Genomic DNA, 72,089 nt, shown 5'->3' with positions numbered 1-72,089 from the left:
CATTTTATTTATTGAGAATCAAAACTTCAATCTTCTTCATTAGATTAGCCAGACACACACAATATTTGGACAGAAACACAGGACACAATATTATAACTCAAACTCAAAAACACTTAGTCGAAACATGAAAAAATAATGCCACTCCTTTAAGTTTTAAGACTGTATATGACTAGGCAATTTTAGTTATTGTATTATCATTGTTGTTACATAGTTGATAATTTTTAGATTTTTTATGTGAAATTTCGTATTGTGAGCTCTTTAGAGTTTGTAACAGACTTCAATGAGTAATAGATTTATATAATTATACTTGGAATAAATTTTGATAATGTTGTTTGATGGATTCCTATTTTGTCATTAGGTAACATAATATTATTATTCGTTAGGTCTGTCACAATTATTAAGTGAGAATGAATCAATTTAAAAACCTCTCACTATATTAAAAGGTGAGATTGATTTTAATATGAGCTTAATTATATTTTTTATTTTGTATATCTATTGTTTTATTTGAAAATAGGTGAATAAATGACTACACTATATCCAACAATTAAGGACATCACTCCAACTACAGAAAGTTGGAAGAATAAAATGAGAGTGTTAGAAAAATTTAAAAAGCGGACAAATAAGAGTTCACCACTCAAATATCAAAAGGTTAATGTTAGTAGACAAAAAAGTATACAATCGGTTAATTTACTGTTGAAATTGTCAATACTCTACTAATAAATGCTATATTTTCCGAATTTTACTTGTACACGCGTTGCAAAAAATTATCATTTCATAAATATATTTTTTTTCCTTAAAAATGAACACAGGGTGATGATGTTGAACCTAATAACTAATAATATATTTTTTTTTAATTTTTAATTGTATCACTTTTTAATAACGTAAAAAAAAATTAGCATAAAATTTAGTATACGTGCCTCGCACGTAACTATTTGCTAGTATATATATATTATATATTTCTTCATAAGTAAAAAATGTAAAAATTCAAGTCAAATAAAGGACCTCCATTTCTCTAACTGTTAACAATGGCAGATTGTCGATGGAGGCCCTAGCTCTCTTTCCGTTTCACTCTCTCAGCTCTACGATCTACCCACGTCGCTCTCTGCCGTGAGCTCAGGCGAACCCCATCCCCGGAATATCCAACCTCTAAAAATTAGCCACGTTCTCCTCCAATCCTCTCTCTCTCTCTCTCTCTCTCTCTCTCTCTCTCTCTCTCTCTTATTTTTTCTCTTCTCCTTCTTCTTACTTTCTCCAAATGTTAGAGTAAAAATGAAAAAAAAACAAAACATAAACTGTATAAAAGTTTAAATATATGTCTAATCGTATTTTTATAAATAAAATATATAATTTAGAATAAACTTGTAAAAATTCCATATACCCCCTTTAGAAAATTGAGAAAAAAAAAAGCATACTAAATAAATAAAGAGAAAATTACATTCATTATGACTTTTTAAAACTTCGTTAGAAAAATATGGTAATTTTATTTTGTATCCTATAAAATTTCCATATTTTAATCTTTTTTTAAAAAAGATATTAGTATTACTTTTTATGTCATATTTTTATAAACATTATTAAATCTTCAGCTCAACTTGAGGTTAGCCCAATGGCCTTAAGATGGTAGGTGTGTGGGAAATTCTAAGTTGGAGTACTAAATTATACATTATTATAATATATAAACGCTTAAAGGATAAATACCATTTTGGACCATCTGTTTTACAAAAATTACCAATTGGACCTTGTGTTTTGTTAAATGACAAAATGGACCCTGTATTTTTTAAAATAGTACAAATAGGACCCTGAATTGATTTTTTGTCAAAATAAAATTTAATTATAATCCGATCTAAAAGTACTATGACAAAACTGTTTACATTTTTTGTATCTGTTCTTATTAAGCATTGTCTTCAAGTTGGTTGTATTAAAAAAAAAGTTGTCAAAAATTAAGCTCAGGGTCCTATTTTTACTATTTTAGAAAATACAGGGTCCATTTTGTCATTTAACAAAATACAGGGTACAATCTGTAACTTTTGCAAAACACAGGGTCCAAAATGGTATTTACCCACGCTTAAATAATAATAAAAAAAATCTCCAGCTGATTGTAAGTTGAGCCAGCTAGCTAGGCCAAGCACATTCAGTATCCCCTCACAAAAACTGGCCTTTTTTTTTTCGCTCTCTCCACACCTGTTGCTCTTGCTCCCTCATCTTTGCAAAATATATTGTAGTTTAGCTAGCACTTTTGGTATTCCCCTTCCAATATTCACATAGCTGTTAATATTGGTTATCTTGATCTTTTATTTCAAACAACTACAATATGTTAAACCAACATTAGCACACTAATTTTCATGTTAATATTACTGGTTAATTATTATCATTTGCAATACCCTTTCCTTACACGTACACATACATTAGCACACTATGCCCTGTATTGTATTTCATTTCTCAAACTTGTTCAATTTTTTGTTTTTTTTAAGAGAAAGAAGAGAAAATGAAAGTTTTACATAAGTATAGATAATCAAATGCATCATAATAAATCTTTACATAAATAACGCTACTAAACTTCCAATGTAAAGAAAATGAAACTACCAAAAAGGAGAAAGAAGAAAACCAACTAAATCTCCACTCTTCTAAGTTCACAAATCCTACAACAAGAACAACATACATACATACATACATAAAAATATATGTATAGAAGCTAGAAAGATGTGCAAAAAAAGCTTATATTTTAAGTATGTCTGGCTTTGCAAGAAACTTTAGTCCCATCTTCTGGTTCTGTAGTTGGACTTTTCATGGGGGCATTGGCATTAGTGAAGTCATTTTTCTTGGTGTAATCCTGAGACACAGAAGAGGGTGGTGATTGATCATTTCTCTTTTTGGTGGAGATGGCAGAAGCAAGAGCAACAGGCATGAGACAGAGGCCTTTGGTTTGAAGAAATTGCATGGCTTTGGTCACACTGGACTCCATCAGCTTCACTAGCTCTCGTTCGAACAACACGATTTCATCAGATGGGAAAACAACCTCACCTAATTCACCAGCTGATGATGATTGGTTTAGTAAAAAACCATTTCCTCCCTAATGTTATTCAGATCATCTCATCAATCAAAACAAAACTAAAAAAAGTATTATCATTAGTTATGAAGCAATTAATAAGTATTGGGATTTAACAAGATCATACCTCAGCCTGACCATCTGTGATGAGAGGAACAACAGCCCCAGCTCCTCCAAGTCTGCTCATGCTAAGAACCTGACAATAAGAGTCATTTTTAACATGGTCAGTTAAGTGATTGTTTCATAAAAGAAAGTAACTAATATCAGTGTGTGTGTCAATAGAATAACTAGTTTCTTTAACATACCTTCACTTGGAGCTGAAGAAATTTGACATAGTCTATGATCTCATCAAGCATGGATGCCTTATCAGTCTACAAAAAACCAAGGTGAAAAATAATCACATGTAAAAAAAAGAAAAAATCCAATTTTCTTTTTAGACATTCATGTCTCCACTAAAAATTTGTGTTTACATAACAAAAATACCCAACTTATTAACAAGAGATAACCAAAAGAAATGGTTACCTTATTAGGATTTGGCAAAAGTTCTTGCAACCCTTTCATCCTTTCAGCAATTTTTTCCCTCCTCAGCTGCAAATAGTTGGTTATAAAAAGAAGTAATTAATGAATTGATTAAGCTTGCAGCAAAGTAAATTCCATTGACAAGGAAACTTAAATTTAGCAAGCCAAATACTCTTTAAAATTATTAATCTTTCTAACTAACTAACCCTTTCTGCAATGCTGTGAGGATCGGTAGCCTGGCCTCGTCGTGCCCTGGGACGAGGTTTTGCAGTTGGACTACATTCTACAGCAGCAGGAGTAGTTGATGGGGCCTGTAATGGGAAAACACAAGCCAATTTACAATGCATCAAATGTACTTATCTCCTTCAACTAGCAACTAATGAAACTTAATGCCTAATCAACAGATTAGACTAAGATATTCTAACTTTTACCATATCCAATACAATATATAAATGAGAATAATATTAATAGATAGAGACCTGTGATAGAGATTGCAATCCAGTTGTTGTCATTATCATCTGAGGAGCAGAAGCAAAAGAAGATAAGGGATAATTTGGCAAGTCATGTGCACCCTATTACATGTTAAGAGCAATGTAAATGACATTAGTAACTAACTACATAGAATGTATATAACATAATACTCTACACTCCACATACTAATAATATATACCTTTGATGCTGACAAGTTACTTGAATGGCTTTCCATAGCAAACAAATCATTATCAATAGCATATTCTTCCCCTTGCATACCAAGGCCTCCAATTCCATCTTGCCCCATATCAGGAGACAATGAAGAGACACCCTCAAAAGATGGATGAGAACACAAATGTGGAATTGGAGAAATGGTTTTAAACTCTTTATCAAAACACTGTAAAACAGATGGTTCAAGAGTATTGGATTGCATATCTCCAACCTCAAAGTAAGGAAGAGTAGAAGAGCTTGAAACATTCTGACTCACCGGATTCTGCTTCGAAGAATCGAGACTAAGTGAATCAGGCATTGGAATAGCCATATTGTATTGAAAACCAACTGTTTTGAGTTCTGAGATTCCATTTACCACTCCATTTGATAAATGTTCTATGAAGTTTTCATGACTATCTTGTAATTGAGCTTCATCAGTAAGTAAAGTCATGTTAAGACCATAATCTGACTCTGAATCAAGAACATATGAAGAGGCATCTTGAGTAGCCAAACTCTCAGTACTGCCATTTGAACCAATTAAAGTTGTATGTGAATTGTTGTTGTCATCTTCATTGACCTCAACTGAGCTGAAAAGCAAGCCTTTTGGTGGATCAGATTCGCTACATATCTCGGATGATCTTTCCTCCAAATCTTTGTCTAACCATGATGATGAATAAAGCAAGTGATCAAAATACTCATCCATCACTAGTCAGTGGAAGATTTAGTGTAGTTAGTATGCCCTGAAAACAAGCCTCTTCTTTCTCTCTTCAAGTTGGAATTTTCTTGGCAACTACCAAAAGTTGGAAACAATTAGCTCATAGTCAATAGTATCTATCTCAAGTGTTTAAAGTAACAGATCCTGTAAGTTCAAAACTTGAGGTGTTCATAACTATATATAAGTAAGGAACATTAAAAATGGTTAGCTTATGTAGTCTTTAGAGAAAACGGTTCATGAAGAAAGTCTTTAAAATATCACTATGGGAATTCCAATTCCGAAAGCATATGAAAAAAATATATAATGTTCAAAAGTGAACAGAGAAAAAAAAAATCTATAAACAGAATTACAACAGTAAATATTGGATTATTTTACCTATGGCACCATGGAACATGAAATTATAAGAAATCCCAACATAAGATAGATTTTGTAGAACAACAAATACTTCTATTAAAGTTAAAAGGTACGTGAAAAAGCACAATCAGAACACTTTAAAAAATGACACCCTTTAACACATATAAAACAGAGAAATGATCAGAAACCAATAATCCCAACTAAGCAAGAACTTAATTTATTATTAATAACTGCTAACTAGCTAACTTGAGTTGAATGAGAAGAAGAATTTAAAAGTACTATGCATAATTAAAATGAGAGAGATACAAAGACTTGATATCATATGGAAAAGCTGCAATTAGAAAGTGTAACATAAAAAGTAAGCAAAAAGATTTACTCAACTGGGAAAAAAATGATGAACAAACAGAGCAGTAACAGCTGTGCACACTTCAACTTTATTAACAAGGATTATTTTATTATTACATTTCTCATTTCTGAATTGTAACTATAAAACGGTTCTTTCAATAAGAGAAAAGTTCTTACACTTTCAAATATTTTTTCTTGTTCTTTCCATAAAATTAAAATAAAAAGAAAAAAATATTGGTGGCAGTTTAATATTGATCCACGTGGCATAACTTTGATCCGTTCCAATCGAATTTCTGTTAGCATAACGTTATATTAAATCCACTTTCGTAGTAAAAGTGCCGTACTATTAGCCCTCCCCCACCGGTTCGCATCACTAGCGTGTTTACCCAAATGACCTCATAATCAGCTTTCACTTGCCTAAACCCAGTCTCAACTTGAGAATAAACAAGGGTATTTTCGTCATTTCCTAGTGACATGTTTCCATCCATCCGGATAAAGTGGAGAGGTTTCGATTCCTTTTTGACTTTTTTCTTTTTAAGAAAATTCACTTTATTTTATATAATAAAAATCATTTCCAGTGTTCTCCACTAGTTACCTATTTAACCCTTTCAATTATAAGCCCATGCACAGCTATTTTCAACATCAACAAGTCCCGTCGTGGTCGTCAGGGTTATTTCAGTAATTTAATATTCAAAAGCGTGATATTTGTATGTTCCTTGAATAGGAAGAAGAATGTGATATTTATTATTTCCTATTTTTATTAGGTGAAAAAAAGAATCCGAACTTTTAATATTGAATTAAGTCTATTTATTTCCTCTTTAAGACTGTATATTAATCTATAAATATCTATCAAAATAAAGAAAAACATTTATAAGGAATATGTTATTACTGACAGACATCGTAAATAAAGGACGAGAAAGAAAAGGAAGATATTATGTTAATCTTTATCACTTTAAGAGTGCTTAAACTTTTCAGTCCAAGAATCATCAAGTGACCCATTTTTACAACCAGAAACAGGGCAACCGATTCTCGTAATGTTATCCTGAAGCTTTGAACCAACTTACCTGCCTATACACTCCGAACAGTAAATGAAAGATGGGTCGTCTTCATTCTTGTTGGAATTTGATGACTGCCCATTTTCGATCACGGAAACACCCGCAAAGGGTTCCAATATCCAAGTTTCAAACTTTTGTCGACAATTAGAAGAATGGAGACGAGAAGCCATGATAGCAAGTTCAATGTCTCGATCCTCATTGTACTGGTTGACTGAAATGGGGTTAGAGTTGTTTGTACTCTTGTCCAAAATGGATCGATCCTCATTATGTGCTTGTTTAGTTTCTAGTTTGGGCTTCTTCGTCGGTCTTCTTTGACTCACCTCTACTACTCTCTCCTCACCTATTACTCTCGTCATCATCACCATATTCCACCAACTAAGCTGGAAATCAATCAAATTGGTTTCCACACTTTCTGGTCTCCTCTCCTTATTAATAGCTATGTTGTTTGTTTCCCAAAACAACTTTACACTTATTTACAGATTTTTATGATAGGAGTAGTTAATACCTTTACAATATAGGCAACTACCCTTAACTCACTTCCTAATTTTTTAATAAAAAATGTCAAACTAACCGATCAAGCTAAAAAAAATGCCAATGGATAATAGTGACCTAAATTTTTTTATACTCAAATTCGAATATATTGTTAAAAAAAAAACAATTAAAAATATTGAAAAATTCTATAATGCACTCTTAAAATAGATATATTGATGGAGCCTAAGCATCTAAAATAATTTTCTAGTCAAATTTTTTCTATGCTATAATTATTTAAGACATCCTGCAAAATTTTAAAAAATTTGGAAAAACTTGACACATCGAAAATTATATTCAATTAGTGTGTTGTTTTCTATATTGTAAATTATATTTCAAAATTTTTAAAATTTTGTAGACATCTTAAATAGATATAACGTACATAAATATGAAAAAAAATTAGATCAAAAAATTTAAGGAGTGCATTATGGAATCACCCAAAAATATTTGTGGGAGAGATAAAAGGGCAAAAGAAAAAAAAAATCTTTCTCTACATATATAAAACCTTTCAAGGATTTTTATTATACATTTGTGTTTGATGCATACGATGGAAGGCAATTTTTACGCATATGATCGTTTGGGCGCTTTGTTTGGCTTAATTTGAATTGTTGTGAAAATTAAAGAATCAAGAAGCGGTCATGTGGCAGAATAAAATCATTTTGAAGTATATAATCTTTTTTTTTCTAATTTTTAATTAGAATTTATTATAATATTTGATTAATTTAATTAATTATTAATCATAATTAAAATATCTCTTATCCATACTTTTCTCTTAATATAAATAAAACAATAATAATTAAACCTAAACACATATTGGCATCTTCAGTCGCTCCCTATCTATTTTTCTATTTTTTTTCTTCAAATTCTCAATCTTTTCTCACACACTCACAAACATAATTTGATTGTGTACAATGATATAATTACATAAATGCATATTTCTTGATGATGATTTTATGTACACATTATTTATCTATTTATTTTGCTCCATTTTTTTTTCATGTCAAATTTTCTTTTTTAATTTCAAATTCAATTTGAAATCATCAAATTATATCCCTTCACTCATACTTTCATACTTTCTAGCTCTTCATCTCTTATTTCATTATTACAATTAATATAGGATAAATTTATTGAGAATGTAGTAACAACTATGAGATATAGTGATAACATAATAATGACTTTGAATGTAAACTCAACTATAAGTAGAATACAGTAACAATAATTCTAAAATTATAAAAGATAAATTTATATTATATTTTTTTAATCTCTATGTGAGGATATATTTTTTAATTTCTATTAATATTTTGTTCATTGTAATATTTGAAAGTATCTCTCAGAGTTAATGAATATAAGAAATTAAAAATATTCAAAACATATCATTTTAATTTAAATTTGATTAGATATAACTTTATCTATTTTCTTATTATTAATTTGATGAATTTTTTTGGTATATTTCTTTTAAGGAAATTACCCTATATACTGTTTTTTTATTTTTTATTTTTTTTTTAATTTACGGTTTGGATTTCTAAAGTGGTTTTCTCATTGATTTTTTTGTGAGTTGCTATACGGTTTTTATGTGGTTTTTAAGTGTAAAAATGAATAAGCTCCTTTTTTATTAAAAAAAGTGAGTAACTCACCTATTGTTTAATATAAACAATATAGTATTTTGAAAACTAACCTTAATAGTATTCATATAAAATAAACAAATTAATTAAGAATTATTTTAAAATAATTTATATAATCTTAATTTATTTTTCTTACATTATTAAAAGTAAAAAGTAAAAGTTTTGTAGAATAGTTACTAATTTTATTAATATATATTTATATGAAATATCAAATTTGAAGTTTTATTTAATTTTATGACTTACTAGTCATCACTGAATAAAAATAAAACGCTATTTACTTACTAGTTATTTAAACTGACAAAATTATTGTCACCAAATTGATTTTATTCCAAGGTTGGTATAATAAATGTTCAAATAGGAAAAAAAAAGTCAATTTTTATTTATGTTATACTTGGAAAACAAAGGTTAACCAATTAATATTTCAATATAATTCATTAAATAAACGATTCATGGGACTATTATAATTTTATTTTTCGATGGCTCTGCATCAAATCATTTTTAGTGTTTAAAAATAACAAATTTTCTACGACTGAAAGGGTTGTTAGTAGCGTAATTACGTACCTTTAATAATAGTTGAATGTTAAAGCTATACGAGATTTCATCTAATCTTTATTTTAGTATTTTTATGTTTTGATTAAGTTGCAAACTATTATTTTAGTTGATTATCATTAATAAAATTTACTTATTATTTATTAAAAAAAAATACCACTTATGCCAAATTTATTTTGTATTTATTAAAACCTCGAGTGGAAAAAATCTGAAGAACAAAAAGTGTCTTGAGATATTATTAATTATGAATGTCAAATTTATTTTGTATTTATTATTTTTACGGAATTTTACATAAAAACTCTTATTGCAACTAGCGCTGCAACTTAAATTGCAACAAAAAATCGTATATAAACCCCTATTGCAACAAGCGCTGCAACCACTTTAGAAATCCAAACCGTAAATTTGAAAAGAAAAAAAAAATGTTAAAAAATAGTATATGGGGGTAATTACTCTTTATTAAAACCAGAAAAAAGTGTCTTGAAATATTATTAATTATGAATTTATGAATATAAATAGAGTATGCAGAACACCAAACATGATCATCTATAGAAATTCAACAATCCTAAACAGTCACACAAGAGGTGTTATTAAGGTAACACCTTAATATGCCTAAGCATTAATCTTTTAAAATATATTACACCATCTCAAATTTAACATTCTATTCTTTAAATTAAATTTAACAGTCTATCATGTTATCATTACATAATTCTTTTAGCTAGTACACTAACGTTTCTTCCAAAAAAACAAAAAAAGATTACTAGCACAACAAAGTCGAGTTTAGGATATTTAGGTGGGTACTAACAAAATGTAATATTCTATCTAACATTGTAACTAACATATGCACCAAGAACATTCAATATCATCGTTGTTCAAATCTTCAAAACATCAAAGTCGTCAACAAATATTAGACCAAAGATATAAATATTAAGTAAATAAAGTACTGACTTTAAGAAGCACAATCACCAACAATAACCATAATAATATCAATCTTGAGTTCATCATATATATTGAGTGCTGCTAGAATTGATTTAGATCTCTTCAGTTTCATATGAGTATATAATCATAACTACTCAAATGATTACTTTACTTATCTTTTTGGATCTTCATTGGTCATACTACTTAGTATTTTAGTGATTGACAAGAACCACACAAAGAATATTAATTATCAGTGCTTACAATGTTTACAATAGTGGCTGCTCTTATCTGTGAACATATTTCCGCAGTTATAGCAGAATACAGTGCAACACCTGCAATTAATCATTTAATAGAATAAATTCTGAAGAATCCTCATAATGTTCATCTCCCAAAGAAAGTGATTAATGGTATATTGAGCCTTTAACATATATATCAAAATTAAAAGAGTTTTGCAACTGCAATTGCAACCCCCAAATTCATAAATTGTTGTAAAAATGCAATATAAGATTTATATGAATCTTTAGGGTGCTACCACCAAATTCTCAAAAACATCTTCAGAGCACCATAGATGTATTTTGACAAATCAAAAAATATACAATTTACTATTTGGTAAACGAAATAATTTTAGTCCAATTTAAACAAATATTTTCATTATTTTAGATGAGAACTGCTTCTAGGGTGGGAGACTACTTATGGCGATGTGGTGAAGGCATACGTGCTCTCCGTTGTTAACACTGATGGGTAATGGTTGTTTTTCAACCATGTGAAAATATGGTTGTATTTTTCAACCATGTGAAAAAGTTACAATGGTAATTTTTGACTTGAGGCATATGCACATTTTCAACTATGCATTTAATGCAAGATTGATTTTTTGTGTCTTGTTCAGACATCCAAGGAGGCCTATAAATAGAGCTCCATCCCTTTCATTTGTTCATCCCATCACAACCATCACAAGCTATTCCAAGAGTGAAGAGTGAGGCTCTTGAGAGAAAAATAGTGATAATACCTCTTAGTAAGAGAAATCTAAGAGAGTGAGAAAAAGAGAGTTCCTACAAAATTATAAGAAATATTTTGTAGAGAGATGGTGAGATTGCCACACTAGTGAGTGTGAGAGATTTGAGTGTATTCCTTAAGTATTTGTCAAAACTTGAGAGTGTAATATTGTGTACCCATTATTATTGTTATAGTGGAAGGTTTACCGTGATTTTTATTAGCTACGAGATAATTTCTTGGCGTGCATTTAGTCATTTGATTATTATTCATAAAGTACTATTTACATTGGAAGATATCCAAAATTCTGAATATGCTCTGTGATTGCAGCTTTGACTGATCTTTCACATCAGAAAGGAATTTTGGAGTCCCCATTGTATTTTCCCGCAAATATTGATCCTGAAGGAGAATTGGAATACTGTCCTTATTCCCAACAAACACTCCACTTTTTAGCTAGGTAGGTAACTCCCATATTCACATGGGTAACAAACAGTAAAACAAGTAACTACTATTTCAGATAATAAGGCTTTCTTCATTCAATATTGGTCTTTTTGGACTTTGCAGGAAGGACCACCTGAAAAAGACATTGGAGACTTTTGTCTATTACATGTACATAATATTGCACAATTTAGCAGGACTAATATAATATTTTGATATAAACTTGATGATAAAAAATACAATTAATTTAGATAAAGAAAATTAACCGTGAATGCAATTCCTATTGGAGAATATCTGAGGCGTAGCACACAGTTTCCTTAAAACAGATTCACCTTCTCGCGTTGGTGCTAGAGAATTTCAACAACGTCTATCTCCCGGGATACAGCAGAATAAAGTAACAAGGTGCACTACCTTTTACTTTTTGCGGACAAAATATACTCGAACTCTATCACACTAATTACTCTAAAGAGTATTTTATAAATTAAACTTTATAACATTAACAACTTATCTTCAAAGAAAGAACAATTGTTTATATTATGAGTTATGGAAAGGAGTTAAGCCTTCTTTCAAATACCTAAGAGTGTGGGGGTGTCTTGCCAAAGTGACTATACCTTAAACTATTGATTGTATTTTCATTGGTTATGCATTTCATAGTACTGCTTATCGGTTTCTTGTGCATGAGTCACAAATCTCTGATATACATAAAAACACGATAATGGAATCTAGGAATGCATCTTTCTTTGAAGATGTATTTCCATGTAGAACTAAAGAGGAATCAAGTTCCTTTAAACAAACACGTAAGGCTATTAATGAAAATAGTCACGATCAAAGCCATGAATCAGAGGATGAATCTAGACGTAGTAAAAGAATTAGAACAAGAAACTCTTTTGGTCTAGATTTTCTGATCTATTTGCTATAAGGTGAACCTCAAAGCTATGAAGAAGCTATAAACTCTTCTGAAGGTTATCTATGGAAAGAAGCCATAGATAATGAAATTGAATCTATACTGCAAAATCACACCTGGGAGGTAGTAAATCTTCTTCTAGGATGTAAGACGTTAGGAACTAAGTGGTTTTTCAAGAAGAAAATGAGAGCATATGGATCAATTGAAAAGTATAAGGCATGCCTTGTAATTAAAGGTTATAAACAACGAGAAGGCCTTGATTACTTTGATACATATTCTCCTGTGACAAGAATAAATTCCATTAGAATGATACTTGCTATTGCAGCTATACGCAATCTTGAAGTACATCAAATGGATGTGAAAACAGCTTTTCTAAATGGGAATTTAAATGAGGAAATTTATATGGAACAATCCGAGGATTTTTCCAACCCAGAACATGGAAAAGTTTATAAATTGGTGAAATCTTATGTAGATTAAAGCAAGCACCAAAACAATGGCATGAAAAATTTGATCATACTATGATGGCAAATGGATTCAAAATTAACGAATGTGACAAATGTGTTTATGTCAAAGAAATAGATAACGACTATGTCATCCTATGTCTTTATGTTGATGACATGCTCATTATAGGAATAAATGATAAGATGATCAAATCTATTAAAAGTTTGTTGAAATCCAAATTTGACATGAAAGATATGGGCTTAGCAGATTTTATTTTGGGAATTCAAATCTCTAGAACATCTAATGGACTCATTCTAAGTCAGTCACATTATGTGGACAAAATTCTTGAGAAATTCAACTAGGAAGATTCTGGTGTTCCCAGAACTCCTATTGATTTGACTCTACATTTATTTAAAAACAAAGGTGAGAGTATCTCTTAGGTAGATTACTCAAGAATTATTGGAAGTCTAATGTACTTAATGAGTTGTACAAGACTTGATATAGCCTACACAGTTTGTAAACTGAGTAGATACACGAGTAATCCAGGTCCTAACCATTGGAAAGGAATAACAAGAGTATTAAAGTACTTACGTTTTACTCGAAGCTATGGGTTGCACTATACAAAATATCCAGCAGTACTTGAAGGGGTATTGTGATGCTAAGTGGATATCTGATATAAAAGACTCTAAGTCTACGAGTGGATATGTGTTCACACTCGGTGGTGCAGCGGTGTTATGGAAATCTTCTAAACAAACGGTCATAGTCAGATCCACGATGGAATCTAAGTTTATAGCGTTAGATAAATGTGGTGAAGAAGCAGAATGGCTTCGTCAATTTTTAGAAGATAATCCAAAATGGCCAAAACATGTTCCTCCAATTAGTATACATTGTGATAGTCAATCTGCAATTGGTAGAGCACAGAGTAATTTATATAATGGTAAGTCTAGACATATTCGTCGTAGACATAATACCATTAGACAACTACTCTCAACTGGAATTATCTCTGTTGACTATGTAAAATCAAAAGATAATATTGTGGAACCACTAACCAAAGGGTTAAATAGAGAGTTAGTTGAAAAATCATCAAGGAGAATGGGGCTAAAGCCTATGAATGAATAAGTCAATACAGTTGATACCCAACCTAGTTGACTGAAGATCCCAAGATCTAGGTTCAAAGGGACAACTAAAACTGTAAAGACTATGGTGAATCACTGTGGGGGTTATCCTCAAGTCCATTCCTATGATGAAACAGTGATACTCGTAAGAAAAGGTTAAGCTATGCTTTTAATGATTCTTGTGCGTCAAAACGTCAAGCAGAGTAATACGAGTTACTCTTAAAATAAGTAATTACCTATGTGAGAGAGAAGATGGGCCGCTTCTATAGGAATTGATTAAGGCTTAATTCCTAGAATATCTCTTGCAGAATCAAGGAAATGTTCAGGGCCAAAACGAACATATTAGTGAGAACTAAAGTATGCCAAGAGAGATTCATGTGTGTGGTATATTATCGTTTACATGAACGGCAGAACAGTTCAAAGACATCGCGTCTACTGAGCAGCTAGTAAAGCAAATGTACTCACACAATGGAAGGTTCAAAGGGTAAAACCTACCTATCCTATGTAGGATTCAAACGTTAAACTCTATTACAAGGTCTAACTATTTGTTGGTTATTCTCAAATCATTTTGGGAAATTGTTGGAAAAGTTGACTTTGTCAATTATTTTTTGTGAATGAAAAATTTAATGGGTTTTAATCCACATCGTTTTTGAAGTAAAAAGTTGGCAATTCTTAGGCTATATATAAAGCCATTTGCCTTTAGTTTTAATTATATAAAAAATCTTGTTTAATAACAAGTTTTTAATATAAACAGAACACCATAGAAGAACTAGTATAGCACAGAACACCATGAAAGAACTAGTATACCAGTTAATCTACCTTTTCCATTACTTACTCTGAGCACAAGATTCTTCAACATAATATCTTCCTTTTCTCTTTCATTTTTATTCAACTTCTGAGCGAAATCTAGATAGCAGTTTAAACCAAATAAATTCGTATAAATATTTTATATATATTTATTTTTGTACGAAATGTTAATATTTGAGAACAATATTAAATAAAATATTAATATAAACTTTATAATGTTATTGTTATTTATGTATTATAAACTTGTTAAAAATAAACAAAATTATCGAAAAATTGAATAATTATTATAAAAAAAAAATATAGAACAACTACGAAATACAAACCATGATTTCAAACCAAACTAATATATTTTTAAGTGGATTGGTTTAGTTTAATCATTTAATTAATCTGGTTTGGTTTTGAATTTTTAAAAAACTTTAATACTTATTTAGTTTTAAAAAATTAAAAATCTGAAGCAAACCAATTCATAAATACTTCTAACACTACTTACGTTTTTTTTTTATTATGAATAATTGATCACAAAAAGTAATAAAGTATAAGTGATGTCACTCAGAGATTGATTTACTGACTACCAAAACATAATTCTTAAGTATGAAATATGTAAGCAATTATTTTTGAACCTTATTTTTAAAGTAGTAAACTATTTTAGAAAAAATTATTTAGTGCAGATTTTTGCTAAAATTTAACACATTATAACAATGTGTAATAAAAGAGTGTAAATTAAGAGTGTGGGTGTAGTTATTCTATCCCTACGCCCAAAACATGGATTACATAATTTTTGTAGCACACTATTTAAAACAAGTAACCTATCTTCAAGTCTAAATGAAGTGTTAAAATTAACAACAAAGGCAACTTTATGATTATATGTATCATTCCATCTAACATCATAATTAACACTAAGAACATTATATTAACGTTGTTCAAACATCAAACTCAACAAAACAAATGCTAAACCAAAAATAGAACTACTGAAAAAATAGTCAGCTTCAACAATACATACCGAGTTCCGACTCCAAGAAGTACAGGCATCAATAATAAGTTAATAAACCTGTCTTGAGTTCATCATATACTAAACCCAACATGTATTGAGTGCAGCTAGGAATAAATTTGTATAATCTAATGATTTAGATCTCCAGTTTCACATGAGAACTGTGAAACATACAATCATAACTACTCGAATGATTATTTACATTTTGAACTTCATAATACATAATTATTAGAATAGTATTGTACTATTGTAGTGGTTAATAACAAGCACAGAGAACATCAGTGATTGCATTTACTACAATAGTGGTTGCTCTTATTTGTGAAAATGTTCCCGCAGTTGTAACAGAATGCAGTTCCACACCTGCAATGCAATCAACAAAATCATACAAGATAAAATATTCTATAATAGATTAAATTCTGATGGAATTTTATTATCATCATAAAATTCTTCTACTAAATGTAGAGGTTAATTTTCTTAGTCCTTGTGTAAATAGTAAGATGAGTCTTTAACATATCAAAATTGAAAAAATTGGGCCCATTACAATAGCAGTCCTTCCTCAAATTCATAAATATAGAACAATTAAATTTCAGGTAACAAAAAGCATATAATTTTCCAAACAGAATCCTCAGGTTGCTAATACCAAATTCTCAAAAACAACCAACAGAATTACTAGTTGACTAAAGATATTGGTTTAGTCCAATTGATAATTATAATAATAAACAAATCTTTTCTTTATTTTAGATTAGACCTGGTTCTAGTATGAGAGGCTGCTTATGGTGGTGAAGGATAAAGTGCTCTCTATTATTAATATATTCCAACTTGTTAGCTAGGTAACAAACACGATAAGTAAAACAAATAATTCAAGCAACATGTGTATCATTTGTCTCAAAATCATGAAACATTCCTTAGAAAAGTAACTGCTACTTCAGATAACAAGGCTTTCTTCACTCAATATTGGTCTTTTTGGACTTTGGAGGTAGGACCACCTGAAAACAACTTTGGAGACTTTTGTCTATTACATGTACATAATTCTACCTACAAACGATTTCTGGTCTCTTTCTATATATTTGTTTGAATAGTTAATGCAGTACTATAAGAAGCTTCAATTGCAAGCAAAACCCAAGAATAAGACATGTCATTTTCTATGTATGGTATGAACAAGAACCATGGATAAAGAATGAACATTTCAAGTGAAAAAACAATGTACAGTCAATCAAACCATGAAAGAAACTTGCAAGGGAAAAAAATAAACTGACCTGCATTGTATGAACAAGCAACCAGATGCTCTTTCAACATAGTATTTGCAGGTTGGACACCTTTTCCAGAGCTTACTCTGAGCCAGCTTCTTCAACATTATATCTTCCTTCTCTCTCTCATCCTTATTCAACTTCTGAAACTCCCCACACTCAATCCCATCGTGCCAAGCAACCTTACACTGAGCACAAAACATTCTATAGCAACTTGGGCACTCCGCGTTGGTTATCACCTCTTTCCCATCATTGATCAACATGACCGAGCAATCCTTGAAAGGACAGTAAAACTTTTCAGTCCCAAGAATCAGAGCCTCACACAAGGCCATGCCCCACCTCTCAAACACATCAGGGGGAAGTATGGAACGACAGTACTCGGGCTCCAATGACCCATTACAACCAGAAACAGGGCAACCAATTCTCGTAATGTTATCTTGAAGCTTTGAACCAACGTACCTGGCCATACACTCCGAACAGTAAGAATGGCTACATCCTTTGATATTAAACGACTCATTTACAGACTTAGGTTCCGCGCATATCTCGCAAACGAAAGATGGGTCAACGTCCTTTGAATTTGAAGACTGCCCGTTTTCAGTCACGGAAGGACCCGCAAAGGGTTTCTTCCGAGTCGTCTTGGGTGTGTTGAACCAGAGCAATTGAATGTCAGCGTCGTCATCGTCGTTTTCAACGTCGAGAAAATAGAAGCTTTGTCGAGAAAGGTCTACGACTTGTTTGGCCTTAGTGGTGGTATTAGGAGATTGGAGACGAGAAGCCATGATAGCGAGTTGGAGGTCTCTATCCTCATTGTACTGCTCGACTGAAATGGGGTTGGAGTTGTTGGTACCCTTGTCCAAAATCGATTGAGAGGAAAGTTGATAATGATCAACATCAACGATTTCACATAATTCTTGTTTTGGTTCCATAATCCTGTGTTTCTTTCTGGGTCTTCTCTGAGTGGACGCTTCTTCTACTGTGACACTCATATTAAGGGTTTGGAGTTTGTGTGGTCCCTTCGTCTTCTTCTTCCCTAATCCCGTTATTCTAATTTCAAAACAAAATTTATTATTTTTGAATAATATTTTTTTAGGTTCAGTCATGAGTCACCTGTAGATGATGCTCTTTTCCTAAAACCTGCAAATAATTTTAGAATAATAATGAATATATTATTTAAATTTTTTACTTAAAACTATTATAACTATTAAATTGTGTATTCTAAATGTGATGTGTCATTGTCACATAAATTTTATAGGTATAATTTAAATTAAAATTTCTTTTTTTTAAAAAAAAATAATAAAATAAAATTTTAAAAAAATTCAACAATCAATAAAAAATTGTATAATTATATAGAGCCATTCTTTTTTTGAAAAATTTAATACCTTTTAATCCCACATTTTTTTTAAGTAAAAAGTTGGCAATTCTTAGGCTATATATATAGAGCCATTTGAGTTAAGTTTTAATTATATAAAAAAATGTTCTTTAATAACAAGTTTATAATATAATAACTAAAAAAGTGACTATTATTACATTTTTATTCTATTACATTTTTTTTTAGACTTCTTTATATTTTTATAAATTTTATTTTCGACTTTAATTATCAGATTACACTAGCAATAGGGGTGTTTATATAATTGTAATTTGTGGTTTTAAACCTCAACTAATTCAAACCATATTATTTGAAATCGAGTTAAATGAATTATTTGTAAATAATTTGGTTAATTTAGACCGTTAAAATTCTCTAATTTGGTCACGACCAAATCATTCCATATAATTATTTTATATACTTAATATATATTTTTTTGGACGAAATGTTGATGTATGAGAATAATTTTATTAGGTTGAATATTGATATTGACTTATTGTTATGATAAATTTTTTTTATTATTATTTATGTATTTATTTGTTATGTTTTGCATAGTGTTGACCGAGATTTTCGGCAACCAGTAAAATATGATTATAATAATGAGCTGTAAGAAAGCGAGATGAAGACTTTTTACGTGGTTGGGGCGTTAATGAGCCTTAGTCCACGAGCCACTGCTATTAATGGATATCTTTAATACAGATTCTACACTTGGGAGAATGTTTCTCTCTTTAATACAAGGAATGTTCTTGGTGAGTTTTTTCTCTTCTTGCTCTTTAGCAACCAAGATTATCCGACCCCCTTAAATGAGCTTTGAGGGGGTATTTATAGTGTTTTGGTGGGGTAATCCCTAGAATTGTCCTTACATATGTGTCTGTAAGTATCCATAAAGTTGGGCATTTCCGATGAATATACCATGGGAGATGCATGGTCAAATCCCTAGGTGCTGTAGGGTTTTTATGGAGAATGTCCTTTTTGTCTTATGATTGACGTGACTCTTCGCAGGGTAGCCGTCGCTAGACTTAAATGATCATTACTGTAGCGCCGGCTTCTTGTTTGGGGGTTGTGCCGTCAGACTTTATTGCGTGTTACAGTCCCAACACGCTTCCTCCCATGCAGCATTAAATGCGACTTGATTTCTCGGGAGAGACCTGACACATCCCGGAGTGCCTTCAAGCTATGCTCGCTTCCGGGAGTACCTTGTACTCCGGGTACATCTTCCGGGACCCATGCGAATAATGCTTCCTGGTGTCATACAAAGACTTAGCAGTTCTTCTCAAGTAATTTGATCCACGTGTCCCTTCCTGACTGGTCCACGTATATTGGGCGATTTTAGGAGCAACATTTACCCCCCAAGCCTTGTTTACTTAGTAAAAATAAACCAAGGCTTGTTCAAGTGTCTCCAGTTGGCCCCTCGTTTCCCTAGCTCGAGCCCTGAGCGCGTGGGGGCACATTAAATGATGTTATTTAATGCGACAACATGCTTGTTCACAGGAATGTTTCCAGCCGCCTCCTCGGTCTTATGATACGTCTTGGGGGCGCGTGAAGGTGTGTCTAATAATGGCATTAAATGCAGTGATTCACTTTTGCAGAGGTCGATTCGTTTCACGCCCCATGATTGATGCGGCGCATTGATGGTGTCAGGCGGATACTCAAACGTTTGCACCGCCTTAATGGTAGATTGATCTAGCCCGTTGATCTTTTGGGAATTCGAATCGTGCGTTTCCCCTGCCGTACGATTGGTAGGTGAAGACGCCTGTTCCTCATGCACTTTTGCCTATAAAAGCCACCACCTTTCCTTCATTTCGGTTACTTTCCATTCCTTACCATTTTTGCTCGAATTTCTCAGAGAGAAAATTCCTCGAAGTAGCACAAACTGCCCTAACACTTAAACACTTCCTGTAATTTTCCAGTGTTCGGTTTTGCCAGTGCTTCTCAACTCTCGCTCAATCATACCCAGTACCCCCAGTTCAACAATCACTGTAAGTTTTTTGCATCTTTAGATAATAGCATGCTTACATTTATTTTGTTTGTTTTCTGGGTTCGCACTTAGAGATTTCTGGAGTGTGAGTGTTTGAGTTCTTCGAGTTCTGCTTTACGTTTTACTGTATTAGTTGTAGGCGTACAGTTTCGTTTGAAGAAGGCCGTGTATCCTTCGTTTAGCAATTGCTTAGGGCATAGGAAGACTTTTCTTTTCCTTTTTGCAAAACCACTTTTACTGCGATTTTACTGCACCCGACACTTGTTCAGGGATTCTCTTTTGAGTTTCCCAGGTGACACGTGTCCGGAGGGGGCCTCTTTCCAGCGGTTAGGGGACCCCCACTCCCTTTTTTCTGATTTAGGGTTTGGTATGGAGCCTAACTGCTGGGTTTTTTTTTTATTTCTTTTGTTTTTCTCAGAGCACAACATGTCTGCTTCTGGCTCGAAGTCTTCGAAGAAGAAAGGGAAAAACATTGCCACCCTGGAGGAGGTTTCTCTGGGACCTGTTGCCCAGGAAGGGTACAAGTCCCGCGCCACTGGCTGGGAAGCGGCCGAGCTTCGATCGACCCTGACCTGCCCTCACCAGCTAGAGAACATCATTAATGTGGCTGGGATCAAACCCTCTACCTCAGGGACCTTCCACCGGCCTCCTCGTGACTCGGAGACGCCCAACCTCAACTATGATGGCTTTGGGGCTTGGAGTCAGACCCATCTGATGGCCGGTGCAATGCTCCCGCTCCAGGATTATTTTGTTAATTTTCTTGTATTTGTCGGCCTTGCGCCATACCAACTCATTCCTCAAGCTTACCGCCTGCTCTCAGGCTTATTTATTTTTTACTCCGCGCGCGGCTGGGGGTCTCCCAGCCCGGCGGAGATTTTGTATTTTTATGAACTTGTATCCGTCCCCAAGAAAGGGGACAAACTTAAGGACGGTTTTTATGGGTTCCGGATCCACCCTGCTAACGAAGGGGTGGTTCCGTATAATAGGCAGACTCATGTTAAGGAGTACCGCCACCGATTTTTCTTCTCCTCCGGTTTTAGGGCCGTGGACCATCCGGAGCTTCTCACGGAGTGGGTGCGGATCCCACCTTACCAGCGGACGCTCACCACTCAGGCTTTCCTTCGAAGGGCCCAAGCCTTCGCCTCCTACGACCATGCCGATCTTGACGTCGGGGGCCTGGTCACCACGGAGAATTGCAGAAAGGCTAAACTTATCCTTTCCCACCAATCCGTGGATGACTCCAACCTCTCCAAGGTTATCTGCCCTAACGTGAGGGCGCCGGTCGCGGAGAAGGCCTTCCGGGATGAGCTCATTGCTACGGCAGAGAAGAAGTACCAAGATTATCTCTACCGGAAGGCCCAGGAGAAGGCGTACTCTAGTGCCCAGGCTGCCTCTGGGAGAGGGCTTCGCGTGGGGAGCCCGGTGGTGCGAAGGAGCCAAGCCATTGGTGGGAAGTCCGAGGCAAAATTTTTTGACAAGATTCTTCAAGAAGAGATTGGAGGTCCTTCCGCCGGGGGGCCCCTTCGTCTTGAAGGTTCTTCTGAGAACCAGACTTCCCGGCCTCAGCCTTCAGTCCCCGAACCAAACTCGGGTGCTCCCGGTGCTAGCACTTCTGGTGCTGGTGGTAAGTCTCCTTTGATAATTCAGTATGTCCCTTCCGTTGATGAATATACCAGTCGTAGGCCCATAGGGTTCGACGAGCGTCTCCGTAGGTTTAAGATGCCGTCGACCCGGTGGGGGGATCATTTGAAGGAATTTTATTTTACAAACTTAGGAGATTACCTAGGTCGGTCCCGGATGGGTCCTGGCCCTCCGGAACCTATTCCCTTAGGTCCGTCGGCTTACATAGCGTCCAGCTGGTTTCGGCCCTCGGACAGCTATCTTGGAGATGATGCTGCCAGCATTAAAGTTCGGGGCTTTGCTAGGGCCGAATTAGGGAGTCCGGGTAGGAGTAGTTTATTTGCTGCACCTTTTTGTAAGCAGTTTCTCACGAACCTCTAACACTTGCTTATTTTATTGGAACAGGTACCTCCATGGATGCCATCCTGGAACAGCTTGCCGGGGTCCATACTCCGGTGGCTCCTCCGGCTTTCACCCCCTCTCCCCCGGCCCCTTCCTTGAAGGTTTCTTCCGGCGCTCCTCCCGAAACCATCGACTTAGTGGATGACGAGGAGGTGCTTCCGGGAGAAGGCCAGGGGAAAGGGTGGGACTTCTCGGAGGAAGCCGCTGAGGGTGCTGGAGAGCCTCAAGCCCTTCAAGTGGTAGCAGAGGAGGACGAGGAGGAGCCTGAAGTGGCTCTGATTCGCAAGCGTAAGGGCAAGATGGTTGCCCAGGACGAGCCGAAGAGGCCTCGGAGGGCCGACACTCCCGCTCATGGCCTAGACGGCGGGGTTTCTCCGATGGAGGAAAATCCTGCTCCTCCTCACATTGAGCTTACCCCGATTCCGGGGGATGAGGCAAGGCAGGAGCTTCGCATAGCCAAACACAACTACGCTATGGATGAGTACTCCCGGGGATATGCCGAGGTGGAGGCCCTTAGGAGGATTCTGCGAGCGGAGGTTGAGGCGAGCATCAGCCATCCGAACTATCACGATCCGTGGAACCTCAACCTGGACCCTCTAACGGACTGGTTCCGTCCCCTCCTAGGGCCCACTTTGGCTCCCTTTGCCGCGGAAATGACCGGTGAGTTCGCTTCTCAGCTTACACGCTGTGCGCCCAAACGGTTCGCCACCTGCGCTTCTCTGAACTCCATCTTCCAGGTCCAGGACCTCAGCCATTCCCTCACAGTGGTAAGTACTTCGCAATTTCTTGCATTTCCTTTTTTGTTGTTTGCCTTTTGTTTTCTTCCTTAGAGGAATTTTTTCTTATACCCCGTTATGGTTCAGCTTGCTGCTGAGGCTGGTCGCCTCTCCAGGAATATCATAAACCACGGCTTCGCTCTGTCCGACTTTGGGGACATGAACGACGTCCGGAAGGTCCTCCAGGATCTCACGGCGGAGAGGCAGATCTATCAAGAGGCTGCCGAGCGCCAGGAAGCAGCGGCCAAGGCCAAGGAAGAGAAAGCCAAGGCCAGGGAGGAGGAGGCCATCCGGAGGGAGGCTCAGGCGGAGGACATGATCCAGGCCGAGGCCCAGCGGAGAGGCAGGATGGAGGCCCATCATCAGGAGGAGCTAAGGGCTCAAACCGAGGCTGCCGAGAAGGCTAGGCGAGATCTTCGGGAGGCCAGGGAGGCTTTGGACGAAATGGCCGCCAAGGTGAGGTCTCTAGAGGAGACTCACCAGTCGGATATTGAATCCAAGGCCGCTCTGGCTGCGGAGTTGAAGGAGCTTCGGGACTACAAAGATCAGTCTATCAGGAAGGCCAAGAGGGCCGAGCTCCTTTCTCTCGTCTCCTGTGCCCGGTGCCCGAAGCGCTTTGATGATGGTGTCTACATGGCTTGGGCCACCAATGATCAGAGTATCAAGCTTTCCTTTTATCCCAAACCCGAGGACATGATTGCCAAATTTCGGGAAAAGAAGAAGAGGCTTGATGCTGAGCTTGAGGCACGGATCGGACCTCGTCTTCCGCCGCGGCCGACTGAGCTGCCATATTATTGACCCAGATTGTACCCGTTCTCTTTATAACTCTTTTTTTTTTCTTTGTCTATACTTGCTGCTGCCTTAGAACAATTTACATACAGGCGGCAGCTTTTATTTGAAGGGGAGACAATTTAAGGCCTGTCCCCGGGCCATTTATATGTGTATGACCTAACCTTCGGGCTAGGATGTTTTATTTATATTTTTTTTTATTTATATATATGTGCGATCTTTTTTCACACTTTATATATTTCAACCTGTCCTTTGGCTCAGGGTTTCATACTTACGCTCTTTATTTTTGCGCGTGTTTTTTGACCTGCCCTTTGGGTCAGGATATTTTACTTAGCTTGACCTGCCCTTTGGGTCAGGATATTTTACTTAGCTTGACACCTTACTTTGGGTCAGGATATTTTACTTAGCTTGACCTGCCCTTTGGGTCAGGATATTTTACTTAGCTTGACCTGCCCTTTGGGTCAGGATATTTTACTTAGCTTGTTTTTGTTTGTCCGTGCGGTATACCCTAGTACCCCCCTGAGTGGCATAGAAACTTTGTTTTTAAGGCACTCAGTTTTATTTAATATAGAGGAGGCATACATTTGGACGGTACAAACCCTTTGAACAAAAGCTAAGTCTAATTCGCTACTGGTAGTATTTTCTGAGGTGATCGGCATTCCAGGCTCTTGGGACAGTAGTTCCGTCCATTCTTTTCAGTTTGTAAGTGCCAGAACCGATTTCGTCCTCGATTTCATATGGTCCTTCCCAATTTGGTCCAAGTACCCCCACTCCGGGTTCTTGGGTGGCTGGGAAGACCCTTCTTAGGACCATGTCACCAATAGCGAATTTTCTGTTTTTAACCTTGGAGTTAAAATACTTGGTCACCTTCTTTTGATAAGCGGCCATCCGTATTTGGGACTCATCCCGGAGTTCTTCGACTTGATCCAGAGCTTCTTGGAGCAGGGCCTCGATTAGTGGCGGATAGTAGGTCGTTCTCCTGTGGGATGGGAATAATGTTTCCACCGGGACTATTGCTTCACAACCGTACGCCATTGAGAACGGCGAGTGACCGGTTGTGGTTACGGGGTCGTCCGGTAGGCCCACAATACCCTTGGCAATTCTTCGGGCCGAGTTATTTTTACAAGCCGGCGGCTTCTTTTTCAAGGTGACCTTTAGGATTTTATTGGTGCCTCACTTTGGCCGTTTGTTTGAGGCCGGGCTACCGCGGAGAAGCTTTTCACTACTCCGTGTTGGTTGCAGAAAGTCCGTAAATTCCTCGCAATCAAATTGCTTTCCATTGTCTGAGACTATTTTGTGAGGTAAGCCGTATCGACACACTATGTTTTTGATAACAAAGTCCAACGCCTTCTTAGCGGTTATTGTCTTCATAGGCTCAGCCTCTGTCCACTTGGTGAAGTAGTCTACTGCTACTATTGCATACTTTACTCCTCCTTTTCCCGTAGGTAGAGATCCGATGAGATCTATGCCCCAGACCGCGAAGGGCCAGGGGCTTGTCATCAGCGTGATCTCATTTGGAGGAGCTCTCGGTATGTTCGCGTACCTTTGGCACGGGTCACACTTTTGGACATAGTCTATACAATCTTTTTTCATTGTTGGCCAGAAGTATCCCTGCCTCAATATTTTCTTTGAGAGGCTGGGTCCTCCCGTATGATCTCCACAGAACCCTTCGTGGACCTCCAGCATGATTTGTCTAGCTTCAGGGTCCGATACACACCTTAAATAAGGCATGCTGAGTCCTCTCCGGTAGAGAATTTGATCCATCATTACATAACGATGAGCCTGATACTGAATCTTTCGAGACAGTGCCCTCTCTTGGGGCAACTCACCTGTGGTTATGTATTTTATGATGGGGACCATCCAGCTGGGTTCTTGCCCAACCGTTTGTGTGGTCTCTTTTATTTTGATGCTTGGCTCTGCCAAGCGTTCCACGGGTACTACCCCCAGCTCTTCGATCTCACTGTCCGAGGCTAGCTTAGCCAGACAGTCCGCGTGAGCGTTCTTTTCTCGGGGGATTCTTTCTATTTTATAGTCCGTGAACTCGTGGAGCAGTTCTCGGACTATTGTTACGTACGCGGCCATCCTTTCGCCGCGGGTTTGGTATTCTCCGGATACTTGGTTTACGACCAGCTGAGAATCGCTGTAGACTTCCACCCTCTTGGCTCCTACAGCTTTAGCCAACCTTAGCCCTGCTATCAGGGCCTCATATTCGGCTTCATTATTCGAAGCTGTGAAGTTGAATCGGAGTCTTTGCCCGGAGCCGCAACCCGATAGGTGATATCATAGCCACTCGGCTCCCGAACCGTTTTCGTTTGAAGCTCCATCCACAAATACTCTCCAAGTGGGGATGGGTGGCTCCGAGTATTGGCTGTTGCCTTGGCTTCATTACATTCGGTGATGAAGTCCGCCAAGGCTTGGCCTTTTATGGAAATGCGGGGCACGTAATGCAAGTCAAACTGACTCAGTTCCATTGCCCATTTGAGGAGTCTTCCGGAGGCTTCAGGTTTCTGGAGAACTTGCCGGAGTGGATGATTGGTCAAAATTCTGATCGGATGGGCTTGGAAGTATGGTCTCAACTTCCGTGATGCCATCAGGAGGCAGAATACTAGCTTTTCAATGACCGGGTACCTTGTCTCGGCCCCTATCATGCGTTTACTAACATAGTACACGGGGTGCTGGATCTTTTCTTCCTCCCGGACCAATGCGACGCGACCGCATGTTCGGAGACGGCCAAGTAAAGGAACAAGTCTTCTCCAAGGACGGGCTTTGACAGGATAGGAGGTTTGGCCATATGGTCTTTTAACCTTTTGAATGCCTCCTCGCATTCATCCGTCCATTCGAACTTTTGGCATTTCTTCAGTATGTTGAAGAAGGGTATGCACTTGTCCGTGGATCGCGAGATAAAACGGCTCAGTGCGGCTACCTTTCCAGTCAAACTTTGCACGTCCTTATGTTTTTTGGGGGATGGCATGTCCAGGAGAGCTTGGATTTTCTCCGGGTTCGCCTCAATCCCCCTCTGGCTGACTATGAAGCCCAGGAATTTTCCCGATTTGACCCCGAAGGTACACTTTTTCGGGTTGAGCTTCATGCCGTATCTCCGGACGACTTCGAAACATTCTTCTAAGTCGTTTGCATGGCTATTGCATGCTTTGGATTTGACGAGCATGTCATCTACATATACTTCCATGTTTCGTCCCAGGAGGCTTTTAAACATCCGGTTAACCATTCTTTGATAGGTTGCTCCGGCGTTTTTCAGTCCGAAAGGCATGACTAGGTAACAGTATACCCCCTTATCGGTCCTGAAGCTAGTGCACTCCTGGTCTGCCGTATGCATCTTTATTTGATTGTACCCAGCATAGGCATCCATGAAAGATAGCAGTTTAAATCCGGAGGTGGCGTCCACCATCTGGTCAATCCTGGGCAGCGGAAAGCAGTCCTTTGGGCGAGCTTTGTTTAGATCTGTGAAATCTATGCAAACCCGCCAAGTCCCGTTTGGCTTGGGCACCAGGACCGGATTGGCTAGCCATTCCGGATAGTATACGTCGCGGATCATGCTATTGGACAAAAGTTTATCCACCTCTTTCTCTAAGGCCTCGGCTTTCGCCCAGGAAGTCGAGCGGGCGTCTCTTTTGCTGTATAGGAGGCATGTCCGGGTTGACGTTGAGGACATGGGTGATGACATGAGGGCTGATGCCGGTCATGTCCTCTTGGCGCCATGCAAAAATGTCAATGGCGCCCTTCAGTGTTTTTATTATTTTATCCTTTTCCTCCGGATCTAGGCCTCTCCCTATCCGGAGTACTTTGGTGGAGTCGTCGTCGCACACTGGTATCTCTTCGACGTCCTCCATTGGTTCTACGACCCTTTCGGATCCTATACGAGGATCCAACTCGTCTTCTTCGGCCTTCTCTACTTCAGGGGGCCCCCGGACCATGAGCACTGGCAAGTGGGTGGCAACGTTGTAACATTGTCTGGCCTCCCCTTGATTTCCCCTCACCGTTCCGACTCCGGCTTCCTGGGTAGGAAATTTTAGGCATAGGTGTCGGATGGAAGTTATTGCACCAAAGTCGACGAGGGCCGGTCGACCTAAGATTGCGTTGTAGGCTGTTGGACAGTCTACTACCACGAAGGTGCAATACTTGAACGTGCTCTGGGGAGTATCCGGGCACAGGGTAACTGGGAGCCTGACTTTTCCCATCGGGATTAGAGTTGTCCCGTTAAACCCTGTGAGCTGCGATCCGCTAGGAGAGAGGTCCCGGTCGGTCAACCCTATCGCAGTGAAGGCCTCTTTGAAGAGCAAGTTCACGGAACTTCCATTATCAATCAAGACCCTAGCCACTACTTTATTTGCAATGGGGGTCTCTATAACCAGCGGGTCGTGATGAGGAAAACGCACCGTCTTGGCGTCTTCTTCCGTGAACGTTATGGGTTGGTCCATTAACCGAGGCCTTTGAGCTGGGAGTTGAGTGACTTCCCACACCTCACTGTGCCTTGCGGCCTCGGCATATCTCTTCCGCTCCTTTCGAGTGTTTCCTCCGATATGGGGACCTCCGGAGATCATGGCTACCCGTCCATTAGGCCGGGGCGGTAGTCCGGGTATATGCTGGGCGTCACCTGCGGGAGCAGCTGGAGGCAATGCTCCTGCTGTACCCCCTGGTGTTCCCGAAGGCATGCCCCCTGCCACCTGCCCCGGGTTAAGGTGGGGTAACCTATTCTTGATCCACTCATAGAGGTGGCCCAAACGGATCAGATTCTCAATCTCATCCTTGAGATTTTTACACTCGTTGGTGCTGTGGCCAATATCGTTGTGATATTCGCACCTTTTACTCGGATCTCTCCGGGAGCTGTCCCTGTACAATGGCTGGGGTCTCCGGTAATGCGTGTTCTGCCTTGTGGCAAAATAGACACGTTCCTGAGAGTCCGTGAGCTCTGTGTACTGGGTGTATTGGGGTGTGTACCCCTTCTTTTGGCGCTTCTCTCCCGTTCGGGTGCTGCCCTTGGAAGACCTCTTGCTTCTAGACCCCTGGGTAGGGCCTGTTAAGCTAGCGGTTGGGGCAGCCTGTGAAGGAGCCCGTCCATTCACCCCGGACGGATTGCCGTAATGGGAAGATGCCGAGGGCAGAGCTAGGTTGTATCCGGGAGTAGCAGAAAACTGTATGCCACTAACCAGAGGGGTCGCGGTCGGGACAGTACCCGAGGGCGATACTCCTGGCATGTATCCTGCTATCCCGGTGGGATAATAGCCTCCGTAAGCCACGATCTGGGCTTCTTCGAGGTTAATATATTTTTGGACTCGCTTCTGGAAGTCCTGAAGGCTAGCAGCGCCTTCTTGCTGTAGTTCGTTCCAGAAGGGAGTCCCAGTGCGGATTCCTGCTTGGAGAAGCGCAAGCTGTTGTCCGTCGTCGACCTTCTTGGTCTTCGAGGCTTCCTCTCGGAACCTCTTGATGTAATTCTTTAAGGTCTCGGTGGGTAGTTGCTTAATGTTGGTCAAGGAACTAACCTCCAAATTGACCTTCCTGGCGGCGACAAATTGTCTCCGAAAGTTGGTTTGGAGTTTGTTCCAACAGCCCACCGATCCTGGTTCTAGTTTCTTGAACCATTCCTCTGCCGAACCGCTCAGAGTGAGGGGGAAGCATAGGCATTTGGCGTCATTGCTGACCCGCATGACTGTCATGACTCTGTTGAATCGTGACAAGTGATCGCTGGGGTCGGAGTTCCCAGTATATGCCGCCATTTCGGGCATCTTGAAGTTTTTAGGGAGCTCCGCCTCCAGGATATGCTTGGCACAAGGCTCCCGGTCCTCACTGTCCGAGTCGGAGTCATCTCCCTTCTGCCTCCGGGAGACTCGGGCAATATCTTTTCGAAGGATGGCAAGCTCTGCCATAATCCCTTCGTTTACAGTACCCGAGGAGACTCCGGGTCTGTATCTTTTTTGATCAAGGTGATCCCGGAGGTCACCTTGATTCCCATTAATTTGATTTCTCAGATCAATGGGTGGACATCTCTGTCCTCCTCTTCCTCTACCCCCTGGTTCCTGGTGCACGGAAACGCTTTTCCGGTCCCCTCGATCCTGAGGGCCAAGACTCCCTCTTTGGGGCTTGCCCCTCTGCGGACCTTTCCCTTTAGGGAAATCTGAGCGGACCTTACGCGGATCCTGCGCCTTTTTCTTTCGACCAGGGGCAGAAGTAGGGTTTTTTGTTTGGTTTTCCTCAGCAGGGTGCCTTATAGGGCTAGGTTCCCTAGGCCTTTGCTGCTGGGAATTAGGCGAAGACGTAGCTGGCTCCCCGTCGAGTCCAGCGGCCATTGCCTTGGGATGCACGTGAATGCCAGCGGCCTCCATGGCTTTCTGCATGGCTAGCATCACCTCATGCATCTTTTGATTTTGCACTTTCTGAGCTTCGATCTCAGCTTCGTGATCGATAGCTTTTTGTCTGAGGAGCACCAGCTCTTGGTAGCTTCCATCATCGTAAGCGTACTCGTCGAGGTGTTCCTCGTGGTTTTCATCTGGAACTTCTTCCTCGGACTCCTCTGCTGCCCTTGAGGCTACATCCTCTTCATTGGGATCTTGAGCGTCTTCTAGAGGGCGAGGGTGACGTGTAGCTCTTGTCTCCACCATTATCGTGAAGTTAAATGCTTGTTGTGAAGCAGCTTTCCTCAGCTCTCAATGAAAGCACCAAAATGTTGACCGAGATTTTCGGCAACCAGTAAAATATGATTATAATAATGAGCTGTAAGAAAGCGAGATGAAGACTTTTTACGTGGTTGGGGCGTTAATGAGCCTTAGTCCACGAGCCACTGCTATTAATGGATATCTTTAATACAGATTCTACACTTGGGAGAATGTTTCTCTCTTTAATACAAGGAATGTTCTTGGTGAGTTTTTTCTCTTCTTGCTCTTTAGCAACCAAGATTATCCGACCCCCTTAAATGAGCTTTGAGGGGGTATTTATAGTGTTTTGGTGGGGTAATCCCTAGAATTGTCCTTACATATGTGTCTGTAAGTATCCATAAAGTTAGGCATTTCCGATGAATATACCATGGGAGATGCATGGTCAAATCCCTAGGTGCTGTAGGGTTTTTATGGAGAATGTCCTTTTTGTCTTATGATTGACGTGACTCTTCGCAGGGTAGCCGTCGCTAGACTTAAATGATCATTACTGTAGCGCTGCTGTTTGGGGGTTGTGCCGTCAGACTTTATTGCGTGTTACAGTCCCAACACGCTTCCTCCCATGCAGCATTAAATGCGACTTGATTTCTCGCGAGAGACCTGACACATCCCAGAGTGCCTTCAAGCTATGCTCGCTTCCGGGAGTACCTTGTACTCCGGGTACATCTTCCGGGACCCATGCGAATAATGCTTCCTGGTGTCATACAAAGACTTAGCAGTTCTTCTCAAGTAATTTGATCCACGTGTCCCTTCCTGACTGGTCCACGTATATTGGGCGATTTTAGGAGCAACACATAGAATAATTTGTTATTTAATATTGTCTATATTTGATCATAATTGATTGAAATCATCATTGATTAATATCTTAGTATAAGTTATCATTTTTAATGCATTTCCTTATAAATCAATGTATTTTGGCTATTGAAAAAAAAAGAAAACTATAAACCTATTTAAGCTTCCACTTTTAAACTTTTCATTAAAATAAAATGCCAAAATAAATACATAAATAATAAAAAAAAAATTTATCATAACAATAACAAATAAATACATAAATAATAATAAAAAAAATTATGCATAAGGTAGGTACTAATATATATTAATCAGAGATTAGAAGTGATAACATATGACTAATAATATGTTTTCTAATAAGATCAAACTCATATAATCAAAATTCTCATTAATCGGCGATATGTCTTGTCTTCTGACATGTTTTTGAAAGTTTATATGTAAAAGTAGTTTTTTGTCTTTTGTTTCCTGGTGTGTTGATCGAGCGAATGGCTTCAAGTAGTCAGCAGGGTGTTGATTTGGTGGACAGATATGAACAGATCCAATTGGAGGAGGAAGAGGAGGGAGTCCTTATAACAGGAGAGAATGCAGAAGAAGAACAAGCTTTTGATGATAGATGGTGCTTAGTTGGGAAATTTCTCACTGGCAGAACTATCGACTTTGATGCAATGAGACACATGATGGCGTCTCTTTGGCAACCGGGACGAGGCGTTTACATAAAAGAGTTAGATACTAATCGATATCTTTTTCAGTTCTACCATGAATGATATTCAATCTGTTATTGACGGAAGCCCATGGACCTTTAATCGTATTCAATTGGTTTTTCATCGATTGAAGAGGGGGGAAGATCCTCGGTTGGTTCGGCTGCATAAGTTGGATATGTGGATCCAATTGCATGAGTTGAAATATGGATTTATGTCTGATTGGGTAGTGAAACATGTTGGTAATTACATTGGATCGTATGTGAAATCTGACCCAAAGAACTTTGTAGGAATTTGGCGGGATTATCTCAGGGTTCGAGTCACGATTGACATAGAAAAACCATTGAAGAGGCGTAAGAAGCTGATCAAGCCAAGTGGGGAATGGATTTGGACTACCTTTAAATATGAACATGTTCCTATGTTCTGTTTCATCTGTGGCCTTATTGGTCACTCTGAAAGGTTCTGTCCAAACCGCTTTGAGGAACACTTTGATAATTCGATACGTTTGTATGGGGAATGGATGAAAGCGACTACACGAAAGAAGAACTATCTGATAGGGGCACAGTGGTTGCGCACAGGGAGGGAGGAGGAGACGGGAGTTGCTGATGGTGGTGATCGGAACCGGAGTATGGTGGCTGAGAGGGTGATTAATGTACCTGCTGTAATTGGGGTTGATGGAAGAAATTATGGAGAAGATCATGGGATACGTATGGAGACAACTCAGAGGAATCGTCAGGAGGAGAAATTTGTGGAAGTAAATGCTGATGAAAGTAATGACCAAGATTCTAATGAGGAGGCAAGATCAGTAAGTCAAATAGAAAAGGAAACAATGCTAATTTTCGAAAATAAGAGAAGGCGTACAGAGAATAAGGGGCAGAGGGGGTCACGTGAGATAGATGACACTATGGTGGATAATGTTGATGAAGTCAACCAGAACCAAAAAAACGATGTAAAGGTGGGCCTTGGTGTGCAGGCCCACCAATCATTATGAATGTTTTATCCTGGAATTGCCATGGGCTTGGGAACCCATGGGCTATACAATTCATTAAGGATTTAATTGTCCAAAAGAAACCCAATCTAGTTTTTCTATGTGAGACTTTGTCAAAGAAGGAAACAATAGAAAAGCTGCGAGTTGCAATTAATTTTGAGGGTGCTTTTTCTGTCGATGCTCAAGGTAAGAGTGGTGGAGTAGCGTTGTTATGGAGAGTTGAAGGGGATGTTAATTTGCTGGGATTTGGTCAGAATTATATTGATGCATCGATTTTGGGTGGGAATAAAGGTTATTGGCGGCTTACTGGACTCTATGGGGAGCCGAATAGGAGTTTGAGAGGAAACACTTGGACTCTCATGAAGACACTTAAAGATCGTTCAACTCTTCCCTGGTGCATTGTTGGGGATATAAATAATGTAACCTCTCAGACTGATAAAAGGGGAGGCAATCCGTATCCCAACTGGTTAATGGAAGGTTTTTGTGAGACTTTGGATGCTTGTGGCTTGATTGACTTGGAATTAACTGGCTATCCGTTCACGTGGGAGAAGGGCAGGGGTACTAATGCGTGGATTGAAGTCAGAATTGATCGTGCTGTGGTGTCCCAAAACTGGTTAGATATGTTCCCCATTGCCAAACTGCTCAATCTAGAGGTATCTACATCAGACCATTGTCCTCTGTTGCTGTTGATAGGTAATGCTATAAAAATTGCTGCTAACCGATGCTTTAAGTTTGAAAACTCTTGGCTCCGTGAGCCAATGTGTTTACAAATTGTCAAAGAAACATGGGAAGGTGGAGTTGACTAGCCGATTACACAAAAGATTCATCACTGTGGGGAGAAGTTGCAGGTCTGGGGGAGAGATTTCAGTGGAAATTTTAGAGATCGAATTAAAGAAGTTAAAGCTGATATGAGATGTTGGAAGAAAGGCAGAGATTCGGTAGCAGTTCAGAAATACAAGGAGGCCGAAGTTAAGTTACAGGATGTACTCTTACAGCGTGAAATTTTTTGGCGTCAAAGATCGAAGCAACTTTGGTTAAGAGAAGGGGACCAAAATTCTAAATACTTCCATGCTATGGCTAGTTCCAGAAGAAGAAATAACTCCATACAAAAGCTTCGAAAGGATGATGGTACATGGTCGGATTGGGAGAGTGATTTGGCCCAGGTTATGACTGCCTATTTCCAAAACTTGTTCACTACATCCTCGACTGATTGTGGAGAAGTGGTAAACTCTATTCCTCAGGTGGTTTCGAATGAGCAGAATGATTGTCTCCTTCAGCCGATTTCAGATGAAGAAGTAAAGAAGGCTCTGTTTCAGATGCACCCGGATAAATCACCTGGCCCCGATGGTATGACTCCGGAATTTTTTCAGAAGTTCTGGCATGTTGTAAGTAGTGATGTTATCAACCAAGTTAAGGGTTTCTTTGATTCAGGTTCTTTCAGCTCTGAATTAAATGAAACTAACATTGTGCTTATTCCTAAAAAGAAACATCCTGAGTCTATGAGTGACCTTCGACCGATCTCGCTTTGCAATGTATTATATAAGGTAATTTCTAAAGTTCTAGCTAATAGAATTAAAGGAATTTTACCTTCGGTCATATCTGAAAACCAAAGTGCATTCTTGTCGGGTAGACTAATTTCTGATAACATCATGATTTCGTTTGAGATAATGCATTACCTTAAACGAAAGAGGATGGGAAAGGAGGGGTATATGGCTCTAAAACTTGATCTCAGCAAGGCCTATGATAGAGTGGAGTGGGTTTTTCTTGAACAAATGATGCTACATATGGGATTTAATCAGAAAATTGTTTCTTTGATCATGTATTGTGCCTCCACGGTTAAGTATAGCATTACTTATGGTAGTAATATAATGGGGCCGATTATACCAAGTAGAGGGATTCGCCAAGGTGACCCACTGTCGCCTTATCTCTTTCTCATTTGTGCTGAGGGGTTCTCTTCATTAGTCAATCGTTTTGTACAAAGAAGGTGGATAACTGGTTGTCGTGTGGCTAGAGGAGCTCCTGTTGTATCTCATATGTTGTTTGCAGATGATAGCTATGTCTATTGCAAAGCTAATGATTTCGAAGCTACCAATGTGCTTAGTCTGCTTGCTAGATATGAACAAGCTTCTGGGCAGAAAGTCAACATTAATAAATCATCTGTGTTCTTCAGTAACAACACTAATGCAGTAGTCCGAGACCAAGTTTGTCGGCTTTTGGGTATGGCACAGCTTCTGAACATAGCACTTACCTTGGGCTACCATGCACTATGGGGAGAAGTAAGAATGCCTTTCTGGTTTTTTGAAGGAAAAAATGAAGAAGAAAATCAATGGCTGGGAAACTAGGTTCCTTCAAAAGGCTGGGAAAGAGGTTTTATTGAAATCTATGGCCCAAGCTTTGCCTAGTTTTGCTATGAGTGTCTTTCTCCTTACAAAGGAAATTTGCACTCACCTTGAAGGTTTAATGTCGAAATTCTGGTGGAAATCACAATCTAATTCTAGTAAGGGAGTGAGTTGGATGAGTTGGCAAAGACTGAGTCGACATAAGGATGTTGGGGGGCTTGGTTTTCGAAACTTAAGGGACTACAATATGGCTTTCTTGGGAAAACAAGGGTGGAGGTTAGTCACTAATGAGAATTCTCTGGTAGTAAAGATTTATAAAGCAAGATATTTTTCGAATGGGAGTTTTCTTAATGCTGAGTTAGGTCTGAATCCTAGTTTTATTTGGAGAAGCTTATGGGAGGCTAAAAGCTTGGTTAAGATGGCGGCTAGGAAGGCTATTGGGGATGGGAAATCCACTTTAATTCGGGATGAACCGTGGCTACTAGGGATTGGAACTAATTTTATTACAACCTATCATCCAAATCTTGCTGGTAGAACAGTGGATAGTTTAATGAAAATTGAAGAGAAAGTTTGGGATAAAGAGCTGCTGTTTGACATGTTTACTGAGGAGGAAAGCAAGTGTATCTTATCAATCCAACTCAGTGATTCTGCTACTATGGGTAATTGGTTTTGGTCTGAGGAAAAATCAGGCTTATATTCGGTTAGCAGTGCTTATAAATTGCTGCAGCAACAGAGTGGGGCGTGGCCGTGTACTGGTGCCGTGACTTGCTGGCAGAAACTGTGGCAGATGCATGTTCCAGCAAAGGTGCATCACCTGGTGTGGCGTGCTATGGCAGGATGTCTTCCAACAAAGGTACAACTCACAACTAAACATGTTCATGTGGATTTAACTTGTCCATTATGTAATGTTGAGGTTGAATCCATTTCACATGTATTATTACATTGTGGATTTGCAAGATCTTGTTGGAATATATCAATGGTGGGTTATGTAGGGGAGGCGGCTATTGATTTTTCAAGCTGGTTTGGGGATTTATTGATTAAAAACCAGCAGGATGTAGTTGAAGAGGCTGCAATGGTAGCCTGGAGGATTTGGTTGGCCCGAAATGATATCCTTTGGAACAATAAAAGTACTAAAGCTTTAGATGTGGTTAAATTAGCTAGAACTAATCTTGTTACTTGGAGAAATGCTCAACAACAAAAATCAGAGCCTTTACTTAATGTAAATTATAGTAAGGACCTGGAGCATTGGAGGAAACCAATTGTGCATAAATACAAGATCAATGTTGATGGAGCCATCTTTGAAGCTGAAAACTATTTTGGTGTGGGAATTGTTGTTAGAGATCAGGCCAGTTATCTAGTTGAAGCTGTGTCAACTAGTAAAATTGGTGTGGTGACTCCGGAAGTTGCTGAAGCTATTGGGGTCAAAGAGGCGCTAAGCTGGATTAAGAATCATCATCTTTCTGATGTTGAAATTGAAACTGATTCGTTAGTAGTGGTGCAAGCTATTAATGGAGAGGTTCAAATGCCCTCCCAATTCGGAATGATAGTACAAGATTGTCGTCTGATGATCTCTACTTTAAACAATGTATTAATTTCTTTTGTTAAGCGATCTGCAAACAAGGCCGCGCACTGTGTTGCGAGAAAGTCTTATTTTTTGTCAGGTTGTATCTTTAGTGAGCTCAATGCTCCTTCAGATTTATTATTTATTGTAATGGATGAACGTTCTTGTTAAATAAAATCTTTATCCATTCAAAAAAAAAATAAAAAAATAAAAATTTATTGTCATAGTTATAGGGTCCAAAATAATATAGCTCTTTTATAATTAAATACTAGGTGAGATTCGCACGTGCTTAGCTCTTCTTGCTACATTTTATTTTTATTTTTATTTGTTTAATTTTAATACTATAAATATTTGTAACAAAAATTTAAGTTTGACATTTAAATTGTAGTACAATTTAAAACTTAAAAATTATAGAATACAAATTTTATTATTGTACAAGAGTAAGAAATTAACCTTTCAAAAAAGTATATATATATCTCATTATGTTACACTTTACACTTTATTAGTGTCAATGTGATTGTATATTGTTGTAAGGGGCAAAAGTGGTATGGTAATTAGGAGTGTTCATCAAACTGTTTAAACCGCCTGCACCGCAAAAAAAAATGTGGTTTGAAATTCTTTGCGGTGCGGTCGCGATTTGAATTTTTCCTAAACTGGGCGGTGCGGTTTGTGGTTTTGAATTAATATGCAGTTCCAACCACACCACATCGCACATTATAAAATACCAATTTTTATTTTATTTAGGTCCAATATGTGAATGTATAACCCAAAGCCCACTAATTATTGTATTATTGAAACGTAATTTTTTTATATTTATTTTCAATCCTTATGGTATTTTTGATAAATGTTGCTCAAACTTTGTTGTATATGTGATAGTCCAAACCGCAAAAACTACCGCACTGAACTATTTTTTGCGGTGCGGTAGTTTCTGCGATTTTTTAGTTTCGCGGTGCGAGTGCAGTTTGGAAAATTAAAAAAACCGCATGTGCAGGTTAGTTTGAAAAATGGTCAAAAACCGTACCTGCAAACACCCCTAATAGTAATATCATGAGATGAGTTGTAAATGACGAAAATAATTAATAATTGTGGTAATTAGAGAATAATTTAGTTACATGTGATAAAAAATATAGAAGTAAAAAATAAAAAAGCACGGTATGAGATATAACCAAACTATAACCAATACTATGCATAATAATAGATTAATTTTTTTATATAAAAATAAAAAAAAATAAGTGGAAAAAATAAATAAGATAAATAAGTTTAAGATATAAAAGTAAATCTAGCTAAATATATATAAAAAAAAAGTAAATGACATTGACTGATCAATCATATTGACAATTGTATAAGAAAAGATATTTTAATGAATAAGTTTTTGATAAAAAAAATGTATAAAAAAATGTATTATAATTATTTCCTTTAAATTCTTATTAAATTTAAAATATATTAATAAAATTTAAATTAAAAAACAATAAAAAAAAAAATCTCACCTGCATGGGATTATTTATCCCACCCTGCTGGATGGGATAAATAATCCCAGACAGATGAGGTTAACTGGATTAGTTTTCCAGACTTCTAACATGCCCAAACATTGGATTGGACAAATTAGTCTGTCTAATCCAATCCAGTCCTGCGTACCAAACGGGCCCTAAGGGTATAAATAGGTGAGTGATAGCATATAAAATATAAGGGTATTATTGTAATTAAAATTATCACACAAACACCACATTTTTATAATAGAAAGATATATATACTTATTGTCAGGTTGTAATTAAATATATTTGACCATAAGATCCTAATTAGGAGTGACAAACGGATTTTAACATGGTACATAAACACGAACACGACACGAATTTTACGGGTTAGGGTCAAAAAAATTAGACGTGGATCGAAAACAAATTAACACGACTTAGCAGGAAATAAAAACGGGTCAAACAACACGACACGACATGCTTAACACAAATTTTACACGTTTGATACGGTTTTTTTAAATAAATTAAAATAAAAAAAATATTAATAATAATATAATTATATAAAAAATATATATTTAGTGATTCAATGTTAAGTTAAAGCATTTTAAATTTAATTTTTTTTTACATGAAATTGAAAATATTTTAAAAAATTTATTTTTATTATTATATATAATAAATTATATTTAAATAAATGTATATAAGTTTTCTAATTGAATTTAAATCTATAATTTTTCTCTATAACTCTAGTTTCAATAATGGTAAAATGGGTCACAGTGGACCGACACAAACACGACACAATTTCTTACGGGTCGGGTTAGAATTGAAAAAATTAAACACGAGTCAAAAAAACGAATTGGTACATCTAACACGAAATATAGAAGTGAGTCACATAAAATATGACACGAACACGATACAATGACATGTTTTGCTACCTCTAATCCTAATTATACTTCAGAATAAATTACTTAAAAATGTAAAATATAATTGGTAACTTATCTAAACATGATATAAATCCTATAACTAAATAAATATTTCTTTTTCTTGATGGAATTACTCAAATAAGTAATGCCTTAAAGTTTTTTTTTTTTTTGATAAAATGAGAACTTCATTAAATTTAGTATTCGGAATATATGATATCCAACATAGTTGTTGGAGCGTTGGACACACAAATGCTACGTTCAGATAAAGACCGAGACATCCTAGCAACAACATGTGCTAGTCGGTTTGCTGAACGTTTTACAAAATGAATTTTAAGAAAAGGAATAAATGATAAAAGAGATTGGCAATCATGGATAAGAACCCCAAAAACCGAACTGAGAGGAATCTTGCTTCGAATGGCTTGGACAGAGACCAGACTATCGAACTCTAACTCGACAGTGTTCCAGTTATGACTTTTTATCCAACATAATGCTTCTTTAATACCAACAATTTCTGCAACTTCAGGTGTAAAAGTGCCGAGACTACAACCAGCTTTGGCGTCAATAAGAATGCTTGAGTTGTTTCTTGCGACCATGCCGTAACCATATTTGTTTTCACTAGCAAACGTAGTAGCATCAATATTAATCTTGATTGTGTTTGTATCCGGTTTAGTTCATATTTTCTTTTTGATAGCATCACATAAAAAAAGAAAAATCAAATCAAATCAAATCACATCACTCGCAACATCACATTCAAACATAGCATTGTTATTAAGCATCAGTAGTGCCTAACACCTTATAGACATGTGGCGTTGTGATTGGCTAGCAATACTGCTTAAAAATTATTATATTAAATTATATGAGACTCGATACTTAATTAGACCAATAACAATATTAACACATAAGAGGGTGTTAGAGCAGCTCCAAGGAGACTGCAAAAAGCTTGTATGCAGTGTATATATCTTCCAAGGAGGCTGCATTTGTTGCAGCATTTTGTAGTTTAATCTACAGTGCACGACATATATGTTGTGCACTGTAGACACGACATTGTGTTTTTTTTTTATTATTATTATTATTTAATTAATATTTATATATATTTATATTATTGTATTTGTAAAATGAAGAATTATTTTTTGGGAAATTTTACAATGCACTTTTTAAAAAGTAATGTACAAATCTACTCCTATTTGTTTCGGCACCCGACATACTTTTTTAGTCTATTTTTTTTTTATATATATATATAGTAGTGTATATTATAGTTATTTAAAATATCTTGTAAAATTTTAAAAAAAATTTAAAAAATTAGTACGCCGAAAATAATGCACTGTTTTAAAAGTGGCGCAATGATATACTTCTACCTGTTTCGGCATTCGGGAGACTTGTTTAGTCTTTTTTTTTTTTTATGTTCGTGTACATTATAGTTATTTAATACATCCGGCAAAATTTTAAAAATTTTAAAAAAATTTAACACGCCAAAAAATAAAATTCAAATTTTTTTGTCGTGTCTCTTTTATTTAAATAATTAGTTAAATATAACAATTGTGGTAATTTTTGTTAATTAATATGATATTAATTTATTTTTTATTTTATTAAAAAATTACTATAATAATAAGGTTTTATTTTTTTTTAGTGTAATTTTTAGTGTTGTGGTTAGAGTAAAAATATTTTTTGACGCTAAATTTAGTGATAGTGTAACACTAAATTTAGTGGTTATTTGGAGATGCTCTTAGACATTGCCCAAAAACATTTCCCTTTAAACATAGGACAATGATTATGGAATCGAAGCAAAGATAATTTATTGCTTTATAGGTTCCACAAATCAAGGAGTTGCTTTATCTTTGTCAGTGCGCATTAAGTTATAGTAATAAAAATGAGTAGAAAATAGAAATAGATGGGTTCATTCTATATTGCAATGGTTGGTAGTTTGTACAATTAATATGTACAAATGAGAGTTAAGCTTAACCAACATCAATGAGATTGAGTTTTTGTACAGTTACAAAATCAAAGATGAGAAATAAACATTAAAACCAAACCAATGAGACTGAACACAGAGAGACATAAACATAACATGGGGGGAGTAGTAAGTACTGAACAAGACAGATGCTATATAGCATTACGTATGTACGTATGTACAAAGAGCAAATAAACGTCTGAAACTACTAGTGCCTCAAGCTATAATAGAGACCATCAAGGGCAGCATACAAGGGCTCCGCAGCCTTTGGCCTGTCCACTGTCCCAAGCAATATATCAGATGTTGTGAGGTAAGGATCGCCATAGAAACGTAGATTAGTATCCATCCTTGTAGTAACAATGTTCCCTTCCAATGAAACTCCCACAAAGGCACCTACACAATAAGTGATAAGTCAAATGCGTTTTTTGAGCTACAATGACATAAAGAAAGAAACCATAGATGACAAGGCTCCCCAGTCTCGGTCTCACAAAATACATGAATGTAACTATGCAAAACATTTGAACACACAAGAGATTGGAAAGATAGTATGGTACCTTTGCTACAGCTATATGTGTAGCACATGCCTGAACCTTTGTCTCCAGCACGGAGATCAGCCTCCACAACTCTTCCGATAGGTCCTGCAGCAGCGCTACAGCCAGCACCAAGAGAGAAATGCATGCGGCTACAAAATGTCTTGACAGCTTGTGAATCATGAAGAACAATAATGAAGTCCATAAGCTCACCACCAATCTGTAATAAAGAATAATCACCTTAAAAGAGCAACTAAGTTTGAAACAATAATAAGATTTTCGGAAATAATGGAACAGAAAGAAACTACAGGCAAGACTTTAGACTGCAACAACCTTCTACATGAAATTCCTACTATCTATTTATTTCATTCAACTTGATTCAGCTGAACCCAATAGCAAATTATACCTGAGCACCCCACCCTAAGCCAACAGAGGATATGGCAGATGGGGCAGACCATGATCCATCTGACCTTCTGGCAACAACCAAACCGGTGCCAACTTTGTAAGACACAACAACACCACCTTTAGCAACTGTTAGAATTGCAAGGCCCTTGGCTCCTTTAAGAACAGCTAGAGGAATGGACCTTTCAGAATTAAGCCTACTAATCTGTCAAATTGAACAAAACAACAAAAAGATGTTACATAATAACACAATGACAGGTGATTTTCACTGTAAAATTTTGTTTGTTTAAACACAAATTTATGATATTCCACAAGTACATAGAAAAAGTCACTATCAGATACATAATCACAAAGAAGAGGATTGAAAATCAAAATTGCACCTGGCAGTAGCTTCTCAAAGTATTGGATGCTTTGTATATCTCATGTTCCATGGATAAACCAACAGGAAGATTCAACCATCCTCTAGTACATGTCCAATCCATCACATCGTGCTTTGCAATTTGTGCAGCATTGCTAACACTGTTGATAAGAATGCTCTGTAAAGGATCAAGCCTGTCGTAACAAGTATCACAGACCCTCTGAGGATCCCTCTCTCTAAACTTGAGAGGTAACAAGCACCTTCCTTTAGAGCAATTTCTGCAGAAAATTCCCCCACAAAACCGACAATGATGCCGCCCACGAGTAATAGCCGTAAAAGGAGCAGTGCACTGCATGCAAACTGTGGTAGCACTATCAGGAACCCAATCAGGGGGTTCAGCATCCAATACCTCTTTGTAAGCACTATAATTGATTCCACTTGGCTCAAGAAGGGGCGGGGCACTGGGAATGTAAACTGAGGAGTGTAAATAGGTGTTTCCGTCCTTGCCAGAGCCCAGAAACGAAACATTTGAACTGGGTAACGACTTATTCGTGGGAACAGTTAAAGATTTATTACTCCCGGTTAATATTGCAAATATCCCATTCAGCACATTTTTCAAATTAACCTCCGGTGTCTTAGTTGTGAGAGCGTTATTGCTGAAATCCTCACCTGAATCATATCCATCACCAATAAAATCTTCTGATTCATCGGGAAATTGATACAAGTATTCTTGTTTTGAAGACTTTGACAATACTGATGGGTAACTGATATTGCCCTCCGGCACAGGCCATCCACTATTATCATTGAAGTCGTCATCATAATGGGGTTGGCTGTCCTCATGGTCTAGCTTAGAGAGAGAAGAATAAGTAACTCTACCATCAACGGATGCCATGAAGTTGATGTATGTACAAAATCACAAAATGAAAATCAACCAAAAGCTCCTGCAAATTAAATCAATACCTTCCAATAAGTACGTACCAAAACTGAATTACTAGCCCAGATAAAAAGAGTGAGAGCGTAAATTAAATCAGGGATCGGAAAACAGATTAGGAACAATAAAAGCAACACAGAAAAACCCCAAAATCCCAAATATATATACAAATTGGGCTACCATAAAAATCAAGCATAATTCTTCAAACACCAATTCAATACTGCAACCCTTTAATAGATAAATAAAATTGCAATTACAAAGTTATAGAAGACCTCAAGCGAATTACTAATAAATGGAAGAAGAGAAATTAGAATAATAAAACTGCGATTATTAGGGTTTCCGATAAAACACGAAATTTAAATTCAGGTAAAGTAATGAACCCTGGGAAAATGGAAATACCTTTTGAGCTGTTTATGAAATAGTATTCTAGGGTTTGGAATTGCGAAATCCAAAGCGAACCAGACGCAATATGTAATTGTAGAGACTAATTGGAGAAGAAAAGTTTAAATTGAAGATAATATTAATAGGTGAGTAATGGATGGATTTGGGTTTGGGGTTTCCCACTTTCACAAGAAAAGAGCTTAGGATTAGAAATACAGAAACGACGTCGTCCCAAACTAGGCTCTGCTCTTTGACGTGTAAAATACACAGTCCATTATAAAGCCTTATTTAGGACCACCTCATGCATGTAGGGGTGTTCCCGACATCTTTTTTCAAACCAAATCATGTAGGGTTGAATATCGAGCGGATTGAGCGGGTTTTGAATTCAAAAAATTTACTCGGGCCCGATCCGTGAAATGGTTCAGATTCGCAGGTTTCGAGTTCGCGGGTTCGAGTTGACCCAATAAACTCATTAAATTTTTCTAAAAAAAATCAAATTTTATATAATTTTTTTCTATATATTAAATTAAACATATAAGTTATAAACTTATAACACTATAATTTATATTCGTTAAATTAAAATAAAATAAAAAATACATTAATTTCAAATCTTAAATACAAAAGTGAAATTTCAAACTATATACAATATATTATATATTGTTATTTTTAATATATTGTCTATGTAGTAAAAATAAAATGATTAGATTTTATAATATTTTTTTAATATATTATATATGAGAAAAAAAAAAAGTAACTGCGTCGGCGGGCAGGTTCGGGTTCAACCCAAAATCCGGTGACCATAAAAAATTAACTCGCGAACCTGCCCGAAAGTGTACTAGGCTAAACCCGACACGTCCAAACAAAATGGATTTTTTTTTTTAATTTTTTGAGTTGACCGGGTCAGGGCCAGGCGGGTTGGTTGGGTCCGAATCAAATCCGATCAATATGTTCATCCCTAAAACCACCCACACCACAATATCTTAAAATTATTAAAATTTTAAAAATTTACACTATCATTATTATTATATATTATAATAAAAATTCAAAAATTAATCTAATAAAATATTGACAATACAAAAATAATAAAAAAAATTATTAAAATTTTAACGTCTAACATATTTACTAATCATCAAATTATTATATTAAATTGTTTTTAAAAAATTATGTAATATACATATATTAAAGAATTCTACAATGTAGCTCCTAAAAGGAGTACATTGATACACCTTTATTTATTTTGGTATCTAGAAAAAAAAAATAGTTCAATTATTTTTAAATATGACCAATATACATTTGTATTTATAAGTGAATGAATTATTATATTGTTTGCAAATTTAATAAGAATGCCATGTATATTTCGTAAACAATGCAAGTTTTACTAAAAAATAAATTAGAAAATTTTGATAAAAAATTATTTAAATGAGAACTTTTTTTTTAATTTAATTAATAAATTTATTAAAAAATCAAGTTTTAATTTTAAAACAAAATTATAATAATTATGAAATTTCTAAATTTATGTAAGTTGTGCAACTGTACAAGTCTAGCCAAATGAATGACCTTTTATTTTTTTTCTTATTATTATACTACTATTTTTTTAAGGATTATTATACTACTAATTACTAATTAGTACTCTTCTTTTTTGCCAAATATAAATGAAAATTTACACAAAATACTTAAAATTTGATTTTTTTTTTTTTTTCTTATTTTACATTTTTACGAATTCTAGTTTTAACAGGTTTTTCACTTATATTTTTTTTTCGAAAAAAGAAAAGTCATTTGCTATAGTAAAGTTCTATTTGTCTCATTTTGAGGTGTGTAAAATCTCAAAGTGATGTGAGGATTTACATAACACCCCATACAAATTGGGTTTAAAACCAGAACGTTATTAGGTTATTAGACCACTACAGACAATGTCATTGTTATTAAGGAAAATTCAAAGATTAAACCAAAGAAACTAAACATTACAACCAGAAAAATCATATATATCGAATCAACTCTGTTTTGCTCTGCTCTTGAAAATCCAAAACAGTAGCAGAACAACTCTCTCTTTAATTGCAAAGCAAGAGATTCAACTTCCAGTGCAGATGAAGATTGAGCTAAGCAACTGTAATTTTACAGGTCCCTAAATAAATTCATTAGTTGTGAAAAAGAGTAATTAATGTAAGTAAACTCGAACAAGTCTTCCCGGGTGATGAAAGAGTTTGTTTCTACTGATCACGTTGTAATAATAGCAAATTGAACAGCTTAAACAGTCACATTGGCTGGCCTTGATTGACCTCATGGTTTCTTAGTTGTTAATTATGATGCTGATTTTTCTGAGCAGAAAATGTTTTCTACTGCTTAAATGATACTTCAGAGTGCCCATTTATTGATTCATTATTAGTATTAAAATGGTGAAAAGAAGTGCAATGTGGTCATTTTCAGAAATATTAAGTAAACAAAAGAAATGTAAAAGAAACAGTGAACATCAGAGAATTATACTATACTCGTTTGGTTCGGCCAATACCCTTCAAAATTTAGAGCATGCATGACCCATATCCAATTCCAAGCTTTTCCACTATGTCAGAACCATTATTACAAGTCTGTCTCTTATTATTCTTTTCATTTCTATTTGAAAATTATAATCCAAGTAATGAGCCTCATCACAGTAATTATTGTTGTTGCTGTTGATCGAGATGGTAATACTTAAGCTTCAGAGACTTTTTTTCTTGAAAAGGAATAATGAAAGGGGACTGAAGATATGCTCTCTCCTTCTTAACTTATCTGATAGAAACCACTTCGTTATCCTTCTATGTACAACTTTCTCAAACTTCCTCACATACTTTCTCACTGAATGTCATTCTTAAAAAGAGGGAAAAAAATGGTTATGATAAGGGACTGCACTCGATAAAGCTGCCTATATACCCTTTTTAGGGATCAAGCCCAAATGCAGTTCTATCTCCTTGTATGAGTGAGTATTTGTTAGAAGTAGTGTGTGGAGGAGAGTGGGTCTCATGAGACCGTTAAACAAAATAAATGTAAAGAGAACAGAACAGTAGTTTGGAATTTTAAGTGTGATACTGCTTAACATGAACAATGTTACCAGCTACTGTTGATGTCGTGTCTTTCATTAGTTTGGAGTTTGTATACTCCATTACCAACTACCTTAGTGATGAGATTGGAAGACTCTTTAAAATACCTAGTCTCCCACCTAATAATTGAGTGTGAGTGTGCTTGTTGATGACTTGATAGACCTCATAAGGAGCTTGTTCTATGAGTACTCTTACTCTCTAAATCTTAAATCTGTACTAAAGTAACCATATTTTCTAAATTTCAAATTTGTACAAGTATGTGTTGGAAATATTTTACCAAGATCTAGATTTACTAACAAGTATGTTGAATTAACATTCTAAATATGAATTCTCTAAAACAATGAAATAAACACATAAGGGGATAAGAAAAATTTTGATTGCAGCGGAATAATATGACTCCTTCCGTTCAAGATCTCTAGCCCTTGATTCCTTTCTGTCGCAGAGCATTATCAAGATCTGAACTTGGATCTCTTTCTCTCCTTCGGGTTTGGTTACCACCATCTTACTCACTATGATTGAGTACTTGACTTGCTATGTGTGGGCATGGCACTCATCACTATGGGTCTCGAATGTGAAGAACAGTGAAGGAGGTGAAATCACTAAGGAAGGAACTTTCTCATCTAGGTTGGCTGAATAGTCAGGTTGACATTAGTTGGATGAGTGAGAGCATCATGTTCCTTTTATAGTATTTTAACTAGGGATTAGGGTTGAATTATATGGATTAAAAAAGAATAAAATATTGGGTAAAAATTCACATCATGGTCGTACACTATAGTGCACCAACTTCTAGTTAGAATTTTACCACTTTATTTCAACCGCTTATTCTTCTTTTCAATAATACCATATTTTCCAATTCAATCCTATAAATGCCAAAACTATTTATTTAATAATAATAATAATAATTAATTACTAAATAAAATTTTATTTATATAATTTATTAATTAGACCATACAATGTCTCTTAGTTAACAAATTGATCCCAAAATCTCTTTTCTTCACAATTAAGCCCTTGCTTAGTGAAATAAATAAGACATAGTCTAATTTTAGAATTATAATTGATTAATTAAAATCAATTAACTGAGTCTACAAGCAGTATTATCTCAGCTAGTGAGGGGACCATGGGCCTATATAACCGAGCTTTCAATAAGCTAATATAGAATTAACTAAGTAAATTCCCTAACTTATTAATTCCGCCTTGTGCCACTATAGATTTAGAATTGAATAGCACTCTCAATTATATAGAACGCTCTATATGTACCACAGTATAGATACGTTATGATTATCCATTGTTACAATCCTAATAGTCAAAGATCCTCTATAGATGATCTACATTGAATAGGGATAACTTTACCGTTCTACCCTTCAATGTATTTTATCCTTAAAACACTTAGCAACCTATAAATGATACTTCAGTAAACTAATATAATTATTGAAATGAGGCCTCAATCATTTATCTCTATTCAGCCAAGCTTGAAAGAAATTATCGTTTCACTTCTAAATACTTATAGAAGTTATAGATTATATATCTATGTTTAGCGTTCTCACTCAATTGAATTACCATGTCCTTAATCTGTATGTCACGAGAAGATCCAATTGGTTGACTTTAACCAACAAATTGAAGAGCATAAATAATACAACTAAGTTGAACCTAACCATATCAGGATTAAGATCCATAGACCTAAGATCAACCATTAATATTGACTTAGAAAGATATAACAGTAAGTTTATGATATCTTATCCAAGATCAATATCGGTCCCTTCCAATGTATACTCCATACATCTGATACTGGTAAACTTTGCCAATGCCCTGGAAAGGACATAACACTTATCCAAGGTGTAAGTATACCTTATCGCTGATTATCATGCTAGTCTAAATCCAGTTAACTAACAAATCATGAGAATTAAACTTTTGAACATATAATCATGATTATATTCTACTGTGCTAACGACACTATAATCATGAACAAATATATACATATTTATATATGTTCTGGACTTAATAGAATTTATACATTAAACCTAATCATGAAATAAATCATGTGAACCATGCAACATAAAAGCAATTTCTGATCTTTATTAATTAGTAAATATGATTATATTGAAATTAGTTTTATTTAGGGCATAAAATCCAACAGTATGCTTACATTAAAACCTCAAATCTGTAAGTATGCTTATATTTTAGGGGGCGCGTTTGGTTGGGTGGAACGAAAACATAGGAATAGAAATGAGAATGAGAATAGGAATATGAATGGAATAGAATAAAATTTAAAATGCATAAAAAAAATTAATAAAATAATCATTAAAGATTTTCTCATGTTACATTAGAATGGTCTTTCCTTCTACTTCAAAATGAAAAGTCATTCTACTAAAATGGTGGAAAGGGCATTCCAATACTTTAAAATACAACCAAACAAAAGAATGGAATAAAATTGTTTCATTTCTATTCTATTTCATTTCATTACTACCTCCAACCAAACGCCACCTTAAATCTCAAATCTGTACTGCTTACATTTTAAACCTCAAATCTGTACAAGTATGCTTACATTTTAAACCTCAAATCTGTACAAGTATGCTTACATTTTAAACCTCAAATATATACTGAAGTATGTGATAACTCTATGGTATAGAATTATTTTTTATGCATTTAAATTGAAATTATTGTGAGAAGAGTAGTGAAAATGTATTTGTTTGCTTAATTTTAATTAGTTTTAGTTTCATTTTCTCTTTAGTAAGCTAGCTTTTAAGTATTGTAAAAAATTACTATTTTAATTGTGTTTTTTTAATTAAATGTTGATTTTTTTTTTTTTTTGTGGGAAAGAAGAATTAATTTGCTAAAAAAGAAAAAGAAATGATGCAAAAGAAAAGTTTGAACAAAAGCTGAAAACTGGAAGGAAATGCTGAAGCAATGCTATAGCATTCTGGGCAGTTTGGGAAGTGACGTGAAAAAAGTCTAAAAAACGAATTTCACTTATGCACATCAGCAATGATGTACCAGTCACTCAAAGGACGCCAGCTGGCTACTGTGGAAGGAAGAAAACTAAACCTAGTGGGTCAAAGTGCAAAAGGATTGGGCTTCTATTTTTAGGGTGTCATTTTTGTACCCTATTTACCCAACAACTAAAAGAGACTAAGTACAACACCTTCTTCTACACATGAGGGCAGCTGCCATTTTTTAAGGGAATTAATTGCAGAAAGTACAGAGAGGAAGAAAAGAGAAGGGGGACCCAAGTGCAAGAGAAGAGAAGGACAAAAGCTCTTTTTGTTTGCATTTCTCTTCCCTTTTCTTTTATATTTTGTTCTTTTCTTTTTTGTCTTTAAATACAAAAAACTTGATAATTTGTAAAAAGGGCAGCAACCATGGATGAACATTTTCAAATGTGGATTGTATTTTTTGTTTTGAAGATGAGCTAATTTTTTTAAGGCTTGAATGACTATGAACTCCTATGTTGGGATGATTAATTTTTAAGCTTATTTTAGCATCTTTGGCTTTGTTCATTCAAGTGAGCTTGTCATTTTATTTGATTGTTATTTCTTGGCCATGAGTAATAATTTGTTAAGCTAGATCTTGTTCCAGAAGGGTTATATCTAGTAGTTAGACTTGGATGGAGCAAGAGAAATCCTAGATTTAGGTTTTTCTTTGTAAGTGGAATAGGAATATTTCATTTACCTTGCATAACTTAAGAATTAATGCTTAATTTGTGTTCTGCAATCTGGTTTGATATAAGAATATGTGAATCTAGATGGTAGAACTTAAATTGTGAGTTTTGGAAAATTCTCACAAATACATAAAAAATTCTGTTATCAATGTGTATGAATGCTGAAGTAATGCTATAGCAACTGGAAAGAACCTGACTAGGGGGAATTAGTTATTCAAGCCACTTTTTACCATATTACATTTTTTCCAAGTAATTTTCTAGCAACAGTAGCATTGATTTTAGCAAGTTTAATTACAGTTATTTTAATTTTGAATCATTGCTCAACCATTTTCATATTTTTATTTTTACTTTAAGTTGTAATTAGTTGATTTTACATCATATTTTGTTTGCAATCCCTGTGAAGACGATCTTACTTATCACTTTATTACTTGTGTGACTGCGTATACTTGTGTACATAATTTTTACAACTGCATGCTTACATTTTAAACCTCAAATCTGTAGAAGTATGCTTACATTTTAAACTAGGGTTGTACATAAATTTTTGTAAACTGCCTAACCTGAATAACCCGCCCAAACCAAACCGAAAAACCCAACAAAAATTTCAAACCGAAAAACCCGACAAAAAAATAAACTGCCCAATCTGTAAATTGGGCGGGTTGAAAATATAGCCAACCCGCCCAATTAACCTGACATAACCCGACATAACCCGATTATGGATTTTTTCTTTTAAGTTTTTATTATATATATATAATAAGCTATATATAATAAGCTAAAAAAAAATAAAACCCTAATTCCTCATTAGGCGTCGCACTCCCTCTTTCAGTCCCTTTCCCTGTTTCCCATTCGCATACTCTCTCTCCCTTACTGATCTCTCTTAGTCCCAATCTAACGCCTATTTCGAGTCTTTTCCAATGGTAATCCTTGTCTACCAGCTTGTTTGCACAATTTTCATTTTTGCTTCACTTATTCAATCTCTAGTCAGTCTTCCCTATGCACGACGTTGACTCATTGTCTACAGTCCAGCCACTTCAAACAACTCGACAACCTTTGGGACAATAATAATGGTATCCTTTCTCTTCATCATTTTTTTAATTGTATATATTTGAAGAACTTTATTTTGGTATTGCTCGAATGGAATTAGATTTTGTAAAATATATTATATATAAATGTTTATTGCAAATCATTTCAAATATTGTTAGTATTTTTTTCTCTATTGCTCTCTGATTCTCTCTGTCTCTCCTACAGGTGGCCAGTGAAGGAGGCATCACATATTTTGGGTGGAAGCTCATTAGGTGGTAACGACAAGAAGAAGAATAAAAATATTGGGGTCGGTTTGGTCGGGTTAACCCGACAAAACTGACTCACCCAATGGTCGGTTTGATTTTTTTTTTTTTTAATTATTTGGGCAGGTTGCACCTAAAATTTTGTAACCCGATTTATACTTTGGGTTAAATAAAATGTAAGATAAATTGACCAAACCGACCGATGTACAGCCCTATTTTAAACCTCAAATCTGAAATAAATATTCTTACATTTTAAACCTCAAAACTGTATCAAGTAATCTTACCTTTTAAACCTTAAATCTGTACTAAAGTAATCATATTTTCTAAACCTCAAATCTGTACAAAGTATTTCACTTTTTAAATGTAAGAATATTAAAAGAGAGAGAAATGGAAGAATGAAAGAAATGGAAAAAGGCTCATCTGAAACTGATGAGACCAAAGCCTTTATATAGATGAATGAGATAACAGAAAGTGGTTACAACAGCTGGCAAACTGCACAGCTAAAAAACAGTTAAACACTAACTGAAATAACAGACAAAGGAACTAACATAATCCTAACATCCCCCCTCAAGTTACACTTGGACAACTAAGTGTTAACTTGTCTCTTAAGTACACAAATTGTTGAACTAGCAATGGTTTAGTCAAGATGTTTGCTATCTTGTAGGTAGAATCAACATATCGAACATCGAGTTTGTTGCCAATGACCTTGTCCCGAACAAAGTGAAGATCAATTTCGATATGTTTAGTTCTAGCATGATAAACTGGGTTGGAAGCAAGAGAGCCAGCACCAAGGTTATCACACCATAAAATTGGGCAGTGGGACAGGTTGATAGAAAGCTCAGTAAGAAGAGATTCAATCCAGACTAACTCAGATGTTGCTAAAGCAAGAGCCCGGTATTCAGATTCAGTACTTGATCTGGCTACCACACTCTGCTTTTTGGAGGCCCAACTTATGAGATTTTGTCCCAAAAAAACAAAATAACCCGATGTTGACTTTCTGTCATCATAACAGCCGGCCCAATCGGCATCTGTGTAACCTTGAAGATCGATTTGGGTGGCTGGTTTGAAGGTGAGTCCGAGATGAGATGTACCTGCAAGATATCTCAAAATTCTTTTACATGCTCCCTAGTGTTCGGTTGTGGGAGCCTTGAGGAATTGACTCAATTTGTTCACAGCAAAGGCAATGTCCGGTCTTGTCATTGTGAGATATTGGAGAGCCCCAATTACACTCTATATTGTTTGGCATCTGCAAGAAGCTGTCCAGAAGTGAGAGACAACTTGGTATTAGCACACATAGGTGTAGATTGTGGTTTTGCGTCTGTCATATTTTTCTTGTTGAGTAAATCCCTTATGTATTTTTGTTGAGTAAGATGATATGTAGTGCCATTTCTGAAAGCCTCAAACCCCAGGAAATAATTGACCGATCCTAGCTTCTTTAGACCGAACTGTTTGTGTAGATTGTCTATGATACTTTGAACTTGCTTGAGTTCATGACCAGCAATTAATATATCATCTACATATACCAGTAGCATGATGAGTTTCCCATTGTTGTTGCTGTAGAACAAGCTATTATCGGCTTTGGAGTGCTAAAAACCTTGCTGAAGCAAGAATTGTTTGAGTTGTTCAAACCAGGTTCTTGGAGCCTGTTTTAATCCATATATGGCTTTATTTAGTTTGCAAACGTAATCTGGGTGTTCTTCATCTACAAACCCTTGGGGTTGACTCATGTAAACATCTTCGGTGATCTCTCCATTTAGAAACGCATTGTTTATATCTACTTGCTGAATATCCTAGTTGTAATGAGCAGCGAGAGTAAACAAGATGCGAATAGTGCAAGGCTTTACAACCGGACTATATGTTTTAAAGAAGTCAATTCCTTGTGTTTGTTGGAAACCTCGAGCAACCAATCTTGCTTTGTGTGTGTTCACGGATCCATATGCGTTATACTTTATTCTAAAGAGCCATCTATTAGTAATAATGGTCATATTCGGGTTAGGTGGAACAAGTTTCTGTTGGAAATTATTTTACCAGGATCTATTTACTATCATGTATGTTGGATTAACAACCTAATATGAATTTTAAAACATTGAAAATAATAAACACATATAAAGTTAGAAAACCTTACAGTGGGTGCAGCGGAATAATATGACTCCTTCCGTTCAGGTCTCTAGCCCTTGATTCCTTTCTGTAGCAGAGCACCACCAAGATCTGAACCTGGATCTTTTTTTCTCCTTCTTTGATGCAGAATTTCCATAGTCTTACATACTATGATTGAGGTACCACTTGATGTGTGTGGGCACTACTCATCTCATAAGGATTTCGAAATTTTCTCTCTTTTTCTCTCTTAATTTCGTGGTCTTAAGCTTACAAGAGAAGAGAACAAGGGTTGCTTTATATAGGGAAAAGGGAGAGCACAAATTTCCAAATAAAACAGTTTCCTCTTTTACTGTGTAATTGATTAACTGCCTTATTTAGTGTGATCCACCACTTTTCTATTTTTGCTAGGCTTTGATTAGCAATTACATGGCAATTAAAATTAAAAAATAATAATTGGGAAGAACACAAAGAGGTGGTCGGCCATAGGGTGAAATGGGCCTCACTTGGATTTTGCAGTTTCCTCAATTTTATTTCTATTTCTCCAAAAATGACATTTTTCCAATTCTAATCATTTAAATGCCAAAACTAATTATTTAATAACTAAAATAGATTATTAAATAATATTGTCATTTAAAATAATTATTAATTAGACATACAAAGTCTCTCAATTAATAATTAAACCTAGAAACCCTTTTATTTACGATTTCATCCTTACTTAGTGAGAATTCATAAAGTAGACATAGTCTAACTTTAGAATTATAATTGATTAATTAAAATCAATTAACTGAGTCTTACAAGCAGTATGGTCTCAACTAGTATGGGGACCATGGGTCTATATAACCGAGCTTCCAATAAGTCGAACCAAATTTACCAAGTAAATTCCCTAACTTATTAATTCCTCATTGAATCCACACTTAGAACTTGGAATTGCACTCTCAGTCATATAGAACGCTCTATATGTTCCACGATACAGACACATCATTAGTTATCCATTGTTATAACCCTAATGTGATCAATGATCCTCTATATAGATGATTTACATTGTAAAGGGATTAAATTACCGTAACACCCTACAATGTATTTTATCCTTAAAACACTTAACCATGTATAAATGATATTTCAACTAACTGAAATGAGATCTCTACCATTTATCTTCGTTTGGTTAAGCTCGAAGGAAATCATCCTTTACTTTCTATTTTCCAAATAGAAGCTATAGATTCCATATTTATGTTAGCGCTCCCACTCAATTTCATTACCGTGTTCCCAAAATGTATGTATCACCCTGACCCAAAAGTAGGCTTAACTAACAAATCAAAGAAAATGAGTAACACTCTTGAGATTGAACCTAACCATATCAGGATTAAGATCATTTGATCTAGGATCAACAAGTGATATTGGATTGAATAGATATTACGGTAAATTTTAATATATCTAATCAAAGTTCAATATCGGTCCCTTCCGATGTATACTCCATACATCCGATACTGGTAAACTTTGCCAATGTCCTGGAAAGGACATAACACTTTTCCAAGGTGTAAGAATACCTATCGCTGATTATACCATGTCAGTCTAAATCCAGTGTTCTGACAAATCAGGGAATAAACTTTTGAACATATAATTAAGATTATATTCCACTGTGCTGACAACACTATAATCTTAACAAATTCATATGTTCTGGACTTAAAAAGAATTCATACATTATATCATATAATCATGAAATAAATCATGTGAACCATGCAACATAAAATGTTATTTCTGATCTTTATTAATAAGTAAATCTGATTATATTGAAATGAGTTTTATTTAGGGCATAAAACCCAACAAACTCCCACTTGCACTAATATAAAACAAAATGTGTATTTCAAATAATCATTAACACCTTGATATACCAATCAAGTGTAATAGTAGTAAACTCCTCGTAATAGGATCTGATAGGTTGAATTAAACACAACCTCTTCTCCACCATTACTCTTCCTTAATCACAAAATCCTTGATAATGTGAAATTCCTCTCTATATGTCTACTCTCTTGGGATACTGGATTCTATACTTTTGGCAACTACTCTTTGGTTATTAAGGAAGTAACCCTAGTAGTTAAGGCAAGTTGGAACAGTGCCACAAAAGTATAGAACTTTCCTTAGACTGAATAAGTATCTTTCCTGCAACTTTTAACATTCAGTCTCTCTCTGGTAGACCAAGAGATTTCAGATAGGTTTTTACACTTCTCCAAAATCGCTACTCCACCCCCAAAGTAATCACCATCTTATCAGCAGACTTTCTAGCACAAAGGCAAGTCTCGAAATCTGATGTGGTGTAGTCTAAGAGTTTTAAACACACCCTTATCGACTAACATATAGTTCCTCTTCTTAATCTTAAAATTTACTTGATTGTCTTCCAATGTTCCTCTCCTGGATTAATCTGATACTTACTCATTACTGCCACTCAATAGCAGGTGTCTGGTCTAAGGCATACTAAAGCATATCTGAGACCTCTCACTGTTGATTCAAGAAATTCTTTCATGACTTTATCTTTTCTGGAATAGTTGAGACTTTTCCTTAGATAAATAAAATCTATATCTAAGAAGTTGTGAAGCTTCTATAGATTTCCATTGGAAAGAGAATGCTTCAACATCTTATGCTTGCATTAGAGTAAGTAATTACCAGGTGTACCACAAGCCCTAGGTTTAGATAAACTCAAACCTATAATACTAGGAACAGGAAGTTTTGTTAAGTCCATTGAATAGACTTATTAACGAAAATTTCCTTTCATGTCCTTGTAATAGAAAACTTTAAGTTACTCCATGTGAATGGATCAAACCATAGTTCTATTGGCTTTCTTCTTAGTTTCTTATCTTGACAATCCATTACTTGTTTAAACTCACAATGGATTTTAATCACTAGTATCTTCCAAGTTATAAGAAGGTGAGTTTCTAGAAACTCTCCCACTACAACAAGGTACCGTGAACTATGTCTAAGAAAACTAAATGGTATAGACCTCTTCAGTTGTGTTAAGACAACAGAGGCAGTGGGATCATCTTGTAAAATAAGATGATAGAATACTTTTGGAATCAAGAAAAAATATCTCCTTTATTTGCTACTTTATTTTCAGACTAAGTCATTTTCTTAGAAAAAGTGGTATTTGTTTAAACAAACACTTTCTTATCTAATGACTATGGGATGCTCCACCCCTAATCACTTAGAATAGCTAACAAACATGCAAACCAGGGTTAGCAGTTCTAGCTTTTCTTAAGATTTTGATTAGGTCATCCATGAATCTAGTAATGATTTACATTAAGTATACAACCATTGCATCATTCTGAAATTTTATTTCCATAGAAGGATTTAGACAACAACTAGTAACTAATCATCAATATGCAACTCGAATTTCAAGGGAGGTAAGTTTGGATATAATTCAAAATCAAATTAATGATCTTTGAACTGCATATCTACTAACTTTTTCTCCACCCATATCAGTTCGCAAGATCTTTAACCACTTACCTTCACCATTGCTAGAAATTCATGAAATTTTTCAAACATTTCAAATTTTTTTTGCATAAGGTAAAATCTAAAGTGATCGTTTTAAGAATACAACGAAAACTCATATCCACCCCTGAATGTACATCCATCTGCGAATGAGATGATTATACTTTCAGTGGATATAGGCATATTAACTCTTTGCAGAGAATGATCTTGTCAAAAACACTATGAATAAGATACAAATGCCATAGATTTATAAAATGCGGTTGTATCTTTTAGTTACAACAAAGAGTTCTTAGAATAGTGCAAGTGGATTCTGGTCACAGAATACTAAACTCATACAGTTTAAATCCATTGAAAGAAAATGGTTATGAAACACTTGTGAAAGTGTAACTGTATAATTAGTAACTCTTTCTTGGACCACCACTACTAATTTAACTCTATGATTTGCCTATACAAGTAGGAGATATCTAAGATTGAGGATTTATATCATTTTGGGACAGAATTCCGGGAATATAATCATATGCGTCATCTAATTTCTTAAGAGAAAATAAGACTTTATATGATTTATAGACCATTCATCCAATGATTTGTCGTTAAGCTAATTCGAAATGAATAAGCTAAGAGGAATTAGGATAATTTCGTTTTAAATAAGAATCCAACGATGCTCCGATTAGCGAGAGTCAAAGTAATCTTATTTATACAATCTTCTTGTTTCATATTGTAAAATACTAGTCTAAGGTGTCATCAATTGATGAACAGCTAGATGTTGCATATACAATATTTATCTTCCGAGATCTAATACTATTATGTTAGTCTAATGGTGAAAATCCATTAGGGATTTATCTCATTAGAAAAACAAACCAAGTTAGACCAACAATGAAGATTCGAAATTAAACTACAATTTAATAACAGAAAATAACATGGTTCAATACAAATTCATACACAATTCAGAAATTATTAAGCACATAGCAAGTAGGAATGACAAGTGAAAATACTAAAACATACAATCCTAAATAATTTCCAAGGTTTTCAACAAACTGATATCATTGTCCCGTTTAGGCGAGAGTCAAAGCTACCATCCATTGAATAGAGTTGTCAGCTCATCTAAAATGATCAACATTCTAGCAACCTTTTATTCGATCAAGATTGGAATCCGCGTTGTCCCGTTTAGGCGAGAGTGAAGGCTATTCCATCTTATGAGCTTCCACCATTGTTTCATATTCTTGTAAGTCTTATACAGTCGCCACCATTAGGGTGATCATAAACTATATAAAAAACTTATAAGATTACTTATCTTTCGAGATTAAACGGTGCTAACTTGCTAATGAACGTTCCTCCATTAGGCAGGATTACTCACTAAAATAATAGCTATGTAAAACCAACAATGGAGATCGAATATCTTTATAATAATAAAGCTCATTATTTAATGAAGGGTTGTATTTTCTTCTAATATTTATTTTAAATATATATTTATTTAATTAAAATTTCTAATTTAGAATGAAAAATTTCAAATATAAATTTTAATTTAATATTTATAAATTATACTTAGATGGATATGAAAATAACGTGAATTATTTCCATCTTAGTAATAATTTCCATAAATATTTAGAAAATTATTCAATTCAAGTTGTCTCAAAATTAATTTAAATTAATTTACAACTTCAAATTTAATTTTCTATAAATATATATTACATTTTCGAAAATTCTTTAAAATAAAATAAAAATAAATCCTGGAAAATTACTCTAATTTTATGTTGCCCCAAATTTAATTAAATTTAATTTTCAACAAAAAATTATAATTCTCCTATTTAATTAAATATCTAAGAAAAATTTCAAATATTTAAGTATCATGATTAAAAATCAACTTAAATATTAATTTTCTATTTAATTAAATACACTAGAAAAATACTTCAAGCAAAATAGATAATATCTATCTAGACTTTCATGGACTAATTAATTCAATTTCTAATTATAATATATTTTAGTTCATTTATTTTAATTAATCATTAAATGAAAAAGTCATTGATTTAAGTTGGTCCAAAATAAATAATTTTCAACTTTAATCTATTTTTCAAATAAAAATTCGAAATGTCTACATTAAAGAAATGTAATTTCGAAATTTTGGGAAATGATTAATAAAATAAAAATAAAATATATTTTGAAAATTATTCAGCTTTAAGTTATTCTGAATAAAAATTCCAAACTTAAGATAATTTTCAACTTTAATTAAATAACATGAAAATAACATTATTTAAGTATCATGATTAAAAAATCAACTTAAATATTGAAATTTTCAATTTAATTAAATGTATTAAATTCAAGAAATAAATAATTAAGTATAAAGGAAACTTAATTATTAATTCTAGTTTAATACTAGGAAAATATACTAAACTTAGATTGTACCAAAATTAATTAATTTCACAATTAATTTCACAATCAATGATATTTTCCTATTTAATATTAGAAATAATAATTAGTACTAGAAATAACTATCTAGAATATATATCATTAACTAAGTGTTTTTCTAAAATTAACTTTAAAATATTACAATGAAAAATAAATTTCATATATTTTAAAAAGTTGATTATGTTGCTAATTCAATTTTAATTAGGTTAGACTAATATAATTAACTTAATACAATTATTTAGATAAGGCAAATGGGCCTTCACAATTGGGGTAGTTCATGTGAGGGGGAGCTGGGTTCAGTGTGTCGTACCCACTTCTATTGGCCCTCAACTCTCACACAAGGCCCAAAAGAGAGGAATTTAACCTTAAAATAAACAATTGTTATTCATTGAATAAGCCCAAATCTAATTGGGCCTAAATAAATTTACTTATGTCAAAATTTATTTTAGCAACCTAGTCCATTTACTTAGTAAAAACTTAAATGAGCTTCCTATATGCATCTAAGCCCAATAGCAAACATATAGGCTCACACAGGTCAAATGATTTGGATGGGTCCTATCATGTTACTAGGTTTACACAGATGAAAGAAGTACAAAATTTACCTGTTACAAATTATTTATAAGATCTATTGACAATTGGACTATGATTAAAATCAGATCATTGGATCTGTCAACAAGTTAATCACACCAATTTAGATCAGATAAATAATAGGTTTGTTAAAATAAAATTTTGAATAAACAATAACAAACATTGTTCATGTAACAGATGTGAAATAAGATATTAATATAATTAAATTATTTTTCTTAAACTAACCAAATAAAGAAAACTAATTTTAAAATATTTAGGTTTATTTGAATCAAATAAATTAAATATCTAATAAGATCAATGATTTGAAAGGAAAGAATCTTCAATATCACTTTCAGATCTTATAATTTAATAAAATAAACCAATTTTAAAATAAATTTGGTTAGATAATTATTATTTTAGGAATAAAATAATAAATGAATAATTATTACCATAATTATATGTCAAAATATCTCAAATTAAGCAATATTCAAATTTCTACAAAAATATCTATGTTATCTAAATATTTAAGATATGATTTATAATTTCTAATAAGGAAAAAAATGATATATATATAGAAAAAATATCATTTTTAAACTTATAATTTATAAATAATTAAATATTTAACAAAATAACAAATTTTTGAATTTGAAAAACATTATGGTAAGTATATCTATAAAAATATCTATGTTAATTTCAAATTTATTAATTATTTAATTTGTCATATAAGATAATTTTAATATAATATTTTAAATAAAAAGACAAAGTTATCTTTAAATTTAAAATATCTTAAATATCAAAATATCTAATCTTATAATTAAATAATAAATAAATATTAAAGAAGTTAATAAATTTTTAAATCTGACCATAATAAGAAATATTTAAAATTGGAAACATTCCAAAATAGAAATATTTAAAAATTGGAAAAATTCCAAATTGAAAATATTTAAAATTGGAAACATTTCAATTTAGAAATATTTAAAAATGGAAAAATGAATTTTGGGAAACAATCCCATGAAAAAATTAGATTTTTGGGGAAAAACCCACAAAATCGCAATTTGTAGGGAACACCATTGAACCCCGATTTTTCAAAATTCATAACTTTCTCAATTTTTATCGGAATCGAGTTCCGTAAAAAAGAAAAATTGCTTAATTTTTCACAAGGAATCCAAATAAAATAATTTTAAAAATAAAAAAGAAATGTTTTTCATGGAAAAATTTCGTACAACACAAACTATCATCACATAAACACATAAACCAACATGAAACCATCCAAATCAACACAAAAACATATAAAACATTGTTTTAATTCACATTTCATGAAAGTAAATCATTACCATGGCTCTGGTGCCAGTTGTTGGAAATTATTTTACTAGGATCTATTTACTATCATGTATGTTGGATTAACAACCTAATATGAATTCTAAAACAATGAAAATAAACACATATAAAGTTAGAAAACCTTACAGTGGGTGCAGCGGAATAATATGACTCCTTCCGTTCAGATCTCTAGCCCTTGATTCCTTTCTGTAGCAGAGCATCACCAAGATCTGAACCTGGATCTTCTTTTCTCCTTCTTTGATGCAGAATTTCCATAGTCTTACATACTATGATTGAGGTACCACTTGATGTGTGTGGGCACTACTCATCTCACAAGGATTTCGAAATTTTCTCTCTTAATTTCGTGGTCTTAAGCTTACAAGAGAAGAGAACAAGGGTTGCTTTATATAGGGAAAAGGGAGAGCACAACTTTCCAAATAAAACAGTTTCCTCTTTTACTGTGTAATTGATTAACTGCCTTATTTAGTATGATCCACCACTTTCCTATTTTTGCTAGGCTTTGATTAGCAATTACATGGCAATTAAAATTGAAAATAATAATTGGAAAACACACAAAGAGGTGGCCGGCCATAGGGTGAAATGGGCCTCACTTGGATTTTGTAGTTTCCTCAATTTTATTTCTATTTCTCCAAAAATATCATTTTTCTAATTCTAATCATTAAATGCCAAAACTAATTATTTAATAACTAAAATAGATTATTAAATAATATTGTCATTTAAAATAATTATTAATCAGACATACAAAGTCTCTCAATTAATAATTAAACCTAGAAACCCTTTTATTTACGATTTCATCCTTACTTAGTGAGAATTCATAAAGTAGACATAGTCTAACTTTTAGAATTATAATTGATTAATTAAAATCAATTAACTGAGTCTTACAAGCAGCATGGTCTCAACTAGTGTGGGGACTATGGGTCTATATAACCGAGCTTCCAATAAGTCGAACCAAATTTACCAAGTAAATTCCCTAACTTATTAAATCCTCATTGAATCCACACTTAGAACTTGGAATTGCACTCTCAGTCATATAGAACGCTCTATATGTTCCACGATACAGACACGTCATTAGTTATCCATTGTTATAACCCTAATGTGATCAATGATCCTTTATATAGATGATTTACATTGTAAAGGGATTAAATTACCGTAACACCCTACAATGTATTTTATCCTTAAAACACTTAACCCTGTATAAATGATATTTCAGCTAACTGAAATGAGATCTCTACCATTTATCTTCGTTTGGTTAAGCTCTAAGGAAATCATCCTTTACTTTCTATTTGCCAAATAGAAGCTATAGATTCCATATTTATGTTAGCGCTCCCACTCAATTTCATTACCGTGTTCCCAAAATGTACGTATCACCCTGACCCAAAAGTAGGCTTAACTAACAAATCAAAGAACACGAGTAACACTCTTGAGATTGAACCTAACCATATCAGGATTAAGATCATTTGATCTAGGATCAACAAGTGATATTGAATTGAATAGATATTACGGTAAATTTTAATATATCTAATCAAAGTTTAATATCGGTCCCTTCCGATGTATACTCCATACATCCGATACTGGTAAACTTTGCCAATGTCCTGGAAAGGACATAGCACTTTTCCAAGGTGTAAGAATACCTATCACTGATTATACCATGTCAGTCTAAATCCAGTGTTCTGACAAATCAGGGAATAAATTTTTGAACATATAATTAAGATTATATTCCACTGTGTTGACAACACTATAATCTTAACAAATTCATATGTTCTGGACTTAAAAAGAATTCATACATTATATACATATAATCATGAAATAAATCATGTGAACCATACAACATAAAATGTTATTTCTGATCTTTATTAATAAGTAAATCTGATTATATTGAAATGAGTTTTATTTAGGGCATAAAACCCAACAGTTTCCATGTTTTCTTGTTTTTGAGAGCTGTGAACTCATTGTTCATGGCTTTATTTCATTTAGGATTAGCCAAGGCTTCTTTGACAGTAGTGGGTTCTTTTTCTGTTCTTATATCTGCCAAGTATACTTTGGGTTTAAAAATGCCTTTCTTGGATCTAGTGATCATGGGGTGGCTGTTATGAGTACTGGGAGGTTGTGGAATATGTAATGGTTGGGAAGAGGAGGCAGTATGTGGATCAGGTATAGCATTAGGTTGATTTGGGGAGGCTGTTTGTGAGGCTGCTGGTGTATGAGACTCAAATAAGGGATTATTACTGAATTCTTGTTGTTGTATGGGAGCAGGCAGCGGCTGTGAGACACGTAAGGATGGATTTTGAGTGTTATTGATAGGTGGAAAGACATGTGTGGGAGGTATAGGATAGGCAGTATAGTTGAGAGATGGGTTCGGATTGGGATTATTCTGAGAATTGGAAGTAGAAAATAATTCTTGATAAGGAAATTCAGCTTCATTAAATTGAACACTTCTAGCCACATATATCCTACCACTATGGTGAAGACACCTATAACCTTTTTGTGTCATGCTATAGCCAATGAATAAGCATTTGGAAGATCTAAATGAAACTTTGTGAGATTGGTATGGTCTTAAGAGGGGAAAACAAGAACAACCAAAAATTTTGACAAGGTTATAATCTGGTGCTTCTTTATATAACTTTTGAAATGGAGATAGATAATTGTTCACCGGGATAGGAAGCCTATTGATAAGATAGGCAGCAACCACATAAGCTTCCCACCAAAAGGTGAGAGGCATGTGTGCTTGGGCTAAAAGGGTGAGACCAACATCAACAACATGCCTATGTTTTCTTTCCACTCTTCCTTGTTGTTGATGACTGTGAGGGCAAGAGTTTCTAAGAACAATTCCAGCATTTTTGAAATTGTTGTTTAAGAGGGGAAAACTCTTTGCCAAGGTCAGATTGGATACTTTTTATCTTTGTTTGGAATTGTCTTTCAACAAAGGCATTAAATTGAATGAATAAGCTTGGTGCTTCAGACTTAGTTTTCATAGGAAAAATTCAAACAAATTTACTAAAATCATCAACAAAGCTTATATATTATTTGTATCCATCCATAGAAATATGAAAAGAAGGACCCCAAACATCCGTATGAACTAATTGAAAAGGAATAGATGTCTTATTTTGGACAGATTTAAAGCTGAATTGGTGCATTTTGCCTATTTGGCATGCATCACAAAAAGTAACATTTTTACCTTTGAGAGTAGGACTTATATGTGAAAGAACTTTGGCTAAAATGGGCTTGGAAGGGTGACCAAGGCGACAATGCCAAGTGTTGACAGCAGTAGTTGGATCTTGAACAAGATTGCTACTGGTTGTGGAGTTTATGTTGGGTTTTGTGCCCTAAATAAAACCCATTACAATCTGATTAGTTATCAATTTAGAATTTTGAAGTGGTTACATGTTTATGGTTTAATATATATACTTGATATATGCACAACATCAGTTAAATCCAGAACATATAGTTATTCACAATTACAGTATTGTCAATACAGTGGAATGTGATTGTGATTATATGATTCAAAAGATTTGGTCCCTATTCATCAGTGTTTTGGATTTACACTGATGTGATAATCAGCGATGAAGTATACTTACACTTGGAGTAAGTGTTATGTTCTTTCCAGAATATTGGCAAAGTATACTAGTTTCGAATGTATGGAGTATACATTGGACTGGACCGATATTGAACTTGGTCAAAGATATTGTAAACTTACCGTTGTATCTTTCCAAGTCAATGTCAGAAGTTGATCTTAGATTAAGAGAATCTAAATCCTGATATGATTAGGCTCAATCTCAGGAGTGCCATTCATGTTCTTTGATTTATTAGTTAAGCCTACTTTTGGGTCAAGGTAATACATATATTTTGGGAACATGATAGCATAACTGAGTGGGAGTGTTGAACATAAATATGGAAATCTATAGCTTCTACTGGTGTATAGAAGTAAAGTGATGATTCCTTTTGAGCTTAGTTAAATAGAAGTAAATGGATGAGCTCTTGTTTCAGTGACTACATATTAGATCACTAAAACATCATTTACAAGTAACTAATTGTTCAAAGGGGCAAAATACATTGAGGGGTGTAAACGGTAAATTGGTCCCATCTCGATGTAAATCATCTATATAGAGGATCTCTAAATCACATTAAGATTATAACAATGGTTAAATGAGATAGCATATTGATCTCGTGAAACATATGATATGCTCTATATAAGTCTGAGAGCGCAATTCCAAGTTCTAAGAGTGGATTCAAGGAGGAATTAATAAGTTAGGGATTTACTTAGTAAATCGGTTCAACTTATTGGAAGCTCAGCATATAGATCCATGGTCCCCATTCTAGTTGAGACTATACTGTTTGTAAGACTCTATAATTGATTTATGATTAATCAATTATAATTCTAAAAGTTAGAGTATGTCTAATTTGTGAATTCTCACAGTTTAAGGATGAAATTGTAAATAAAAGGGTTTCTAGGTTTAATTACTAATTAAGAGACTTTGCATGTCTAATTAATAATTATTTTAAATGGCAATATTATTTAATAATCTATTTTAGTTATTAAATAATTAGTTTTGGCATTTAAAAGATTGGAATTGGAAAAATGGCATTTTTAGAGAAATAGAAATAAAATTGAGGAAACTGCAAAATTCCAGTGAGGCCCATACACACCATGGCCAGCCACCCTTTGCATGTTTCCCAATTATTATTTTTAATTTAAATTGCCATATAATTGCTAATCAAAGCCTAGCCTAAATAGGAAAGTGGTGGATCACACTAAATAAGGCAGTTATTCAATTACACAGTAAAAGAGGAAACTGCTTATTTGGAAAGTTGTGCTCTTCCCTTTTCCTATATATAGTAGCCCTTTGCTCTCTTCTCTAGCATGTAATGTGTCACACGAATTCAAGAGAGAAAAACAAGAGAGAATTTCGAAAATCCTAGTGAGAGAGAAGTGCCCACACACATCACTCAGTACCTCATCATAGTTTGGAAGACTGTGAAGGATCACATCCAACTGAAGAACTTTCGGGCTCAAATCTTGATTATACTCTGCTACAGACAGGAATCAAGGGTTAGAGATCTGAGTGGAAGGAGACATTTAATTCCGCTGCCATCACTGTAAGTTATTCTTAACTTTTATGTGTTTAGTTCATCGTTTTAGAAGTTCAATTGTAGGTTGTTAAATCAACATACTTGTGAGTAGATCTAAGTTCCTGGTAAAATATATTTCCAACAACTGGCACCAGAGCCATGATAATTGATTTGCTTGCAAGAAATTTGGACTTAAAACGATTTGTTTGTGATTTGGATGGTTTCATGGTGTATCATATTGATGTTTGATTGATGTTTGTGAATTCTGGGAAAAATAATTGATTATCTGTATCTGGAATTATTTTTATTGTATAGTTTGGAAAATTCTAAGCAATTTACTTTTTTACAGAACTCGATTTCGATTTAATTTGAATTAGTTATGAATTTTTAAAAATCGAAAAAAATCGAGGTGGTGATCTCCCACCCCACGCGCGCGGAAGGGCTGCTGGCAGCCTCCCAGCACTAAGGAAACTCGGCAGATCACCCTGTATACGCGCGCGGATGGTATGCAACGCATACCATCCGTACAGTGTGCTATTTTTCTTCGTTTTCTTCGATTTTTCATGCTATTTCATGGAATTGACTTTCGATTTTTTATATAGATTTATATTTTGATTTTTGTTTTTCAATTTTCAAATCTAATTATCAGAAATAAATTAATTTTATTTTAAAATTAATTTTAGATATTAGTGTACTTTGAATTTGAAAATAGGATAAAATTAAGTATTGCTTACCTCTTTTCTTATTTCTTTTAAATTTTGATTATTTTATCTTATTTTGAATAAAAGGTCAGATTTTTTTTTTTGTTAAAAATATTTTTTTGTAAATTGACCTTATTTAGAATAAGATTACTATAATCATGGTATTTTAAAAGGGAAAATAAGATTATTTTTATTAACTTTTTAAATTTTGTTATTTTACCTAAATTAGATTGTAAAATCAGAAAAGGGTATGTATTTACCATTTTCTATTTTATTGAATATTTAATTTATTAAATAACATGAAATTTAAAAGGAAAGTTAGCAAATTTATTTTGAAATGATATTTAGGTTACTCAAAACCTAATTTTTTAAAATTGTAGGTTTAATTTTAAATATTATTTTATTTATTCTTTAAGAACCATTTTTTTTTTTAAATTTCGAAATAAAGATTAATATTTTAAAATTAAATAAATCCTACATCCAACTATCCAAATCTAACCTTGTTGCAGGAGTATGTGGTTTAGATTGTTTGTAAGTTTTCTAAAACCTATTATTGCTTGATCTAAATTGCTAGGGTTAACTTGTTGACAGATCCAATGATCTGATTTTAACCCAAGGTTCAATTGTCAATAGGTCAAGTAAATAATTTGTAACAGGTATATTTTTACATTCTTCTTTCATCTGTGTATGACCTAGTAACATGATAGGATCCATCCAAATCTGTATGCCTGTGTGAGCCTATATGTTTAATTTCTATTATAGACACGTATAGGTTGTTGTTGCTAAATAAAATGTCATAACCTGATAGATTTTATTTATGCTCATTTAGTTAATGGGCCTATTCAATTAATAACAATTGTTCATTTTAAGGTTAAATTCCTCTCTTTTGGGCCTTGTGTGAGAGTTGGGAGCCTTAGAAGTGGGTACGACATACTGGACCCAGCCCCCCCTCACATGAACAACCCCAATTGTGAAGGCCTATTTGCCTGATTTGGATAACTGTGCTAGGTTAATTATACTAGTTTGACCTAATAAAATTGAATAGCAACATAATTAATTTCTTCGAAATTAATTTAAGAAATACATAGTTTCATGAATTTCATTTCTCAATAAACTATTTGTATTTTTCTTGTATTTAAATAAATAAAGAATTTTAACTAACTAGATTCTTTCTGAAACTTACTTTTATTATTTCATTAAATATTCCTATTTAAGTTATGAATTAGTTATTACTAATTTTCCCTTTTAACTTAAATTTGAATATATTTTGAATTTTATATTAAGTTGAGGAATTCTAGGAATTAGTTATTGAAGATTCTTAAAAGATATTGTTTAAGTTGGTTTTAAACTTAAAAGGGAATATCTTTAAATTAGGTAGTTACCACCTAATTAAATATTTAATTAAATTTTGTTTGGAAAATTTTAAGTTTGTAAATTATAGATTCTTTCTATAATAACTTAAATCAGATATTTTCCAAATCTTGAAAAGATACTTAGTAGAATTGAGATATTTTCTAGAGAGTTATTTCTATACTAATTATTATTTCTAATATAGGAAAATATCATTGATTGTGAAATTAATTGTTTAATAATTAATTTTGGTACAATTCAAGTAAGGATGTTTTTCCTTGTATTAAATTGGAAATTAATAATTAAGCCTTCTATATACTTAATTATTTATTTCCTGAATTTAATACATTTATTTAAATTGAAAATTAAATATCTAAGTTCTGTGAGTCTGTGGTCATGTGGTGACTAGCCCCGGTATCTAAGAACCATGCTCCAGTAATATCACTATTGGTGGGGGTCTCGGCCAAATTTGCTTGAGGATTTTCATTGCTGGTGTCACTGGTAGCAGGTGCAGAAGAAGATGGTCCAGTGAAGGTGATATCGAACCGGTGATAGCATTTTTGGGCCGTATGTCCAGCTCTTCCACATAGCTGGCACATAGGGCAATTGCCACGACCTCCTCTGTTTCCAGAGTAACCACGGCCTCCTCGATTGTGTCCTCTGTTGCCACGGCCAGTATAGCCACCTCTTGAATTGTGATTACTGGAGAAATTGGCTATATTAGCTTGGACATTAGCTAAAGAATCTGTTGTTTGTTGCTGAATACGCAGTTCAAGACTATGTAACATGAATTGTACTTCTTGAAGGCTGAGAGGATTTTCACGAGCAGTAATGTTGACTATAACAGCTTCATATTCTTGTCCCAATCCTTCAAGAATGTACAGAATGAGATCATCGTCAGAGAGTTGTTGTCCAGCCGCAGCAAGTGCATCACCATAGCTTTTCATCTTCAAGAAATAATCATCAATGGAGGATGAACCTTTCTTGGTTGCTTGTAAGAGGCCACGAACTTGCATTATTCTGGCCCTTGATCTTGAAGCAAAGACTTGAGCAAAAGTACTCCAGATCTCGTGAGAAGATTGGCAATTGATAATGTGTCCAAGCATAGGTTCAGAAACAGGTTTCATAAGCCAATGCATAAGGAACGGATCAAACCTCAACCATTGAAGATATTCTGGATTAGAAATGTTACCTTCAAGAAATTGAGGCGGCTGATGAAGTGTTCCTAAGATGTATCCATCGAGATTATATGCCCTGACTGCAGTAAGAACCACAGACCTCCAAAATGTGTAGTTCGATCGATCTAAGCGGAGATTTAGCGGAAGCAAGTTGTTGTTGGGTAGTCCTGCTGGTGGAGCCTCATTCGCAGGAGGATTCGGTGGTGGAGCATTCGTAGGAGCGCCATTACCGTCGACTTGGCCTTGGGTACTGGAGGAATTTGCTCCATTCAACGCCATGAATGGCAAGCTGATACCATGTAAGAATATTAACAGAGAGAGAAATGGAAGAATGAAAGAAATGGAAAAAGGCTCATCTGAAACTGATGAGACCAAAGCCTTTATATAGATGAATGAGATAACAGAAAGTGGTTACAACAGCTGGCAAACTGCACAGCTAAAAAACAGTTAAACACTAACTGAAATAACAGACAAAGGAACCAACATAATCCTAACATTAAACCTTAAAAGTTAAATCTGTAATAAGTATTCTTACTTTATAAAACTCAAATCTGTACCAAGTAATCTTGCTCTTTAAATCTCAAATCTGGAATAAATATTCTTACATTTTAATTCTCTGTATCAAGTAATCTTCCTTAATTATTAAAGATATATAATTATTTATAAAAATGTGAATGATAAATTATTTATTGAATAAAATTTAAAATTTATTGGGTAAGACATAAATCAATTACCCTTAAAAAATGTTTCTTGGACAAAGGAAAGTAGCATAACAAAAGTGTTATTTATAACTTACGTGGACAATACCTTAAGTGTTTTCAAACTATGCGAGACTTGATGTTTGTATGTGTAGTTGTTTATTTCTAAATAAAATATGAAAATATCACCAAATTTTAAAAATACAATGAAAAAAAATCTAGAATGCCACATAAACTCTTTTGTTCTTTCTTTTATATTTATATATAGATATATTGATATTTGTCATCCAAAAAACTCGAAGGTGATAACTTAACAAACTTTTGATATTGTGGGAATATATATTATAAATTATATTATTAAAAAAATAATTTAATCTAATAATCTTTATTATAATAAAATAAAAATTTACGTGTCAAGTTTTTGGTATTTGCAGTTAATTTCTATTTTAAGATAATTTACTATGATAATGAAAATTTACTTTTAAATTCTGATATTTATTCTAAGATACACTACATAAATCTAAACTAATTGAAAAAAAAATATAGGTATATTGGGTCTCATTGGTTAAAGAAATAAACTAGGTTCGGTTCTCTATTTTTTTTTGCATTGACCTCTCACACATTATTTTATCAGCATTTCGTTGCATTTTCTATGCAATACTGTCTTTGAATTTTCAACGTCAACTGGTATTGTTCTGCTTGATTCGAAATCATGTATTTTTTTCCACTCATATTAATCTAAATATTAGAATATACTTATTGTGTTATATGTAAAATTTTAATTTCTGTCTCATGTTGTGGTATTTTTTTTTGGAAAATCAGCCATTCATTGCACAAAATCATTTTCTATACAAACTAAGAGCACCACACCCAATAAGGGAGGCCTCAGTGTGTATCTATACAAATTTACAAATTATTAAACCACATTACATCTTCCTTGCTTATTTTCCTTGGCCAAATAAGAAGTAGTCTTTGTTTAACATTTCTTTTAATCTGATTCACCACCTGTTCAGCATTGGGGATTTTGTTTTGCCATAT

General features: G+C 34.8%; 4 protein-coding genes across 7 annotated transcripts; 1 reads left to right on the top strand and 3 right to left on the bottom strand.

Moving 5' to 3' along the window:
* Positions 1-2,500: 2,500 nt before the first annotated feature.
* LOC115705045 (transcription factor LRL3) lies at positions 2,501-6,101 on the bottom strand. Of its 4 annotated transcripts, none has more exons than XM_061105904.1 (9): positions 5,694-6,101; positions 4,521-5,033; positions 4,233-4,430; positions 4,042-4,080; positions 3,769-3,873; positions 3,566-3,631; positions 3,349-3,414; positions 3,171-3,239; positions 2,501-3,067 (listed from the first exon to the last, which is right to left on the bottom strand). In XM_061105904.1, the coding sequence occupies exons 2-9, from the start codon at positions 4,944-4,946 to the stop codon at positions 2,720-2,722; spliced, it is 1,317 nt and encodes a 438-aa protein (XP_060961887.1). In that variant the 5' UTR covers positions 4,947-5,033; positions 5,694-6,101; the 3' UTR covers positions 2,501-2,719. The 4 variants fall into 4 exon arrangements, with proteins under 4 accessions (XP_060961887.1, XP_030488146.2, XP_060961877.1 ...); XM_030632286.2 differs by having other exon boundaries at positions 4,042-4,134; positions 5,694-6,097; XM_061105894.1 differs by having other exon boundaries at positions 4,233-5,033.
* A 9,853-nt stretch (positions 6,102-15,954) lies between these two features.
* Positions 15,955-18,355, bottom strand: LOC115705079 (E3 ubiquitin-protein ligase RSL1). Its single transcript, XM_030632319.2, has 2 exons — positions 17,266-18,355; positions 15,955-16,369 (listed from the first exon to the last, which is right to left on the bottom strand). Exons 1-2 carry the CDS (start codon positions 18,240-18,242, stop codon positions 16,288-16,290), a joined length of 1,059 nt encoding a protein of 352 aa, XP_030488179.2. The 5' UTR covers positions 18,243-18,355; the 3' UTR covers positions 15,955-16,287.
* A 14,968-nt stretch (positions 18,356-33,323) lies between these two features.
* Positions 33,324-34,130, top strand: LOC115713770 (uncharacterized). Its single transcript, XM_030642253.2, has one exon. It carries the CDS (start codon positions 33,324-33,326, stop codon positions 34,128-34,130), a length of 807 nt encoding a protein of 268 aa, XP_030498113.2.
* A 7,355-nt stretch (positions 34,131-41,485) lies between these two features.
* On the bottom strand, positions 41,486-44,468 carry LOC115706119 (uncharacterized). Its single transcript, XM_030633653.2, has 5 exons — positions 44,182-44,468; positions 42,874-43,792; positions 42,498-42,698; positions 42,116-42,311; positions 41,486-41,954 (listed from the first exon to the last, which is right to left on the bottom strand). The coding sequence occupies exons 2-5, from the start codon at positions 43,741-43,743 to the stop codon at positions 41,770-41,772; spliced, it is 1,452 nt and encodes a 483-aa protein (XP_030489513.1). The 5' UTR covers positions 43,744-43,792; positions 44,182-44,468; the 3' UTR covers positions 41,486-41,769.
* Positions 44,469-72,089: the final 27,621 nt, after the last annotated feature.

This window comes from Cannabis sativa, chromosome 1, assembly GCF_029168945.1.
Source record: "Cannabis sativa cultivar Pink pepper isolate KNU-18-1 chromosome 1, ASM2916894v1, whole genome shotgun sequence".
NCBI lineage: Eukaryota > Viridiplantae > Streptophyta > Magnoliopsida > Rosales > Cannabaceae > Cannabis > Cannabis sativa.
This window is presented reverse-complemented; position numbering and strand designations above follow the sequence as displayed.

What these genes read in the sequence shown, in the direction of transcription:
- LOC115705079 (XM_030632319.2), bottom strand. Translation starts at nt 18,242, where the DNA reads ATGAGTGTCACAGTAGAAGAAGCGTCCACTCAGAGAAGACCCAGAAAG. An exon ending in TGCTTGTTCATACAATGCAG is followed by an intron (nt 16,370 to 17,265) that starts GTCAGTTTATTT and finishes ATTGCATTGCAG; the next exon opens with GTGTGGAACTGCATTCTGTT.
- LOC115705045 (XM_030632283.2), bottom strand. Translation starts at nt 4,946, where the DNA reads ATGGATGAGTATTTTGATCACTTGCTTTATTCATCATCATGGTTAGAC. An exon ending in CTCACAGCATTGCAGAAAGG is followed by an intron (nt 3,632 to 3,768) that starts GTTAGTTAGTTA and finishes AACTATTTGCAG; the next exon opens with CTGAGGAGGGAAAAAATTGC. An exon ending in TTCTTCAGCTCCAAGTGAAG is followed by an intron (nt 3,240 to 3,348) that starts GTATGTTAAAGA and finishes TCTTATTGTCAG; the next exon opens with GTTCTTAGCATGAGCAGACT.
- LOC115713770 (XM_030642253.2), top strand. Translation starts at nt 33,324, where the DNA reads ATGAATGTTTTATCCTGGAATTGCCATGGGCTTGGGAACCCATGGGCT.
- LOC115706119 (XM_030633653.2), bottom strand. Translation starts at nt 43,743, where the DNA reads ATGGCATCCGTTGATGGTAGAGTTACTTATTCTTCTCTCTCTAAGCTA. An exon ending in GCTTAGGGTGGGGTGCTCAG is followed by an intron (nt 42,312 to 42,497) that starts GTATAATTTGCT and finishes TCTTTATTACAG; the next exon opens with ATTGGTGGTGAGCTTATGGA. An exon ending in CACATATAGCTGTAGCAAAG is followed by an intron (nt 41,955 to 42,115) that starts GTACCATACTAT and finishes CTTATTGTGTAG; the next exon opens with GTGCCTTTGTGGGAGTTTCA.